This window comes from Serinus canaria, chromosome 5 (genome assembly GCF_022539315.1).
Source record: "Serinus canaria isolate serCan28SL12 chromosome 5, serCan2020, whole genome shotgun sequence".
NCBI lineage: Eukaryota > Metazoa > Chordata > Aves > Passeriformes > Fringillidae > Serinus > Serinus canaria.
Genome location: NC_066319.1, coordinates 46047359 through 46097888, shown reverse-complemented (window position 1 = coordinate 46097888; position 50530 = coordinate 46047359). Strand labels below are relative to the sequence as shown.

Sequence of the window (50530 nt, the reverse complement as noted above, 5' to 3'; positions counted from 1 at the left end):
CTAAGACAGGGGAGAGAGGAGAAAGCGCAGCAGTGACAGTCCCCAGCTCCCCCCAGCCCCAGGAAGGTGCCGGATGCCTTGGGGATGCTGCCCAGCTCACTGCCCGGGCTGCACGGGGGTGGCTTGGCTCCCCACTCAGCCCTCAGCTTCCCCAGCTACTCAGGCTCCCTGCCAATCTCCTCCCCCCTCCCTTCACAGAGCAGGGTGTAAGAAAACACAATTGTTTAAGCCATTGCCTGCATTTGGACTTCTCCTTTCAGTCCATTGCTAACTGCAGCATTTAAGCCCCACAGATTGCACTGCTAACTGGTCACAGCTAGCATCTCTTGATGTGCTTCTACATCAGATGTAACTGAAATAGTTCTGTAAGATCTCTTATATCTCTGGCTTGTAAAATACAATAATTTCTTACTAGGCTACGCTAATATTTTGTAATTCATTCTTAATATTATTCTTCAATAAAGCTCTGCACAAACAATCCATCCCACAGGAGGAACTTCTGCCAGATCCCAGATGTCAAACACATTTTCTTCAAATACGGGAGTTCGTGACCTTTTATGTTTGTTAATGTGACGCCATGGAAATTATTTATAATAAATAAGCATATTTCAGAGTCAGGTGTTCCATGGGCCCTTTCTCAGTGATACAACAGCCTTTTCTGAAACAGGTCTTTCCTGTTTTGTTGTAGGGGTTTTTTTCCCCTAACAATGAAGGTTTGGGAACGGCCTGAAATCCTGTTATTGAACCAAGTCCAACTACTGCACTGAAAGGTAGACAGGAACTTTTAAGATAATTCAAATTTCATATCTTTCCTGAAATCAGCAGCAGATAAGGTTCTAACTTTCTCTTTTACCCTGAACCCTGAAAAACTTAATTTGTAAACTGCAGACTATATAAATATATTGTCTTACAGCATTAAATCAAAGAGGAAACTACTGGAATTGTTTGGCTCTAAATGATACATTTGATATGCCAACTGATTTTTGATGTAGCAAGCTCATTTTAGAGCTGGGCTAGAACAACCTATCCACAATCTTCCAGGTATAAGACCTATAAAAAATATCTGAAGGTGTCAATATGCTGATAACATTTAGTCTTATCTTTTTTCAGTAGATGTGACAATGTCCTCCCAAACCTGTGCCAGATTAAGAGCATCTGGTTCTTAATGAAGTCAGGCAAGAAAAGGATAAGATTAGAAAACACTGCAAGGAGCACGCTTTGGCTCTGTTACATCCTTTTCTGAACTACACAGAAAGGTTTATAACGCCTCCTGAGTTTATTGGATTCATCATCTTGGATCCCTAGACACTGGCAGCAGCAACAAATGTCTCCTGAGGAGGAAACAACCATTTGCTCCTGCACCCCCAGTCACTCCTGTTCATCACTCAGGGCTGAAAACGATGGCCTGTGCAGAGCAGCACCCTTGTGCTTCAGTGATTATCCACCCTGGAGCCTTCCCTCACCTTTGGACAGTTTGGGGCTGGCAGCCACTGACAATGTTAAAGGCCATGTGGAGCACAGAGCAACTGCTGCAGCTCACACAGGTGTGGGACTGGCTGTGGAGAGACAGGACCAAAGTGCTCTGGTGCCCAAAGGATGAGCCCTCCTTGGATTTATTATCAGAATGTGTTAACGATGCCTGTATGCAAAGAAAATCTGCCTTACAGCATAAGGCAAAACATAACAAGCCAGAAAATCTATTTTTAAAATCACAGTACAGCAAATCTGAATGAGATAAAGAGAGTGTCTAAGTTGAACAGCAGAGTATCTCCATGTAATTGCTTGTCTAGGCACTGTAGCAATGTTTTCAAATGGTACTGGACATTGTGCAATAAAGCTGTCCTTGTGCAGCTCTGTGGGAGAGGGCAAGTGGTTGCAGTCTCAGATGGTGGGCAGAATTACAACAGGTAACGTCAAGAAAGTATGATGTTAAACATGCATTTGATAAAAGGAGATAAAAATAAAAAATAATAGTAACAGACTGAATTATAGCAGCTTTCTCTAATGAAGTGTGTGGACCACACCCAGCATCTGTGGCAGAGGAGGGAAGGTGTCAGCTAAACCCAAAGGTTATGATGGGAATGGAAAGAAACCAGGCTCCAGCTGAGAGCAGGACAAGGAGGATGAGGAAACAGTTTCATGTTGCTCCCAAAAAACCCTCAGGAGACAAAGATTACTGCTGCAAAAACTTTAATGGTAGTAAAATCCTCTGGCTGCAGAAGTTGTTTGTAACAAAGGTGTATTGACTTCTTTGAGACTTTAGCTGAAAACCACTCTGCTATTTCACTGAAATCTGAAATCTAAGTTGCGAAATCCCTTTTTCCTCTCAAAAAGTCTCTGAGTCAGAAAACCCAATTTAGTTTGGGGGGTTTGGCTATTGGACAAACAGGGGGTTTGACACAGGGGGTTTGGCTATTGGATGGTGTGGGCTGTGTGCTGGACTCGTCCTGATAACGCCCTGCTTTCAGGTCCTGATGGCTGAGCTCATCACTTGGCTACTGCAACACACACTGGAATTTAACTCTGATCATAAGTACATCACTTGATGTTAGTTTCTGCAACTAAAATATTTCATAAGTAGTGGTGTTAAATGCTTGCTCGCTCTGAAGGATTCTCAGCTGGGAGAGAGCTGGGAAAACTATTTGGAACCACCAGCTGCTTAATTTCATGTAATTCTTCATAAACTAGGCAAGAACTTCTAAGCAATTATGTCTTCCACTTTCGTGCTTAAAAGATTTCAGTGTGCTCTGTGCAAACATTGATTCAACCTCTGAACTCCTTGATTTCTAACATGGAAGTTGGCATGTCAGTAAGTGTGCACAGGTGGTGGGATCAGGTTTCTGATGCAAAGGATCACGTGGGAGAATTCAGTCTGAATTTATTCAAAGCTGCAGCCTCCATCAGCACTCCTGCTGAAAACTTTGTTCACTGGAGCATTTGCAGAGAGTGAAGAAAAAGGGTCTTAATCTGTTTGAAAGTGTTTGCAGATGTAAATAATTACTCAAGCTTTGTGTCAGTATTTATACATGGGGGTTTTATTATTTCAGGTCCAGTTCCTAAAGGTTTGAGGCCCAGAGATGACAATATAGACTCCTGCTTGTAGCTACTTTCTATAGTCTTCTGGCTACTTCTCTTTCAACAAGAAAAACACTGGGAAGTTGTAATCCAATAGCATAAACAGGCTCAGCAGCAAGTGAAAAAGTCTTGTGGTGCAGAGGTTCAAAACAGATGAGACAGGCCTCACTGGGGAATATGAGAGGTGAAGCATAGCCCAGACTAATAAATTCTCTTCTATTGGCCCTGCATGGGTCTGCTCAAGTATTTCAGCCCTGCATTTCTGGAGCTGAGAGCGCTGTGGTTTGGCAGAGCCAGCCAAAAGCAGCCCAGTTTATTAGCTTGCTCTCAGTACAGGGGGTGCCTGGAGCAGCATAAGGAGCAGCTGCAGAGAACCAGGAATGAGAGAGGATGGGTGGCTGCAATGACAGCCTGGAATGGTCACCAGAGGAGAGGGGAGCCAACAGCAGGAGCCAGTGAGGCAGGGGAACATCACCAGCTTTGTCAGGCAAGGTTTAGCTACAGAAAGATACAGCAGAGCATGGAGCACTCTGGATGCTGCCAGGAGGCTGGCAGGGAAGCAAGATCATATTTGCAGCTGACAAGAAAAGAGGCAAATTGGTTTCACTGCTGATCTTCAGATTAGGTTTCTTTGCAACAAAAACCTTTCAAGGAAGGAGGGAGGTTTGTCTCCCATCCCAGCTAAAAGCACCACAGGACAGGAATGCTCTCCCCATGCACACAAGATCAGATTGTCCACATCCCTTACCATGCACAGCTGAATTTTGTGCTTATTGAAACAAACTTCCCAACTTCCAAGTGGCTGAAAAGACTGAAAGGTGTCCCAAACCACCAGAAGAGCCACAGAGATGTGTTAATAGGCCCTCTCAAACTACAGGGCACAGTCTTGCCTGGATGAAGAAGGAAGGTCATATCGCAAACTGTTTTTTTTTCTCTAACTGCCTTGTCAAAAATACTGGTTTTAATGTCTTTTCCTTCATCAGACAGGCAGACTAAAGTCTCAAGGGATGGCTGCTGCTGCCCTGCAATTCCAGCAGCCAGAGAGCCGTTCAGGCAGGACTGGAAGTAGTTGAGAGCCCGAAAAGCCCCGGAGCACAACAATACCGAGGTAACTTGATAGCAGCAAGCTGCATCCAGGGGCCTTATCAGTAGTTTAACAACACACTTCTGTGAACAGTGAAAGTAAAGCTGTTTGGTCGTGTAAATTAATCCAGTGAGATGCCTTGAAATGTGTGATTAATGTGCACCTCAGGAGGACCCAGATAATTCTGGAAGCATACCAGGTTACTGGTATTTCTTTAAAACAGTGACCATGCATAACCTCATGAGTTCCATTAGCAGGAGGCAGAGCCTCTCTGCTATGAGATACCAGAGCTTGCAACTGGCTCTGAGCAGAGATGAACAGAGATGCTTTGTCAGCTCCAAATTTATAAGTCTGTGCTTTTGGCAGAGGGTCTCTCTCCCCTTACAGTGGCTCTGGAGCTTGAAGTAGCTGTGTTACACTGCATGATGACAGGCATGAAATCCTTAGTTAGCAGCAGATCTGTGGTGTTATTAAATTTAAAATGAAAAATATTGTAACAAGAAACAATACAGTCTTGGTGAATGGGGAAGCCACTAAAGACTGCAAATCAAGACCTACTAGGATAACTGTGCAAAACTTCAATGACTGGAAATTTAAGTGCTCTCAGAGTGTAAACAACATTTCTTTGGGGAAATATACACTTTTCCCTGCTAATCCAGCCCCACCTTTTCCTCATATTTGCCTCTTGGGGTATTGTTCCAGTTACCAAAACTAGAATCAAGGAGAAACCACCTTGACACTTACAGAACTTTTCCTTCCTGCAAAGAAATTTCCAACCCAGAACTTCCTGCTGAAAATTCTAAACCAATCAGTTGTGTGCGATCCCTAAATTACCCTCGAACTGTGCACTCTCGTGGCAGGGGCTTTCTCAGGTGTCCTCGTGAAGGACGTGAATATGGATCTAACACGGATCCATATTCCGCCTGGACGTGCCGTTTTCTAAGAACATTGTAAGACATGAAAAATTCGCTTTTTGTCTCTAAAACAGAAGCGTTGTTGTGCTTCTAGCAAAGCGAGGGGCAGCTCTGGACCGGCTTTGCAGGTGTCGGTCCAGCAAGAGCCAAAGAAGAGTCACTGGCAGCCATTTGGAGGCAAGCTTGCCCCAGCGAGTAGCGCAGGTGAGGCGGGAGAGTCCCGAGCCGCCGGGGAAACTCCCCCTCGGCGATAGCGATCGGTGAGTAAGCGCTGCGGGAGCGCACCGGGCCGGCCGGGCGGCACTGCCCGCCTGAGAGAGAGCGCGGGCGGGGGCCGGGCGGCGGCGGGGAGCGGCGGCTCCGGATTCGGCTCCGATTCGGCTCCGTCCCCGTCGTGCGGCAGCTCCGGCGGGCAGAGGGGCCGGCAGCGCCATCGCAGCAGGTACCGGGCCGGGCAGCGGGGCCAGGGCAGGATCCCCGTCCGGGGACCGCGGGCAGGGCAGGGCAGGGCACGGAGGTGAGGGGAGCCCGAGCTGCCCGAGGAGCCGGCCGAGTGTCTGCGATTCCCATCGACTTTGGGAGATGTAGGCAGGTAGGAAAGTGGTAACTATTTTGAAGTACTGGGAAATTGAATCTTCATTCAAATGAGGTCCGAGGTTCAGTTGGACTTAAAACAGTTTCGACGTGCTATTGCTGGATGAAAATGGCCTTCTAAAGTTCAAATGTTCTGTGTGTATTAGCAGCTAAGTGTTGTCACAGGCCAGCAGTAGCTAATTAGATCATCTTCATCATAGCTAATTAGATCATCTTCATCTAGGCTTTAAGTAATTAGAGATGTGGTTTAGCCACAACTCCAAAGGAAGTTGAGAATATAGCTAGACTTTCTTGGATACAGCAGGACATCAGTAAATATGTGTTTTCTGATGCTAATTTCATCTCACGAAGGAGATGAAATTAGCATCAGAAAACACATATTTACTGATGTCCTGCTGTATCCAAGAGCACTGCTAAAGCAGCAGGTATAATTGTAAGCTGTTTCAAGTTGTCCTGTTCACAGTTGATAATTCCATACCATGAAGCTGGATTCCTGGGTGGTTTGGATCACCCCTGTTGTTAAACAGCAATCTGAAATAAATACCATCATTAATTAAGCTGGTCTTGTAACTCTCCTTTGATGTGGATTTGATTTCTCTAGATAAGAACGAGAAGGTTGGTATTGTGACTGTTTCTACAATGCACACTTCAGTCAGCCTGCTGTAATTGTGCAGGAAAATAACAAGGTCTCGGGATGTCCCCGGGGCCACAGCTGTCCACTGCCTTCCCATCTAAAAGATCCTGTGTGCACCCATACCTTGGAGCTGGACCTTTGCAGTCCCAGCCTTCAGTCTCTCATCTCTGCAGGCTCAGTGGTACTTGCTGAATGCATTGAGGTTTGCTGCTTTATGTGCCTTTAGTTTTTACAGTGGTGATTAGCTGGGTGCCCAAGCTGTCCAGGCATTCAGAAGCATTGATAAGTTCTTCTTGGAGAGTCCAAGTCTATATCAGGGAATCAGGAGTACTTAAAAACCACGCAAAGGAATACATTGCCATGCCTTTTTTCCTCCCCTTCCTGCTCTTTCTGGGTTATTTCTATAGCTGTTGGACACATGTGAAGAATCAAGTTCTGATTTTGCATCTTTCAGCTCTCAAGAGAGTGCTAGACCCATAAACCTTTGTGCTGTTCTGGGCTGGTGGTCTCTGGCTTCTTACTTATTAAACTGTTTCACCTTGCTTTCAGTACACAAATATTCATTAGGTGAGCTGTGATCTTACAACTCAGTGGCTAGGGCATAAATCCAGGCTTGGGGAAGTTTAATTTTTCATCCTTTTCCAACTGTATGTTAAATATTAAAATATATTTTTTCAGAAGGCATGTGGTTAAGCAATACTTAATTTCAAGAGAATACATTTATTACTGAAGTGTCCCTTGATTCTTGCCAATACTTATAAAAATGACACCTACTAAAAACGTTGCACCCAGAGGGTATGTTGGACTTCACAGATGTCACGTGAATTCCACTCCCCTCCCCTGCATTTAATTTAGATGATGGATCCCCAGGTGATTAATTCCTCTTTCTTCTTATGCTGTGGAAAGAATGAATGTGGGCGGGATTGTTCAGTCATGTGTGTGCAGGCTATTAATTTACAATGTTGGAAAAAAAGTTTAGGCACTGGTCTCTTTCTCTTTGTCCTAAACCTCAGGCTTAGTTGTTTTCCTTGTTCGTTCTGTCACTTGTTTAGTATCTGCTGGTTTGCTTTTCACTCATCCTGCTGGTGGGTGGTTCAGTTTCAGTTGTAAGTTACTCTAAGTGCACTCCCCAGGGCTGTGGCTTGGCTGTGAAATGGGCAGTCCTGCTCTGGCCCCCCATTTTCCCCACTGCATTCTGACCCCTCCTTGTGCAGTCATCCACAGGGAGAGTTGAAAAACTACTTTTTTTTTTTTTTTTTTTTTTTTTTAAAGTTGTTTATTTTGGTAATTTGCTTTTGTATCTAATCAGTGAGCTGGGCCAGCTCCCTGTGCAGCTGCATGTTTACTGGGTCCTGCAGGAGTGGCTGCTGGCAAGGCAGAGCTGAAGAGCCCCCCCAGTAGCAGCCAGCCCTTTCAGCAAGTCTGGGACAGGCAGATGCAGCCCCCGTGTGTGGTGGGCAGAGCCAGGGGACCTGCCATGCCAGGACAGCCTCAACTAGGAGCCAGACTTTGGCTAGCTTAGGCCTCCTGTCTTCGTGTCTCTCCTGTCTGCTGTGGCTTATACCAGCAGCACACTTTGACTTTGGTGAAACATTTATTGAACTTTTTTGCTTGATTAAGGTGCTATTTACTTCATTTAGTGAATTTTATGTGATGCATATCCTGATGTATTTCTCCTCTCTTTGGATTCCTGTTTAATTTTATAGAAGAATGGCTTTGTTTACTCTGAATTGCTATCTCCCCTGATACCTTAAATGTGGTAAATATTCTCTCTAATCTGAGTAGGACAACACCCAGTCTCTGTCAGCAGAGAACTTGAGATCTCATCTCTTTAAAACGAAGGGCAGAGCAAGCTCTGAGTTAAAGTAGAGCAGTCTCTGTTTGAGTTGAGCCATGTTGTTGTTCTAGTCAGTAATGCTGCTCAGGCTCCATCAGGAGGATTGCTTGTGCAGAGGGAAGTTAGGCTGGTGGCCTTTTGCAGCCAGGATGGATCTTCCCATCTAAACTGAGAAGAGGTTCAGAACCTGGGTTTGCTTGAGCTTCTTTGTGTTCCATTATATTTTTTACTGATCTTAATACACCAAACCATGCAGAATTGGTGAGGATACTTGTCTTAAGCTTAGTATGAGTATTTGTTTGTGGGTCACTGCAGCTGAAGTTTGCACTAATTCAGTGCCAAAAATAAATTACGTCGTCAATCCGGTGCTTATCTTTCCTGTAAATTGTACCCTGGTGATTTTGTTTTGAATCTTTGTTTTTCAGTGATCTAATAGCAAGACTTAAACTGAAGAGAACAGATAATTAGGTCCCAAATGAAGGGTGTTGATGTTTGGGGGGTCCTTGTGGTCACTGCCATGGCCTGAAGAGTGAGTTCTGGAGATAATCCTTTGGCAGCTAAACCAGCTTTGAAAAGAGCAGTCTAGAAGGGCCATGTCCCAATGACTTTGAAACCTCCATTTCACTCCACTAATTTAGCCCACAGAGTTCTCATGCCTCTGGGCAGAGGGGGCTGGGGGTGGCTTTGCCCACCCTGCTTGTTGAAGCTGGGCCAGGTGGTTCATGTGGCCAGAGATGGCCCAGCCCTTGACCAGGACTTGACAGGCGCTGGAGAGGGCAGAGAAATGCAGGGCTGTGGCAGAATTCTCTTCTGCAGTCAGTCCACTGTGTTTGTACATCTTCCAAGAAGGAAGGCACCTGCCATGCAGAGAGGAGGGTTGGTCAGGCTAAGGTTTAAAAGTCACTTGAGCAGAGCCTTTGTGGTTAGTGGTGAATTGATACAAAAGCAAGTTGTATCCTGTTTCTGAGGGAAATTCTGTTGTTTTGTTGTCACTTAGGAGTGCTAAACATTCTCAAGACCAGTTTAATTTTGCAGAAGGGGGAAATCCTAAAACTTTTAATTCTCTGTTGGTTTTGTTGAGTTTTCTTTCTTCATGATTTACTTTTGCAAAAGGGAGTTGTTGGGCTCTAGATTGGGAACTTTCTCTGACTTTCCCATTCAGGTTCTCCATCATCTCAGCAGTGACCTGAATTGCAAAAAAATTTCTTCCATGAAGCCTTAATAAAACACAGAACATCTCCCTAAATTACTCTGGCTTACATTCTGTTTGTGGTATATGTACTTCCAGATCTAGTTTGACCAGGGTGTGAAATCATGGGTCCAAAATCTCTTAGGAAGAGTGTTGATTTAAACTCAATAGGATTTTTTTAAAAACCCATATTTAAAAAAAAAAAAAACCTGTAGGATTTTTTAAAAAAAACATTTATGGTGTAGCAGTTGTTCACTGTGTTGTTCAACAGTTCTGTCCTAAGAGAAAGCAGGGAATGGCAGCTTCATGCTGCCTACTTCTGCTCTCAGGACCTCTGTCTCCTCAGAAGGGAGCAGAGCCCCACCACCATGTCCCAGAGTTGTAGCAGCATTTGGCCAATAATGATTGGGATCTTTGATACTGCCATTAAATTGAGACAGTTTTGATTTCTGCTATTTCTCCTGTGTCTGTGCAAAGTCCTTGAAAAAAGCCTCTGTTACACAATGCCTGGTTACCACTCATCTGGCTGGGCAGCTGCCAACAACTCCAGCCAGTACAGCTCTCTGAGAGGCACTGCTGGGGCTCTTATAGTGCTTCTGGGTTCCTGGTCTGGGTGGATTTCATGCAAAAAGTAATATACAGTTGTACTTTATAAGGACGGTATCCTTCTGGACTTTTATTTCAGTGTGTGTTTAGGCAGCTTCCTGAGCTCAGTACACATGCCCTGCAGAGCCATACTCCCAGTCTGGTTTGGATTTGAATTATTTAAGATCAGTTCCCATTTCCTGTTCTTGATTCATTCATTTAACCTGTTTTCATATATGAAATGTACTTGAGTCACCTTTCCTTTCCTAATCTCAGACATAGTCTTTCAGCTTTCATCTCTACAGCCTACAGGTTTGCTTCCTCTCAGCCCTGTGTAACTGGTTCTGCAGTGACAGTATGGGACAGAACTGCTGAGCTGGGAATCCTCACCTATTGGAAACTCCATCATTGAGTTTTTTGTCTTCATCATGACAGGTTTTTTGTTTTCATCATGAAACTGGATAACAATTATGTGTAAAATAACTATTAAAAAACTGCTCCACCTAAAACAAAGCAGTAGACATGTATGCCCACATACATGTAAAGAAATTGTCCATCTTCATTCTTGTTTTAGTGGTAATGAAACTATTTTTCCATGCAAAACTGCTTGGGTTTCCTTCTTTCTTTTCTTTTCTTTTATTTTTTTTTTCCCCAAATATACGAAGAGCTGTTTGCATTAGCTGTCTGGATGGTATATGTGTATCCATGTGTTTTCTGTATGGCTCTGTGGTCCTGGCAGCAGCTGAGGAATCCTGAATGCCATTTAATGCTCTTTTTCAGTGTTGCATTGAGTTGGTTTCCAAGGGCCATCTTTTCAAAACTAGACACATTTAGCCATGTTAGGGAACTCCACAGGCAGATGCTCTTGCCTAAAATACCTTCTTCTTGGCTGTCTTGTTGAAAAATGAATCCAGATGTTTCCAGTTTTGTTTGGTATCAGAGCTATAGAAGGACTGCTGACAGTTCTATTTTCATGGCTTCTTGGCATTAACGGCAGAAAGAGAAAAAATTGGATTAAAACCTACCACAGAATACATAAAGAAAGTCTTAAGTTTTAAGTTAGATTATAAAGTAACAATTGGTGATTGTTGTGATTTGTTCCTAATCTGCTTAGAGCAAAGGACTTATCTTATGTTGAATTCTTTCCATGTTCTCATCAAAAGCCAAGTTCTTTTTTTATAGATATTTTAGTCTCTTCAGCTTTCTTTTCTGGTGTCCTGACTTCAACTCTTGCTTTGCCGTTTTCCATCTGAATCCAGAAAGGTCTGCAGTCCAACACAATGGATTTATTCTTTTGTTTACTGCCCCAATACATACAATATTGTACATTCTTGTCCAAGTCAGTGAATTTATCTTCGGTTCACAGGAACAGTGTTGTCAGATTAGTAATTGGATGAATTGGTTGCTTGCCTAATGCAACATTAGGAAGAAACATTATATCAACTTTTACAGCCCAGAGCAGAGGGGATTCGGCATATTAAAATCTGAAGTTTTAAGATTTATCTTGGGATAGATTTATAATGTTTCCTTCTTAATTCAAATATGAATCTCACACAAGAAAAACTGGTTCAGATTTACGGAAATTTTTCTTTTGGCCCTTGTAAATTGTATTATTAATGTTTTGCATTCTGGGGTAGGATTGGATTAAGTCTACATCTGAGGGCTGCAGGTGCAAGTCTGTAGTGCTAAACCAGAGGCAGGGTGTCCCTGGGGTCCCTGTCAGAAGGACAACTTTGGATCCTGTACTTGTGCCAGGGCTTGTTCCCCTTCTCCAAGGGGTGCCTGAAAAGCAGAAGCAGTTGTTCCTCTAGCACAATAGCTCAAGCACACACACCTGCTCAGCTTTATTTTTCTTAGGGGAAGTAGGCAGGAGCAGTTAGTTCTTCTTTGTGATGTACTCTGGTGCTCTGTGCCTGGGCTGTGTGTGCAGATGTGCTGAAAGCCATTTGGCCTCCTCCAGGCTGGAGCCCTGGGAAGAAGCAGCTGCTGAGCTGAATTGAGACCACAGCTAGATTGCACAAGTGATCCTTAGGGTTCAGCTCAGGGCCTGCACGGAGAGACACATACATTAGATCATCTTTGTCTGGGCAGAGAAGCTGGAAAGAGAAGGCAAAGCTGGAATGGGACATGGTATGTTCCCTCAAAAGTGCGTTTGGGAAGATGTGGCCGCTCCAAGAGAAGTTTCTGCCCTGGCACAGTTAGAGCTAGACCTCATTGGCAGGAGAAGATGCAAAGCAGCTCGTGGGCTCACAGTGAGCTCTGCATTCACTGCTATGACAACACTTAAGCCAAGAACTGATATCTGAGGTGGTTTTCTTTCCCTCGAGAGAAGCTTGCTGAAGTTAAATAATATTTCTGTACAGTTGTCACATCCTGGGTGATAGCAGTAACATACTGAGCACTCCTGCTGATTACAAGAGATTGAAACGTTGCCTGCAATTGTTACCTGTAGGAGAACCCAGCAAACAATATCTTACCTGAATGCTATGGCAGTCACCAAAGGGAGTGTGGAGGTGCAGTCTGCAGGCTCCCACCTTCCTCATCTTTTTCACTTGCTCAAAGTACAGTCAGAAGGATGCAAAGCCAATAGTGGACTGGTGGTTTGGAATGTCAGTACAGTGCTGTGAGAGCGAGAGCAGGCTTGTCTTTACAACCATTATTAAATGAAATATTTTCTCACCTTAGATTATCCTGTGATATTGTTGAGGCTGAGGTGGATAGTTCCTGGAGATAGTTAAAATAGTAGTATATAAGGAAATTAATTATTGTAATATTTTCTGAAATAAAAAGATGTCTTTCTGCTAAATCTGCTGAGTGTAGTGCAGGCATAACTTGTTGAAATCCACAGGTGTCAGAAGCTGAGGGGAGTGGGACAGGGGCTTATAATGGGCCTTCTGGTCTTCAAAAGCCAAATTCTGCTTTAGCAAACTGTAAGTGAATGAGAGGAGGTTGCAGCACAGGACTGTGACAGCTCATACCCATGATCTGGTCTGTTCAGTTTCCTGTTTTTGTGATCAGTGAGAAGGACATGTAAAACTTGCCCTGATGTGCAGCTGTGTCATCATTTACCAGTGTGGGAAGATGCTTCCTGAGCCTGGGCAGTTGGTGGTTTGTTTGCATCATGGAGTGTGACTTTACCATCTATTTCTGTTACCTGATTCAGCTGCATAACTGCTCAAACACTGGGAGCCTCTTTGCCCAAGGCAGGCTGTGCCTTTTATGTCTGTCATAAAATCTCCATCAGCTAAAATAGCTTAATGACACATGATCTTCTCTTCAGTTTTAAATATGCAATTACACTGTTTTATTCATTTGTTGGACTGGGAGAGTTTTGCATCTCTTCATTATGTTTCTGTTGAACTGTTTGTAACATGTCTCTCACAAGAATGTCTTTCTGGTTGTGTCCTCATAACTTCTCTTTTTCTGTTGTGTTATTTCAGCATCTTCTTTGTGATCTGCTGCTTTCAGGATAAAATCCCTTTTTTTCCAGTCCCAAAAAAAAAGAAAGCCACCCAATATCTTAATTTCCTTGGAAGGCAGAAGAAGTGGAATAATCACTGCATGCAAATTTGCAGAGCTTTCATGCTCTTACAAGAGCTGTGGCCACAAGCAGAGAAGGGGGTGTATGTCTGCCCACACCCACCCACTGGTTACTGCATATATCACTGCTGTGGCCTTCTTCCAGAAATAGGTGTAGAAAGGAGCTTCTTAGCATGCACCTGTAGGTGTGTGTTGGCATGACATTTTTGGTTTCCTTTTCTTGTAGTTCCTGCAGACATCCTGCTACTCCTGAAGTTTATAATGAATAGGAATGAAAGCTGTCCTCTCTTTTCACATGCTCAGGCCCATTTGAATTACCTGTCTCTCCCATGTGGGCAGTACAAGTCAGATCTGCCTACAGTCCCCAAAAAACTAAGTATTTTTAGTTTTTTGTTTTAAAACTGTGGGCTCTATATTTTTGGTAAGTGTGTGTAGGTACATGTGCTGTCCTTGCTGCTGTGGTAGCAAAGTATCTGGAGGCAAATGTCTCAAAACCACTTAGGCTGTTTTACTAGGCTTGGCTGGTTTTGGGACGTGGTGGCCATCAGCCACCCCTCTTCAGCTGAAGAGCTGTGCTGAGAGGGGTGCACAGCTCCCAGACACTCTCCCCCAGAAGCAAAACCACAAAACAGCTGGCTGTGCTAGTTAAGCCTTGAGCAGCATCTGCCCCATCAAATGATAATCCATCTGACCTACATCAGAAACAGCTTTTGCTGTGCTGTGCTTCTGTAAAAACATCTGGAGACCTGAGCTGGTGCTGTTATGCTCTCTGAAGGATTTCTATGACTGGGACTGACTGTATCTTCTGGATCCAAAAGGCAGAATGTCATAGAGCAGCATGAACAGGTGGCAGGAGAGGTATCAGAAACGAGGTGTTTGGCTGAGGTGTGAGCTCAAGCTTGAGCTCACTTTCTCCAGAGGGCAGATCCTCCTATGTTGCCAAGTGTCCTGGCTCTTCTGGGGCTCCTGGAGCTGTAGACAATTTTGTCATTCAAAGATCTGTCCCAAAAGCTGTATAAGAACTGATAATCCCTTTTTTCTGGGTATTTTGTTTTACACATCCTGCTGTGTGAGAACTTACTGCTGCTAGCATTTTGCTGTGGTATGTTTCTAAAATGCAGATCTGAGAATGCATTATATACATTTATGACTGGTAATAAATCTCAAAATGTTTGAAACCACTGGCTTAGCCAGCTTTCCCTGTTCAAGAACAGCTATTTCACCTTTGTTTCTACTGTGCAGTTATAAATGTGTTACCTGTTCAACTCCTATGGAGCAGAGCTGTGACTAAATGCAGTAAAATTCATTGGCAACCTGCAGTCTTACTGCAAAACACCCTTTCCTCATAAGGCAGTAAAGACCTGACATTTCTTTTCAGACTGCTTTCAGCTTTTAATATTTAATATTGCTATCATCCGTTTTCTATCATGTTCTTTTTATTTAATGAGTTGTTGAAAATATTTACTTTCTTCTCCAAACATCTCTGTCTTGTAATTGTTCTGGAGGCATTTGGAAATAAAGTCTTTGATACTCTGTTTATCTGATTTTAGCTCAGTCAAAATTTCTATCAGAGGAATCTGGAAATCATTAAGATAATTTATGTTTTCCATCTAAACCCATTAAAATAATAGTTATTATAATTCTCTAGGCTCAGTGTATGTGTGTGGTTAGGTTTTAAACTGCTGTTTCCAGGATGTTCTAATAAGGTTGGCTCTCTTTTTGCCTTAGTGTGGAAGTACTCTTACTGAGTTTCATTTGCTTATCTGACTTTGGCTTGATACCAAGAAGAGAGAAATGAAATGGCTTACTGAATTTGGTGAAAAACACCAAGAAAGAGAAAATTTTACACATGAGTGACAAGATGTGGGTTCAGTTCCCTCCTCTGCAACCTGATTTCTCTGTGTTTATTTGTTCTGAAATGAGGGCAAATTCTCTTTTCCCCCATCCTTTTGTCAGTCTAGAATCTCAAAAATTAGGGTTGTCCTTGTTATGTGCATATTGCCTAACAAAAACTGACCCCAAAAAGTCGAGTAGAAAGTCAAGGAGTCTTCTTGTAAAAATGCTGGGAAGTCAGTAATTCTTTGGGATTTGGTAGTGCACCTAATGAATGTCTCTACGGTTTTGGTTTATTTCATAAATATATTCCCAGATAAATTCATGCTAGTGCAACCTTTTAACAACTATTAAATTATATACTGAGGATTTTTGGGTAGTAAACACCAGCAAAAGGATCTGGCATGTGGGATAAGTTTAACCTTTGATAGAAATGTCAACTTTTGTCAAGATCATGAAATACTTACTTAGTCTTCTCAATGTTTTTGTTTATTTTTAGTTAATAAAATATACAACAGAACCTGCTAAATTTCTTTCTCTCCCACGTGGTTAAGAGAAAACTTTTGCATGCAGTGAAAGTTGTATAAGTAACTGTAGGCATAACTTGGAAAATACAGATACAAAAAAATATAGTAAGTGGGAGCCAAGCCATCTAATTTACTGCCAGGATTGCTCAGACAAAAAAAACCCCAACAATTTTATCATGATAGTTTAATTAAGTGAATTAAAACTTTTAAAAGTAATTGAGACCATCCATGTTATTGATTCCATAAAGTGCTCTATGCAGAATGAGGGAGTGCTGTGTCTAAATGGCCTGTCCCTCAGCAAATGCAGTCTTTTTTTGTTGTAATGTAGCTGTGGTGAAAGTCTGGGGATCCAAGTGCAAGGTTTGTCACTGAAACCATTTCATTTGTAAGCTTAAAGAAGTGTAAACAGTGTTCTAGTCTCTTAGTCATGGAACTTTCTTCTCTAACTCCTATAATTCAACTAAAACTGAAATGGACCTTTAAGATGTGAGTCTATATACTTCGGCATTCACTGTTGATATTGCCTTGCCTGTTGCTAAAGAGCAATCTGTAATCCTAACTCTTCTTTACAGTAAGCAGTAATGAATTGCTTTATATTTGTCTTTAGATAGAAGAAAAATGTCTGAACATTTGTATGTTGATAAATGGGGAGAAAATGTAATGGTTCAAGACTATCACAGCTGACTTGGCCTTACTGTGAAAAGCATGGTCTTTTTTAATGATGGAAGAATAGGAGGTGTAGAAGTGCATTATGACTGTGAAATCCTCAATACCCATAGGAAGCCCTTTCTTTCTAGGTAAGGCACTCACCCACCCCTGTGAAGGAAAGGCAGCTGCTTGTGACAGATGATTTCCATTTGTTTCTTTGCTCACATTAATTGTTCCAGCTAAACAATCCCCTACCATGAACTGAATTTTCTCTGATGCAGAAAAATGATTTTTTCTACTTTATGTAGCTAGAAAGTAGGGCAGTATTAACATTTTGGTTTCTTCACCAGCAGTAGCAAATAAATTCTATCTGGACATTTTGAGATAAAAGTCTGTTTTGCCTCTGCAAACTGCCACTGAGGCTTAGATAGCATTGTTGCAAAGCTTAGAGCAAACAGAGCAGCTGTTTCAGTCCAGTTTAAACATGGTGAACAAGAGTGAAGCATATTAACTCCAGCTGTATACTGATAACAGCTGGGAAGGAAAATCACTGCAAGGGAACCCAAAGTAAATTAGCAGCCTTGGCTATCCTGAGTATGACTCCAAGGGAGGAGCAGCAGTGAAAGTCTGATCACTTGAACCATGGAGCATTTAATGAGAAATTCTCATGCTTCTCTAAAGATGCAGAGTAGGTTCTGGAGCTGGTGGCATTGCCTCTGAAGATTTTTGATGGAGATCTCTTGATGTACTCACACTCACAATTTTAAGATGAAGGCAAGTACTGAGAGAGGGATTCTGTGCAAAGTAATGGTCTTTGAGTTAGAGGAAGTGTCCGTAGCTTGCTGAGTCCACTTGACATCTACAGAATTTGAGGGGCTTTTAATGCAAGAAAAATTTGGGGGATATTGGAGTTATTTCCATAGACTTTGTGTGTTACAATGAATATTATGGCACTGTTCAAGCTGCAGGGGGAATGGTTTCTGTGTTGGTGCACAGATGCTTTTGAAATTTCTTGAAATTGAAATAACTGAGCAAACGTGTCCATTTTTCATCTTTTGGTAAAACTGAATATTTTCTCCATGCTTTCCCCCTTTATCTTACTTGTTGTCTTCCTCATCCCTTCAACCTATGTTCATGTTGTGCTTAGTGTCTTCTAATCTTCATTGAGTTAGAATTGTGTCTTGGGTATGTTCTCCTAAGAACCTTTTGTACTTTAGGTGGATATAAAAGGACTAGACTTAGCTAAAGTTTTGGACAGGAGGCAACACAGCTGTCGGTGTGTCTCTGAAAAGAGAACATAAGGATATGAATAAAGACATTTAAATGAGGCTGGTTAGCATTGTCATAAAGTTCTTATAATGTTAACCAGCTGTTAGAGACTTGTTCTCATTCTTTTGTAGATTACATGCCTCTTATTTTGCTGAAAGTCAGTGTGCTTTATTTCTGTGTGCACAGCAAACAATTATACAATAAACCAGGTCTTCGGTTTCATGTGTATACAATTAGGAGAAAGCAGTAGCTTCTCAAAGAAGGCAATTTTGGCATCAATCATAAAGACTGTTTTCAAGTTAAAGTATGGAGTATGTCGAGTGAAAAATGTAAACATGTATAGATGTATGTGAAAATAGTAGGGGAGTGAAAGAGGAGAGGAGAAACATGAACAAGGGAAACAAAATTAAAAACACATCTTGCAAATGGCTTGACAATACTATGTCAAAACAGTTGTAAAGCTGAGTAAACTCCAAAGCCCAGTGGCACACACAAATATGAGGAGAATTTTAGTGTTCCCAAAAGACAGGGACCTGTCTGGGTGGATCACTGAAAGTATTTGAATGCCATATGTTAAAGCTACCTCTTTCCTTGTGCTTTTATATAAAAGTGATTTTTCTCAGTGAGAGAAATCTGATGGCTCTGATCCTTTTATGACTGAAGTAACTTTCTGATTGATCCTGGGACTGTGTACAAAAAGCAGCTGCATATTGAATAGCTGGTAATATGCATTCTGATGTTACTTACTCCCATCTACTGTGGTTTGTTTTATTGTGTTTTTCAGGTCTGATAGCTGCACTGGATCGCTGATTGAGGTCCCCTCTAAATTATAACACTGAAAACAATGGCAACAGAATGTATAAAAACCTGCTGTAAATTGTGTTTCTGCGTGGACAAGGAAAAAAATGATCGTGAGTTCTGGCATAATGAGGGTTTAATAAAAGTTTTGTTGCATTAGTGATGAGACTTCCCATTAATTGAATTACTGTGTTATCCCTGATAAACTTGATTTCTCTTACAACATCCAAAATTCTTTCCATACCTCCACTTGGAGGTATTTGGAGATTGAACCCATGCTTGTTAGTATTATGAATTGGAACTGAGAAATAACAGTTGTCTGAAGTCTGCTCTTTGCAGTCTAGAATACTGTCCAAAAAAGCCAGCTTTTTTACCCAAGGCTGTGTAAAGGTCTTATATCTTTCAAACCCTGACAATTTGAATGCTTTTGTTTTTTTTTTAACTCTGGGTGTTTTTAACTCTGTTAGGTTTTTGTTTGGTGTCTTATTTGTTTGAAGAACTCATCTATGATACAAGTGTAGCTCTTGTGCAAATTCACTTAAGAAGAAGGTAGCTATAAATGTAGAAGTTTGGGCAACAAAGAGTTTGGATCAGTACAGGTGTCAGGAGGATGAATATCTTTTCCTGGTGCTACTCCTGAATGCTGTAAAACTGAATACTCGCAGCTGTTAAGTAAAGTATCAAGCCGAGATACTATTAAATAAAAGAGCTCTGTTCATAGTATTGTTCAAAAATTAATGCACATGTGTACTGTCTGTCTTGCTCTTTATTTTTAGCAGTTTCCATGGTGCAGGAATCTGAAGCAGTAGCTGCAAGCAAGCCAACTATTGTAGAGCAGCCTCCATTGTCTTCTGTGTCAGTGAAGCGTCAAGTTGGCTGTTCTGAGGATTATTTGCTTTCTAAACTGCCCCTGGATGGTCAGGAGGTACCATTTGTGGTCCCTCCATTCAGAATGGCTTATGTACAGCCAAAGAACCTTCCTAGTATCTCACATGCTGGAGGGATTAAAGGTAAAATACAGACAGTACTGCTGAAATTGTTGTTTAGCTTCTGCTGCACCTTGAATGTTAAGTATTCCTACTGAAGACATGTTGGCAGAACTTTGCCTGGTCTTGTTTCAAAGAATCATAGATTGTGCTGAGTTGGAAGGGTCACAAAAGGATCATCAAGTCCAACTCCAGGCCCTGCACAGGACACCCCATGAGTCACTCCAGGTGCCTGAGAGCATTGTCCAAACCCTTGAGCTCTGTCAGGCTGCTGCTGTGACCATGTCCCTGGGGAGAATGGGGAGCTTGTTTCTTTTCTCTCTGGACACCCAGAGAGGTTTTGGGAAGTATGTCATCCAACTATGAATCTCTGTGATGTTGTGTGAATAAAACTGAATGGGATGATTGCACATTAGTGCTCGTATTCAAAAGTAATGGAAGATGCTTAAAAGAAATGGAATCTTTAGAAAGAATTTATTGAATTTAGTGGAGACAAGGAAAGGCCTAACATATCCCCAGTATCCATATCTCTCAAGTAAAAGGAGAAGGGTGTTCTGGCTTTCATGGTTAATACTCTGGTATGTTTTAACATACTAACACATCTTCCTTTTCAAATTTTGCCAATAGATGGCAGGTGCTACTATCTGGCAGAATTTTTTGTCCCTATTATTTCCTGCTCCTTTTGCTGGTTTTGGGAGACCAGGGGGCGCAGATCTCCTGTTATGAGATTTTATATGAAGTTATTTCTTTTTTGCTTCACAACAATCTTGTACTTCATCCTCTGTGCAATTTAGACACAGTGGCATTTAAAAAGAATAGGATTCTGTCCCACTGATGTGAGTTACAGAGCATATGCTGCTGTTAGGCTTTTAGTCCTGCCAGGAGATGCACAGAATTAGGTAAGGGAAAATTCTGGCACAAAGACATACCTGAGCAGTTGTTTTCTCTAGGATTGCTTTGCCTCAAGGACATGATAAGCTGGTAGTGTGTTCTTAGTCCCATGTGACTTTATTTCCTTTCTGAAGGTGAAAAGCCTAATAACTGAAAGAAGGCAATCATATGTTGCATAACAACTAATGCAGTACTACCTAACTTTTTTGTGTTTGTGGGGTTTTATTCCCACCCTTCCCTCTTCTTCTCCCTAGGTCCCTGCTGTCGCTTCTTTCCTGCTCCTGCAGAGCTATTACCAAACTTCTTCCCCACCCACTGCTGCATGTACCACTGGCACCATAGCCAAGCTAGGCAGCCTAGCAGAGCTGTTTAGCACAGACTGGCCATTCTGTGTCCCACCTTCTAGTGGGTTTCATTTGGCATGTCAGCAGCCATTAACAGGCAGCTGAAGAGTTGGAGGTAGAACATGTGAGGCCCCCTTGTCTCTGAGCCTGATCTCCCCAGTTGCCTGCTATTTCAGTAGCTAGTTCTTGTAAGTCTGTGGTTGGATATGCTATGGAAAAGCAGGACATGCTCCTGATTATCCCCTTTCTCACTGGGTCTAGGGTTAGGCTCTGCCTAGCTTTGTCTAATCTCATCGTCAGAATACAGTACAGTGAAGGTCATCAAGGACTCTGAGGCATGGATGTTCTCCAGAGAGAAGGAAGATGTGTCTAACAGCCTTTAGATGAATGTTTTCCTTGTTCATGCTGTTCTTACACAATCTTAACTGTCATTGACTTGTCTATATTGAGAATTCTGCTTCCTGATAATTTCTGAGTGACCTGTACCGAGTGTCCTTTAGGCTACAAGCTGTTAGATCTTCTGGCAGGATGACCTGACTCTTTATAATTGAGTCTTGAGCTAATATTTTAGATTTTTGAAAAAATATTTGAAAAGTGACTCTCATGTCAAGTAGGCAACTTTAATTTCTCTTTCCAAATATAAATAATAATTTTTTTAACTACAGCTTTAAGCTGCATAAAGCTGTGCATAAAAATGCAGTGTTTACTTTTAAGGGAGATTTACTAAATAGAGTGAAGTGTGCTGTCATTCTTTTTTCACATTAGCCAAAGCACCAGCATACTCAAAAAATCTATTCAGAGTACTTTTTTCTTAGACCATTGTTAAATATCTGTAGAAGTCCAAGTGCTGCTCTCAGTTCCTCACCATTTTCTGTGCATGTCTGGCCATTTTCCTTTAGTGAAACAGAACATGCTCAGTGTTAGCTCTTGGCAACCCTTCTGAAAGTAATTGAGTTCTGGCAGCCTTTCTCTTCAGTGCTCACTGCAGTGTATCTCATGCTCTCACAGAAGTAAGCTCACCGGAAGAAGTGCTCCTGGTCTGGAACACTGGATTTTCCATCATCTGCTGTGTAGCAATTCTTTGTGGCCTCACTTTTAGTGTTTATCCTGATTTACATCATGCTCAAGCCCATTTTGCTTGAGTTCTTGCTTTATCACTGCCCATGTTCCATCTCAGTGTTTAAGGTTTTTACTTTCCTAACACATGCAGGAGAGGACTCTTGAGCAGTGGTAGTTTGCCTCTTATGGTGCAAGACATCTGCAGAACTGGAGGCACTTTACTGTGGGCTAAAGATTTTCTTAAGAGATAGGTTGAAGTCCAGGGAGGTAAAGTGAAGGAAACAAATATCAGAGTTTGGCAGAATCCAGGTCATCCCATTCTCTAATGTGCTGTTACATATGGCTTCTTTTCAGCCCAGACAGTAAAGAACACTACAGCAGTGTTCTTCACTGTTTTGCTGACCGAGACATGCGTGTTTTTTCTGAAATTATTATGAGCTGAGTAAAGGGATGGGATTCAAGCAGTCTCACATATGTCTACTTATGCCTCAGCCCACAATTCAAGTAATTTTGGACCAGTGATTTTATCATGGACAGACTTGCATGGAAAGTAGATAAGGAGACTGCAGTCACAAGCTGCGTTATCTTTCTGTACAAGATCTTCCTGAAGGTCTGGGGGTCCATTAGTTCAGTAAGAATATGCTGGGGGCAGGTAACTAAATAATTTGGAGGTTTTCTATACACAGAGTGCTACTTTTCCTGTTAACTTCTGTCTTGCTCTCTGTCTTTGGAACCTTCTGTATTTAACTACTTAGGCATTTACTGCAAAACCCCAAGAGAAGGTATGCATAGTTTTTTATGACCAATTTAATGCCAGTGCTTGCTCACACACTGTGGAAACCTGACATAATGTAAATGTGGGTTTTCTTTTTCTGTTTATTTTCCACTTTACCCAGAGTAGATAATACTGAACTATTTTGTCCTTTGCCCTGAAGGCACTCTGCCTGCCTTCTGAAGCCGGGCAGCATGTGTTCTGTCTGGAACTCTTGCATATGATGTTTGCTTGTGCTGCACAGAGTCGGCCAGAGCCTCGTTTGGCGAGCGGAAGGCAGAGCTGCACGGCGCGCACCAGTGGCCCGGCTATGACGTCTACAACCCCTTCTACCTGGAGCATCGCATCTCGCCGGATCTCGTCAGGCGCTGCCCGGCAAAAGCAGATAGCAGGAAATTGTATGGATCAGGTGAGAAAGGACCCACACCCTTGCTTCTCTGTCTTCCTCCCCTTTTCAGGGTTTATAGGTAAGAGGAATAAAAGCCATTAGTCTACAGAAGAACTGTGTGGTTATAGCAGTTCTCAAGCTGGTTGGTGTGCTACAGACACTCCTTGGTTGGTGAATCAATCTGCAGAGCCAGCCCTGCTTAATTTTCAGCTGCACTGTTACTTTTTGTCTTTTAGGGGCTTAACGAGGCTTGTATGCATCACACGAAGGTAGAGAAATTGGCAAAGTGATATACTGTAGCTGCCTCTGATCTAGACCAGGGCCCAGTACCCAAGATTTCAGCTACCAGTAAGAGGAGTGAGGGAGATGGAAAAAGGAAGCCAGGCAGTCTGTTGAGTAGGAGGAGTGCCTGAGGAGTACCTGTATGGGGAGAGGAGCAAGCACCAAAAAGCATGCAGGAGCAGATGTTATAAGAACAGATGCAAAATGGGGCATGATGCTATATGCTGACTCTTTTTGTCGTTTGCTTGTGAAGCTACAGCAATGTCCCCACTTCTCAGTGTGTAAGAGTGAGGGAGGGCTACGAGACAGTAAAAGTTTAGATAGAAAATGTTTGACTGCCTAGGTAAAAATGGTCTTCTCTGCTGTTCATTGGTGTATGTGTCCTGTAGTGAATGCTGTTCAGACTGCAGTAAATGACTGGCTGTTGCCTGTGATTGCTAAGGCAAATGCATTCAGAAAACTCCAACACCCCAGGAAAGGTACACACTCACTGTGAAATCGGAAGCCAGCAACAGCTCACATTTTAAAAGATGTTTTATTTAGAATGGTATAGCATTCTTATTTTCAGCTGGGGGAAAATGTCTCAGTCTGTGTTCTGTTTTAAAAGAATTCTGAATTACCATAGAGACTACATTAAAAGATTATTTCATATATTTTTTAAGAGAACAGAACACATGTAGAATTTTAGCAGCCTTTAACACATATGGTTTTACCAGGCTTTGTAAGCACCTGTGGTGGGAGCCAAATGGATTTTATTAAACTGTCTTGAACATCTTCCCTTCAGTCCATCATCTCTTTTTCCATTTCTCCTCAAGCAAAGAGAACACTTTACTAGTTTTGTCTTAGTAAGTTTTAATACAAGAAAGGTTTTTCTAGAGTACAGTTCTAAAATTTTTCCTCCAGAGTTTTTTGACAGCTGTTTCAGTACTTAGTTCTTTATACATCTATAAACTATTAAAACAAAACTGTAAACCTAGTCTGTCACAGCGAGTGCTGAGATGTTTTTCATGTGTGTGAGTTTAGAACTACAAAATATATTTATTTGGAAGGTACAAAATGAAATTCTTGAATTTTAATGTGAAGCCCCTTCTCTTTATCTTAAAAAAAAACTCCACACAAACAAACTGAAAAGTAAACTCATTAATGATTTTCTGAAATTCTACTTATTATTGGTAAACAACATATTTTTATTATTAAAATCTTTCAGCTTTTTTATATTTTACAGGCAGCTTTCTGTATAAAAATTCACATTTTCTTCATTAAAAATTTATTTTTTTGAAAAAGACACCATCTCTTCACCCCTGCCCCATCCCCATGTTCCTGAAAAACATTACTAGATAACAGCAGATCATACTGCAGTTTGTGAAAATTATTCTTAGTGAGGTTTTTTTCCTAGCAATGGTGCTAATGTGTTTTTTATTGTTCTTTCGTCTTATTAGTTAGTGATTTAAGACCCAGTGCTTTGCCTGGATCCCTGGATGTGAGCCGTTCCATGTTTGATCTCAGGAGCCCACCTCACCGCTTCATCAAGGTGAGCTCCCCTGGGAGCCAGGGTTACCCTGCAGACTCAGCTTACTCAGGGGGTCTGTCCCCACTGCCTTGTTTCCAAAGGACACTCTGGAGGCATTGCACTGTACACTGGGATGACTGGAGGGGAAATTTCAACATCTTGACCAACTTCAAGAGGCTTTTTCCTGATATCTCTAACATTTGCTGTTCTGGCCCGGAGGGGCTGTTGAGAAACCCAAGTAGGCAGTTAGGACAGACAGCTTGTCATGGTTCATAATCTTGTGGTTTCTCCCAGCAGTTGAACAATGGAACAGTGGAAGTTTCCACTGACACAAAACACTGTGTGTATTTATTTCTTCTATAATAATCATGTCTTACTTAGCAATGGAGTTGTGTATATATTCATGAGCAAAAAAAAATGTCTGCTGGTCAAATGGGTCCTCAATTAGCTCATTGCATCAAAATAGTAATTGCATGCTGCTGGATCAAGAAAATAGTAGGGAGTGAGGCAAAAATTTGAAATGGAGTATTTAGTTTTCATCGTATCTTGTCTGATGGTATAATCTCTGGGTTTTGCATCTGTTGCTCTGAGTTGATTCCTTTTTTTCTGTCCCCAGAGATATGATTCAGTCTCCAGTGTACCCAGCAGTTCTTCTTCCAGGAAGGATTCACAAGGCAGTAACAGGAGTCTGGGTAATGGTTTGTTTGTTTACCCTGTAATGAAATATTTCCCTTTGCATATGAAACATTAAACTGTTTCTACTCTGCTGTTGATGTTTTTGTTTGGTTTGGGGTTTTTTTGAGATGAATCTGACTAGGAGGTCAGCTGGAGATGACTTGGCAATTTGAAATTAAGAGTTTTGGACTTGCACTGTCCTGTTGTTTGGAGATTGAGCAGATGAGACTTTGAAAAATTCTCATGCTTTTGAGAAATTCATTCTTGGATTTACTACCCAAGTGAACCATAAAATCACAGACACCTTGTTAGGATGAAATGCAGCATCACGTTCCAGATCTAGTCCTTTTTCATGTATCAGTATTTTTCTGTGTGAGGTGCCTGAAATCCAATATCCATATTACACTGGTAATCAGACAAAAATATTGTGTGCAAACCCAGTATCCTTATTCATGAAAGAATGCTTAAGAAGTGGAAATGCAGCAAAATAAACCTTGAAAAATTAATCAGGTCCTCACAGAAGTCACCCTGCTATAAGTCAAAGTTTGACCCAGTCTCCTACTAAAAGAAGACTGAGGCAATGACCTGGTTCCAGTCATGACAGAGAAATGCTGGATATTAAAGACTCTTCTGACTTGGAGACAGCATAACAGTAAAATGTTTACTAGACTGGAATTGAAATTTGAGAAAGAAGAGACCAATTTACAAACTTAACAGTGAAAGAGCTTAAGGGAAGTGATAGGATATAAGTGTGTTCTGGGTGTCTCAGGAACTTGCTTTTTTTTTCTTTCTTAAAGTTTAACACAAGTTGTTAAACTCAGTAGAGATAACCCAGGCACATGGTGTGATTCTTGGTGTGGTCTCCTGTGCAGGGCCAAGAAGTTGGACTTCTGTGATCCTTAAAGATCCCTTCCAACTCAGGATATTCTATGATTACATTATTCTGTTCCATGACATGTGAAGGCCTTTAGCCATGCAGAAGTTCAGGTTACTGGGCTTGGTGGGTATTTTGTCCTTGGAATGCAGGTGTTAAAATATTTCAAACTTACTTTGAGAGAAGTTTGCAAAGATAAGCAGTTCACTGACTAATGAGTTCCCTTATTTCTGGAGTGAATTTTTAAGACACTGCATTACTTTTAAAAATATTAATTGGCTTTCTTCCATAGATACTATTACATTATCAGGTGATGAACGAGACTTTGGAAGACTGAATGTGAAGTTGTGTTATGTTTCTTCTGTAGAACAGATTTGGATCACAGTTTTACATGTAAGCAAATATTAAAAAGTCAATTATTTATTCAAATAATGACTATTCAATAACCAGTAACTATTCTGCTATACTTAGTGGTAATTGTCATAAAATTTGTCTCTATGTTACTTCAATAAATACTTCTAGGAAAAAAATTAAATTATTTATAAGTGTTAATATAAACAAAGTTCAGTCAAATGTAATACTAGGCTTCAAAGCATCTTCCACCCTTTAATTTTTTTTTTCTGTTGCAATCTCTATTCTGCTGCAGTCAATAAGAAGAAATAGTATCTATCTCCTTATGTTACTACACATATGTTAACATATGTTCAAGTTGTGAAGTGAGGAACTACTCAGCACACTGAGCTGGTCATAGGCTGGTCCTGCTATGGACATTTTCCTGTGAAAATTTGAAGGCAGTAAATGGGAGCAGTTGTGGAGGCACCATTTAAGTGACTTCTGTGATTCTATGACTTTAAATCTAACAGTTCCTTCAGGGCAGAACCCTAACAGAACTTTAAGGACATGTAGCTTCTTGAGGCTTTTTTGTCAGTAAATGTGATGCTGTTATGGTGGTTGTGAATAATTTTCAGGCAAGGGAACTTTGAGTAGACAGAAACCCAAATGGTAAGTCTTGCATTGTCTCAACTGACTTTTTTCAATGTTGCAGTGCAAAGACCTGAGCTGGCCTTCTAGCTGTGGGGAAAATCCTCGTGTCTGTGTCAAGGGAATTCTCACACTGCCCAAGCCAGTGCATTTCAAATCTTCTGCCAAGGAGGGCTGCAATGTAAGTAGAGGCACGCAAAATACTGAGAAATATTTTTCCCCACAAAAAATAAATGTGACAGATAAATTGATTTTTTAAAATAGAGCAAACATCCACTCCTGTGCCGTGTTTGCTGTGGTAACTGCCCAGGTGTGTTTTACTTCTCCCAACTTCTCAAAATCCTACTAAAAGCCTTATTCCACTTCCTCCCCCTATATCCTGCCTTGCATTGTACTCTTGCCCTCTTCTCTCCCAAGCTGGCAGGACAGATATGCTCATAGGGCACTGAGCCATGGGCTGCTGGCCGTGGCCCCTCTATGGTGGGGAGCAGAGGAAGACTGGGCATACCTGTAGGTGCACACCCATCCCAGGGAAAGTAGCTGAGGTACTGCCTCTCATTTGGCAGGAGACAATTTTCACACTTTCTCTCTACAGAAAATAGTAAAATTGGTCATGTGGGACAAGATTCCTGATAGTGGCAGTAAAGGAATATTAAGGGGGTGGAAGGTAAAGCAATATAAATCTCACATAATGTGAGCCAAAGGTGAAAGAAAATAAAATTAGCTGGAGAGACTGTAGCAAGAGCTTAGAGAATCTGTTGTCACAATGTGTGTGTGCTGTTGTAAAGCTCCAGAAGAGATGGCCACAACTTGTTATGGTAGTGAAAAATAATCCCAAACTTCAGCCCTGCCAGGGTGACAACACAGGGGTGAGTGTGTGGGGACTTGGCACTCTAAAAGCACACTTTTCCATGGCAACCTAAAGTGGCAGTCAGGAGCAGTGGCTATAGAGCCAGGATGCCTTGGTTTCTAGGTTTTGGGCTCAGTGGGATTCTCTTAAAATGATAATGTTACTCATCTGTTTTTCTTTCTAGGACATTGAATTTATGGAAACTTTTGTTTTTGCCATTAAACTGCAAAGCCTGCAGGCTGTCAAATTGGTATTTAAAATCCAGACACAGACTCCCAGGAAAAAAACGATTGGAGAATGTTCCTTGGCACTGCGGGAGCTGAGCTCGCAGGAGTCCAGCCATTGGCTGGATATATCTCCTCCTTCCAAAGCACCTGTAAGTGCCAACACTGTGAAAGTATGTCCTTATCTCTTCTAGAAGGGTTGTTGGATATGAAAGAAAAATAGTTCAGTAGTAAAAACTAGAGGGGTTCTTTTTTTTTTCTCTTTACTCCACTTCCTTGGAGAAAGGCATTTTGATGTGGAAAAAATGCAGACTTTTGAACTCTGCACATAGCTTTTCTGGTCATAAATTGCAGATGTTTCTAGGAAAAGAGCTAGAGCAAGCTCTTCCACACCATGGCTCACAGCTTGAGGGAGGGACATTCTGGGGAAGTGTTCAGCAAAGAACACCGGGTAATTGTCTTTTCTGACCAAAAAAGCATCAGAAGGTCTTTAGGACTCACAGCAAGAGCTCAGAGCAAATGGAATCTGCTTTTGTTATGGAAGAAAAGTGCTAAGATCTTCAGTGGCCTGAAACTGCAGAGACAGCCATATATTTAATGCTCAGATTGCATGCTGTGAAGTAATAATTCAGACAGTTCATTTCCATTAGTGTAATAAGAAGCAGGTGGTTTTCGCAGTGGGATTTCCTTTCCCCCTACTCTCACTTTGTTTGTTTCTTTTATAGATTGTGTCTAGACATTTGTATTTTCAACAAATTAAACTTGAATTAGCAATTCAAAAGCAAATTTTAAGTATGTCTGAGTAATATGAATGATACTCTTGATTTCTAACATAAGTTACACTTGACATTTTCAGTTCTAATGTGAATAACCATATTGCTTCAAAAGCAGTAAGATAAAGTGACAGAGGAAGCTGGTATCCAAGAGCCCTCCAGACACTCTGGGATTCATCCCTGTAGTAGCCTGTGAGGCAGCAAACCCTAACCTCTCTGCCAGTAGAAAGCCAAAGCTCAGAGTCCACAAAGTGGCTTCCTCACAGGGTTACACAGAAATTTTGTAGCTGAGCTACAAAGAGAATTTGTCTCTTTGATGAACTAGGGCTTGACTCTTCTTTATCTAACCTGTTGCTCTCTTGCTTAGTGCATTTTGGTTCATTGAAGTCCATTAAAACTTGAAGGCAACAAGGACTAGCAGTGTCCATTTAAATGAAGGCTGGGTCTCCATTGGCCTTTTCCTGCTGCTCTTACAGTGTTCTGAGGACATTACAGTGTGACAGGAGAGCAAAGAGGATGACTCAGTGCAACTTTGCCACTGGCACAAATTCTAAAACCCCCCCCCGAGAATCAGACTGGAGATCTTGATGCATACACTGTGTTTGGCAGTGGTGTATGTGTGTGGGTATGTAAAACACGAGTACTTTCATGGCACAGGAAACTACACAGTATGCAGTCACCCTAAGCACTCATGACATTAAGTGACAGGGCCTTGTATCAATGGAAACCATTGCTTATATAAAATTCAGAAGTGTAGAGGGCAACTCTGAAGGGTTTTGTGTCAGTGGAGCTTTTGTACTCTCTCACTTCCACACCCAGATTTAGTGAAGTTGCAAAGGCATGTCTGGTTTTCCCTGGATGTGTCTGCTCTTAGCACTGCAGAATCTGTACCAGGTAAAAACTGAGGACTAGGTGATTTGGCCAGTATCCCTGGCTGCAGGAATACACAAGGGCTGTATGTGCACCACACATAAGCAGCTCATCAGTGGAGCACATGTACTGCAGCTATGACAAGTGCAAGATGCACTTACTGTGCATCTGCAGGTTCTGTATACAACACATGCCTATATTTCTGTCCAGGAAATCCCAGATAGAAATGTGGGAGCCCAACATATGACAAAATTCCTGTGTTTCCTGAGTTTATAAGCAACTTAATCCAGATGTTATGGCAACATTCTTCTGCTTGTAGGTGTGCCGTGCAGAACTTCAAATAGGAATGTGTTTTCAAGCCATAAACAGGAGGATACAGTTACAGATTCTTGAAGCACAAAACCTTCCTGTTTCATCTACGCCACTGTCTTCAAGTAAGTTGCATCAGCTGTTTCATGCCTCCTCCCTGAAAGCATTTGTAACAGGTAAATTGCTGCTCAAATGGGTTGGCAATTCATAACATTCTTTAAGAACCTCAGACTAACACATGGTGTGGTAGATTTCATTGCCAAGGCTTGTTTCCCCAAATGTTGTACTTGATTACATTTTGTTTGGTTTGAAGATGTGTGTTTATGTATTTTGGACGATTTTTATCCCAGTATTAATCCTGACATACAAGAGCATTAGCTTGCACTTGCTGTTTGGATACTGTGTTAATCAGTCCAATATTACTGAACACATTCTGTTTATGTGACTGGTCAGGAAAGCTATTGTAGAGTTCTTTTGGCCAGACTTTTGAAAAATTGATGCAATTTGAAGCATACCTATTGATCTTGTTGGCTCCTTTCTGGGTGTGTTGTGAGTAACCCTTTGTGTGCTATGCCTTTTTCCTTCTCTTTTGTCCTAGATTTCTTTGTGAAAGTTGGAATGTTTAGTACAGAAGGGATCATCTATAAAAAGAAGACTCGCCTTCTGAAATCCACTAATGGCCAAGTGAAGTGGGGAGAAATGATGGTTTTTCCAGTTAGCCATGCAGAACAAGGAATTAGCTTTCTCATCAAGCTCTACAGCAAAAGCTCAGTGAGAAGAAAACACTTCCTAGGACAGGTTGGTTTCTGCTGGACAGCCTGATACCCTTTACTTAAAATCCAGTTCCACAAGTTTCTTGGTATGAATTTTAAAATACTTTAAATGAGGTGACATAAAACAAAATAGTAAATTCTACTAAACTCTTCTGTATGTAATTCAAGCAAAAATGGTGCTGGGCTCTTAAACATGCACTTGCCTGAGAATGGGAGTTAATACTTGAGTTTTCTTTCAAAAAGAAACACTAAAGTCAGTTTCTTGTGGAGTATTACTGTGTGACAGATTCCTTCCAAGAGATATAGGATCTCCTGGTTGCCTTTAGCTTTCTAAAGAAAAACATAGCACCCACAGGAGCTCCATAAGCTACAAGGTCCTGTACAGCAAGGGGGTGTTGGCTTACTGTACCAATACTCTCACACCAGGGGTCTGTAAAAGGAACTATCAACAGCTACAATGAGACTCCTTTCCTGGGTAGAACAATGCTGAAATCAGTACACTAGTCTATGTATGATCAAGTAATAGTATGAGTGTCCAAGCCCAAAATATTTTTAGCTTGTTTTTTAGTTAACATACATGATTTCAGTAGTATCTCCTTGAAAGCATTTTTGTGATCATATTTATTTAACCACCATAAAACTTACCAGTCTGTTCTCATTATTCTCTCAATCTTCTTCCCCTGCTTGTTCTAATTTACCATCATCCTGTACTTTCTATCTCTCTTCTTCTTGATATAGTGAGCCATAGCTGTTCTTAAGGCTCTGTGCTTTTCTTGACCCAGTTAAATGAGTAGCAGAATTTTAATAAATGCATAAATTAATAATGTAGACTTGATTTTGAGACCCCCAACTGTAACATCCCATGTCAGATGGAGGACTGTGCTGTCCTTAGGTACAAAAAATGGTACTGTCCTATTCTGGGGATATTTTTTGTGCCTGCTGAAGACATGCAGCTACAGGAGATGCTCATGTGCTATAAGATAGAGAAATGATGTGCCAGCAAGAGTTATGTGAATTACTTCCATTTTTCGTAGCCTCAGGTTGCACATGTCCCATCTTCTTATTGGTGGAATTAGATTTGAAATAAGAAAAGAAAAAAATAGTTCTTCTTAGCTGTACTGCCTTGGGGGGGGAATAACTGAGTATGATTTTGCAGTCATCTAGCAATATGTGAGGTAAGCTCGATCTGATGAGTTACATTTCATTGTGGATCTCATTTTTAGGAGGAGGAAAACTTGTGCTCCTCAGAGGTTTTTTGGAAAAGGTTGTTTCAGCTCCTGAAGGCAGACATTGCCACATAACACATGAAGATGTAAAATATGGTTCAGGGAAAAAATGTACTTTGAGCAATTGGCTGGATAGCTGGAAAAAAATGAATATAGCTGGATCTGTTAACTTTGTTCTTCAGAGAATGGTGTTTAATTGGATGCTGTTCTAAGCAGACAATACATAGATTAGGCTGTTTTTACAGGCATGTCTTTAATCACGAGCAAGATGTACATTGAATCTCTGTGGATGAAACATCAGCTGTCTATGGTATTCTGGAAGACATTATTCTCACTTCTTGAGGACTCATGCCCCAGCAGTATAGGCTAAATGTACTTCATGGTCAAGGTTTCTCAGAAGTCTTAAAAGGACTTATTCTTGGAAGACTTGAGGAAATAGAGTCCTGTAAATAACGTTACCTACTTACATAAGCAGCATTCTTTTGGCAATGGAAGCTGGTGATAATGTTAAGGGAGAAATTTTCCTACTTGTACTTCATTTCCTCATTTAATGGCCACTATCCACTAACTGAATACTGAGAAGAAACGGACTCTTACTACGTGACTATGTGTGGTATGGGCATGTTAGTAACCTCTGTGGAATGCAGGTTTGGCCCTGGCTGTGGGAGTGTGCAGTTTGAAATGCTCATGAAAGTGCTGGACAGCTCGTGCCGGATGCTGCATGGCCTGGAGCCAGCTGTGTCCGACACACAGAGCCGCCCCTGGCCTGGGGAGCCCCTGACCCCAGCATGTGCATTTGAATGCAGCAAGGAATGCTCCACTTAAAACATTTATTAAGTACTGAAACATTATTATGTGCTGGGTTCTCTAAACTATGTTAGAGGCTAAATTTAAACACAGACTCCAGCTGAAAGCCAGACTGTTAGTACTTGCAGAACTCTATTTGTTGCTGTTATCCTTTGGTCACAGTCTCTATATTGTATCTTGTCCTACACTCCCATGGTATTTATTTGGAACTAGTAAATGCTAGGTTTTGTTATATCAGGTGAACTAATTAATTTTTTTTTTTCCCTAATCCAGATCTGGTTAAGTTCGGATAGCAGCAACAGTGAAGCAGTAGAGCAGTGGAAAGATACCATTGCAAATCCTGAAAAAGTTGTTGTTAAATGGTACAGCTTTGGCCCATCTTGAAGACTGGAGATGAAATTCAGAACTGATTTTTCTACAGAAATTCATATGCTATCTAAAATAGTATAAATTAAAAATAAAGATATTATCTATGCAAGTTCTTCAGAAGTTCTCCTCTGCATCATGCCTCTGTGGAAATGGAAAATTCAGTTTCACCAAGAGAAATACTGGCTAAATACTACTAAAAAGAAGACTTGGGAACTGGAAAATGTGGCTATTTGATTTCACAAAATCCATCTGGAAAAAAAAGATATTTGCCCCTTTTGGATTTCCTAAAAGCACAGAAATTCAATTTTGGAGAGAAGCAACTTAAATCAGCTCTGTTTCTAGCCTCTGACACCATGCTCATCTGGATTGTTGTCTTGGGCAGACTCCAAGGGAATGGGTTGTGTCAGTGGCTTGATTCTGGGTACCTGTGAGCATCTGGGCTTGTTGGCACCATTTGATCAGGATAACATGTGCCTGAGCAAGTGGGGAAGCTGTGGCAGCAGGAGAAGGCATAAAGGGAAGTACACAATAAGGCAGTACCCATAGGCTTTTCTGATCTCCATTTTGGAAGAAGAGTTGCTCAGAAGGCTGTAGCTTGAGCTTGCCCCCATCCTTTTCTCAAAACAGAGAGATGGAAAGATAAAAGTTCCTCTGCCTTAGTGATCTTTACAAGAGGGGCCCTCGCCCTCCAGACTTGCTGTGTTTGGGTAAATTCTGGCTGGAATCAATGGAATAGTACAAAGAGGCAATGACCCTGCCTAGGATCAGAGCCAGTATTTGTAGATTGCTTTCTTATATAGAATACTTACATGTAAACCACTTCCTATCTAGTCAACCCGCTCTAGCATTTGCTTACATTGCCAAAACACAAGCTAACAACTACAAAGCAGTAAGCAAAAATTTACTGACTTAGGTGCTTTTTGATATTAATTAAAATGCAGCACTGTAAGGGATTCAGACTTTTTTAAAGGATGGGCTGCTACTACAGAAGTATTTGTTACATGTCCAGGATGCTAAAAAATTATGTGTGGGAGTATATTTTTTATTACTTGTTTCAGTAAGAAGAAATTAACATTTTTTATTGCAAATTGTATTTTTCCAACAAAATCCTAAGATTATATTTTCTATTAGTTGCCATATTTTCAGGTGTTTAGTCACAGTTATTTTTAAGGGGGGGAAATACCAAGTATGTAATTGATAATGTATAAATCTAAAAGCACAGACCTCTTAGCACTACTTCAACTAGCTGATTAAAAAATACATATTTAATTGACTCCACTGCTTACATATGTACTGTTGGCTGTCTGGCCAATACAAATATGTATGTTAGTATAGATACTGAATAAATCTACCTTTCTTCATAACTTGGATCTAATTCCACCATGTGACAGGAGTTAGAGTTGGCAGTGAGAGCACACACTGCTGGGAGGCAAAGGAGCATGGGGAGCAGAGAAAATGCTGTAACAGGAAAGCACATCCTCTTCAAGCATACAGCTCAGAGCATCTTTACTTCAAGTTTTTTGTCTTTGAGTGTCAGGAAAAAATGGAATCACTTTTTTTTTTTCATCAGTTGATAATTGCAATGTTGGAAACTTCAACCATCCACTTTGTTGTTGTTGAAATTTAATATTTTCAAAACTGAAGGATTTTTACAGACTTGTACATAATCTGCTTTTCAACCAGTCAGTATAAAAGAACTGAAAAAAGGTTTTGCATGTTACTAATAGAACAAACATTGGTCTAGCTCTTACTCGTTACAAAGCTCCTAGTAGGCCCAGAGGATCTTGACTGACACTGATAATTTCCAGTTAAAACAGCCGGGAGGAGCCTGGCCTGCAGGGGAAAATGAAAAAAGGAAGTGGGCTGAACTGATATTTTTGGAGTATCTTTATTTGAATACAGGGATCTTTTTTTATTCATTGTGGCTGAACATTTTATTCATTGTGGCAATAAACAAAAGTGCAAACTGTTTCCTGATGCAGAATGCTGTTCTGTTTAAAAGAGAGAACAGGGAATATCCCAGTGTGTTGTAGACTTCAATTACCACAGCAGTGATTCTACAGGGTTTGCCAACTCAGTGCATGCTGTATAAAATGGCTTTCTGGGACTGTTTTAGGAGACTTACCCTTCTAAAGGTCTAACTAGTCTTTTTTTTTTCTTTTTTTTTTTTTTTTTTTTTTTTTTTTACTATGCTAATATTTAATCTATACGTTCTATGAACAGCAAATATTCCTTTTCCCCCAATTGTTTATACTAATGTTTAGCAGCATCTCAAAGTGAAGTTCAGTTCCTACTTTTTTCTCTGAGAAAATGCCAGCTAACAAACACTTCTGTGTAGAGCTGTCTGTAGGAGAGTTAACTGCTGACACACAGAAGAGATCCATAAAGCTTCTCCATGCAAGATGCACCCAGGTACTGCAGCACTCTGAAGAGCTGCTCTGAGGCACTGCCTCATCCTGTGCTCATTCCAGGCTTTGGCATGTTCTGCATTTGAGTGCATTCATCTAAGGATTCAATGAGTTAACAGCTGACAAGCAAGAATAAGGAAAAAGAAGTGTCCTGGGACACTCTTCTATTGGTCACAGCTGTATGCTGTCCCTCTAAAGCATCCTCAGCCAGTATTTTGGTTGTTACATCCAAGTTTACTGTCATTGAAAATATTGTTAGAGCTATTTTGCCAGTTCACTTTATTTGTAGATAAAAGGCCCACATGGTTTATAATTGGATTTGCTCTTGCTTCTAGTCAGTGACTCACCCAGTTTCCTAACCTAAAGCAATTCTAATTAAAGCAGCAGAGGTTCAGAGAGGCAACAGTTTTATTTTGGTCAGCTCCCAAATGGATGTGGATTAACTGGAAGAACAATTATGATCTTATATTAAATATTATTCATATAGGGATCTGTGCCTGCATAGTTAAAAACCAACCATAGACTAAACTTGATCAGATTTTCCAAAAAGTGTGTGTATAATTTCGTTGGTTAGTCAAACAATCCTGTTTTATTTATTTATAACTAATAGCATTCTGTATGTAAACAAGGTTAACCAATTTATTTTTCAAGTTTTTATGTCTCAGTGACGCACCATGGCATCCTTTTTAAGGAAAAATATGTGAGATTCTACCACAGAAGATGAGTGGGTGTAACAGTTTGTAAACCACATTATCATACAACATTATGAGGAAAATAATTTTATTTGAGCATCTGATCTTATGTGATCACAACATAAATAGAGCCATGTTGGTAAATCTATTAGGCATCTCTTGTTTTTCCTTTTGTTGGCAGAACATCTGTATAAAACAAAAGGTGATTTTGTAAGCATTCAATTAAGTACATCTGCTGTTTGACTCCAAAATTGTTTGCCTGATGAAAGTTCCCTTTAGAGTTACAAGTTGATTTTCCAGCCAAAACATAAGCTTGTCTAGAAGTTTGGGGCAGGGTTGTCCCACATCTTATTTTCATCTTGCCAACGTATATATGACATGGCTGCATAGTTGTGGAATATACCCTCCTTGTTTTTCCAGCTTCTGCTGCAAAATTACATCACCATGTAAATACAGCCCTGTACATGATCTCATGCTTGGTGCATGGAAAAAGCCATCACTAAAATCAGCACCATGTTTCACAAACACTGCTCCAGCACATGTACATTCTTTTCTCCAGCTTGCTCTGAGGAACAGGCTGTTGGCTCTCAGTCCATGGCAGAACTCCCACTGTGCTCAGCAGAAGCAACCAGTCTTCAAAGCTGATTTACTGATGGTATGATTTATCTGACAAAAGGTTACACACAGCTATTTTTTACATATCTTTTTAAAATTGATGAAAATCTCTTCACACTGATATTTCTGTAGAAAATGAATTTCATGAGAGCAGAGCTGTATATCTTAATGAAAAGCAATTCTTCCCATACATTTCAGAGTCTTTAAAATAAATCCTCTGTTCTTACTCTTCCCCCATATTTGAGTGTGCTGTTTTTTACTTCCTTTGATTGGACTGTAGGCTGCTCTTCTCCATCAGCATAAACAAGTCTGTAAACAAGTCTGCTTTTTGCAATTAACTTTCTACATTTCTCGTAATATTTCCCCCTTCTTTACCTATTACTGGGACCAGCATTATACCTGTGTAATTTGCTTCTGTTTCAAGAACTAGCTATAAGCAGATGGCTTTCATTCTAAGGCTTGCCTTCTGTCTGATGCTCTTCATATCTGAGCTACCTTTGTTCACAGCTTCAATGTTATGGTTCTTTTGGTGCTCCCCAGATTTCTGTGTTGTCTGCCTCCATTGAATACAACAATGGGACAAATTAGTTGTAATTTTTCATGTGTATCTGGGTATCTTCATTTACCTTTTTCCTCCTCCAAAAATTACCCTAGGAAATCATTTTGTGTGATGAGAAGGAGCAAATATGTTTGTGCTTCTGACCTTTGAGGACAGTAGTGTTGTTTGACTGCCACTGCAGTGCTTTGAGACAGAGGAAGGCTCAAGGAAGAGTCATAAAAACCTGCACCTCCAGGTGGAGGGAACATCCTTCATGCATGATCTGGGAAACCCTCATTAACCTGGGGACTGGGATCCCTTGTCAGATGCATATTGTATTTTTTATCCTTTTCTTGCAAAACTTTCTGGAGCTATGGAATGGCTAAATAGAGACATTTTCCATAGGAGGAATGATAAGGTTTACATATTTCTGTGAAGCAGAAAACTGACTAAAAGATCTTAGAAGTCTTTTAAAAAAACACTCATAGGAGGGTACTTGGTTTAAATATTGCCAAGCTTTGTCACTTGTTGTAGGAGAGGAGTGGATTCTTGCTTTGTGGAACACAGCAGAAGAAAAGGGCACGTACACCCCAAAACAGGGCTGGCTTTCCTCTGCATTAGTATCATCAGTCCTTTCAACACAGAGGTGGAACTGTGTGTGCTTAGCTGTCTTTTCCTACAGTAAAAGCAAGTTGGGTTGGGAATTGTTGAAAGAGAGGTAATGAAGGAGGTAAAATAAAAGCAGTGCTTTTGTTTTGGAAAACATTGCTTTTCAAAGCAATGTAACATGCCTGTAACTATTGACAAAGCTTTTATTTGACATAGCTAAAGGTAGATGCTTACGCATTTAGGTATTTGCTTAGGTTCTACCAACACTTCCTGGCATGAGACTGGATTCATCCTCTCTATTTATTTAAGGCTTCATTCTGCTGTTCATTGACCTTTGAGCTCTACACCTAATTATGCCTGATTTCCTATGAATCCATCCTCGTGGCTGATTGACTTTGGTGTGCAAAAAGGGGTAGACTTCTGCCATTTTTTTGCAGCACATCACATAATTACAGAGTTTCTGTCTCTGATGGATTCTCTCATTTCTAATAAGGTGAGCCTATGGCAGCTATTCTTTCACCCAGGAAACTGGGAACTGGCTCTCCCTTTTCTACCTGGATGTTCTTGGGTTTTTTTAAATCCTTTGAAAACAGAATTATCTGTGACATACCTGCTATCAGTCAAATTTGGCTGTAATAAATAATAGGCTCAAAAATTATTGTGGACCTTGGAAGAGAAATGAGTGAAAGCAAGCTCTGCTGCTTCAGGACCCTGGGGCTTAGCTGTGTTTCCCTCTGTTCTGCCACAGGCCAGAGAAGGTTTTCAGATCAGTGCTGATCATGATTCCAGCAATACTAGTTCTCAAGGCAGCTCAAGCAGTCTCTCTGAAGATACATTTCTTAAAGCATGGACATTTTCTTGAAACATGTCCCTCTGTATGAACAGATCAAAGCACTATTATGAGCACACAAGCCATGCCAACCGTATCAACACTCCAGCTGGAATTTTGGCAGTACAAGCCAGGAATCCAGTATTCAGGTGTAATCCTCAGGTGGTGCAAGGTAAAAACTGGACTGTGCACTGGTAGATCTGAGCCAGCTCATCTTATCTGGGGATCTGGACATGCAAGCCACAGAAACTACAATCTGCCACTGAAAAAGTAAGAAGATTGTGACTGTTCTGTTCATCTCTTGGAAAGCTTCAGCCGGGTGGATCAAGGTTTCAGAAGTGTTCAGGGCTCAAAATACATTTTAGCAGCTCACATGAAAATGGGAAAAAAGAACCCTCACCTATAGTCTGGACTGATGCAGAGTTACTCTAGAGAGACATGATTTACATTCTCAGTTTTAGTGCTTCCTGATTGAAATACAGCTTCATGATCAACAAGTCTTGTCCATTTGTATCTGTCTTACTAAACAGAATTTCTTGATATGGCAGGGAAGAAGAAGGTGGAGAACTCCTATAAGCTGCTTGAATATTTCTTTGGACTAGCTTTCTGAGCTGCAAGTGGGAAGCCACTTTAACAGAAAATATTAAGATACTGAACAAATAACCCTCCACAAAAACAACAAACTAATACTTTGGCACCAAATCTGTTTCTTCATGTGACGCAACAAAGACAATTCTTTCTTGCCTTACAGAAGAGACCTACATCAATAATTACATAAAATGTAGTGTTTATTGATTAGAATATAGTAACATTACATATTTTGCTTATTCATTAAATATAGTATTATTATATTTAATATCTATATTACTAAATAACTCAGAGTTAAACCAGCAATGATTTTTTCAGACGTTTGCTTTTTCTTCATTTGAACTCCTGCATTTCTGACTTTGAGCAATGCAGATAAATTGGCTGTATTACCTCTGAGTGAGATTGAACTTCTCTCATGCAGTACTCATTCAATAGCTGTCTATCTGTAGAGAATATTTAACAATTTGTTTTAATGAATTGGATCTAAAATCTGAATTTTGGTTTAATTTTTACATTACATTACCTGTCTATCAGTATGCAGTATGTGAAATAAAAATTATGTAGGCTGTTGGAAGCAAGGATGGCAAAGCATCTACAGGAAGGGTAGGTCATGAGGGATGCAGAACTGACTACTAACTTATAATTCCAACAAATGCAAATAAGACTCTAGCTGATTATCCCTGGAAGTAGTGTTTGAGGCTGTTCAACAGTCTGCAAAATAACGCAATGCTTTCACTCCAACGATATCTCCTCTCAGAAGGTGTCTGCAGCTGTTAAGAAACAACAGGGAAGACCAGAAATGTTCCAGTGAAGTGCTTGTGCACAGATTTCTCATTTCTGTCACTCAGACTTTTACAGGGGAGCCAATACACATACTTGAGAATGCATCTGCTAAACCATTAGCCCAGCAGTCCTCACCGTAGGGTCTGAGTTCACAGTGCTCAGTCTTACAGGTAACTAATGTCTTACAGGCTATACCCAAGCAGAACTATGCAACAAATCTTGGTTCTAAGGATAAAATTAGAGAATTGGGGACATTAAAAAATATTTCACTAACAAGAATCTGAAATGTTCTGAATCTGCAACACATAAAAATCTCAGTAATTTCAAAGCATGCCTAGAGAAATAGGAAAGGGGGAAGCTTGGCATTTGAGTCTGGTCTCCTAACAGCATACCTGACAATGTGGTGGTGAGGCTTTTATCATTTCTCAACAGACATCTATTTTCTAGTTAGTGAGATTAACTTTGACCATGTATGAAAGTGTCTTATAGAAATACACTGACTGCATTACATGAAAACAGGAAAATTACTAAAATCCCATTTTTAGAAAGAGTATTTTGAGATAGAGTAGATTATTAAGTATGTCATAATCTTTGAACTTGGAGAAGTTCATTGAGGCCCCAGGAGGAGACCAGAACCCACCTGGAAACTGAGATAAAAGACTGTGACACTGGAAACCATAAAATAAACTTGTGATAATACCACTGGACTGTGCAAAGCAGCAACATCCAGCTCCTATAGGTTTACTATGGCTATGATTACATAGGCAAACCAAAATAATAGAAGAAGGTTAAAGAACAAAGGCAGAATAAAGGCAGGTAACACTAATGAAGAGGTCATAGGAGAAAAGCCCACACTGCTTCTCCATGCTGCAGCAAATGGCACAACCTAAGACAATGTTCAGCATTTTGATAAAGATGCAAAACCTGCGGTAGACTGGACAGACACTCAGGAGATTGCTCATGCCAGTAACCTGGGCAGAGGTGAAACAGTGACACTGCTACACCAAAGGAGTTCTTCGTGGTGGAAGGATCAGGGGACATGTTGTGACAGGTAAAGCACACGGTTCTCATGAAAGCACACAAGCCACTGACTGCTATTAGACAGGATCACAGAGTGAAAGCTAAGAAATTAATGGGACTGTGTTTATGTTGGAAACTGGCATCCAACTGCCTTGGTGTCAGTTAGAGGCAGAGATGACAAAGGAAAAAATCCTGATATTCTGGAGTTCTGGGACCTGTCAACACACACACACACACACACACACACACACACACTCACTCACACATGCCCACACCCCCACACATATGCACACACCCATAGACTGGGGGACAAATGGTTTAGGCAGCAGCCTCCCAGGAGGTGGTCCTGCTGTTGAGTGAGTTTGTTACTGTGAATAGAAGTAGACTAGCAAAAAAAAAAAAAAAAAATAATCCAACTTTCTTCAAATGCCACAACTGCAAAGAGCACATTTCGCTTAAGGAGAGAGAATTTCTATGGTCCCCCTCAGGAAAGTTTGCATCTTTCTCTACAGTTATCAACCAGGCAGTCATTTACTCCCAGACATATAGTTCTCACAAGGCTATGCTGAAAAGGCTGGAAAAGGCTGTTTAGCACTTTGACAACAGGCCTTTTTGGTAAGTGTAAGCAGAAGGTGCAAAACAATCTGAAGTGCAAAGGGAGCACAGTATTACATTTGTATGCAGACACTACAATTCAGCCAGCTATGAGACAGAAAGAAGGGCACATTTTGGTACCACACAGCCATTGGGGTATGATATGATCACACTGATTCTTTGTAGTCCATTCAATTTTGAGTGTGCAATCATGTTAGGGATAATATTCCAGTGTGCTGAGGTTAATTGCTTAATTTGTGTTTATCCAAGGTGATTGCAGACCTCCCAAATCACATACAACCTTAAAATATTGAAACATCTCCTGACAGCTGTAATAAATTAGCCTGCTGTTGTAACTTACAGGGAGGAGACAGTAAGGACAAAACTATGGCACAGTAATTTCTGGAGGTTGACACTTAAAGCACAAATGGACACAGCACACAATTTCAGAGGGTGAAAACTGGTACTTTGTGCTTCAGAATGAAGATTCTTGAACTGTCAATATATTAATGTTAAAAAAAAAAAAAGTAAGTACCATCCTGAGACTACAGTTAAGAGTTCTGCACAGATGACACAGATATGCATTGCTTCACTTCCTACTGGGAAAGCCCCTGATGCAGAACAGTGTTGAGCTGTAGTCATCATCTTTCAAGACAGATACAGAACATAACAGAGAGAGTTTAAAGGAAATTATGATATCAAGAACAAGAAAACCTGACCTGTGAGTAAGGAGTAAGGTACTGAGTGGTTGAAGATGGAAAAGAGAAAGCATTGAGATAAAATTCTAATATTCTAATATGTACATGTTTGTGGAAAAGGAAGACAGAAGACTGACTGTTCTCCATGTTACTAGGGGTGAACTGAATACTCATCACAGATTACAAGGAGTTTCAGCTAGAAAATATCTGCTTTGATTTTTTAAATGGCCCAGCAATATTTCAGCATCTCTATAAAATACTGAAGCAAAAAGAATGTTCTCAGATACAACATGAGTATCTTTAAAGTTTGATTATTACTGAACATATGAGAAGGTGGTTTTCTTTACTTCTTTGGTCTGCTGTCCTGCAGAAGAGTCTTTAAAGAACAGTTCTTTCCAGCAGCTCAAAAATTATCTATGGGAAGTTTTAGTGGCATCAAAATTACACCTCTTTTTGACTGGCTTTTTAATCCTTTCATGTCAGCTTGGCAGTATTCAGAAATAAGACTGACCAAAAGTTAATTTTGCAAAGGGAGTGTGGTGCATTCAGGTCACCACTGATGAGGAAATAACCTTATGCAATTCACCCACTGGGTAGATTTTTTTTCTGATACAGTAATGGTCCACATGGTAAATATAATGGTAGTATTACCATAAAGCACAACTTTCAGCAAACACAGCTTCTCCACTTCTGTTTAACCCACTAATTCCCTACTGTCTGTTCTGTCTCACAAACATTGCTCTGTAAAAGCTTTCCCTTACATCAGGTATGAACAAAAAGCTAGAACAAAGGTTCTTTGACTTCCTATGTCAGGGGCCTCATCACACCTTCCTTGAGCACCTTTCTTTGCAAGGGGTGTGTCAAGTACACACAGGGTTCCTTGTTGGGCCATCAGCCAGAAATATGAGTTTATAAAGTACTATTGAAAAAGTGTAGTAAGTGTTGTTTCCTGATCTCATTTTGGAAGCTCTTCTAGTGATTTTCACTGCCCAAGTCCACTTTCATCATTGTAGTTATTAACAGTGACTTTAAATGAAACAAGATGAAGATGCCTGCAATAAAATCATGGTGGTATATGACCAGCGTGGAATTTGTTCCAGTTACCTCTCCTGAAACAAATGGGACCATGCTGAACTCAGTAAAAATGCTTTAAATTTGAGGATTTTTTCTTTTTAAGTGTCATCCCCTGGTACCAACAGTTCTTTTTCACTTAGAATCTGGAATCTGATGTTTCTGTCTATGGGGATGGCAAGGATTTCATCAGAGAGAGCAGCTGTGCTAATAATTTGGAACAGAACACAGGCAGCAAGAAAATATAGTCTGTTCTTGGTTCTAAGATGAATTTGCCTTAACTTGGTGAACTGTTGGCTGCTTTGAACTTGAGTATGTTTTGACTTGTTAACAAGTGAAAGGTAATTTAAAAACTCCCACATTCTGTAATAATGGGATACATGCATAGGGAAAAGTTTAAGAAGGGAACTTGTGCTTACATATCTGTACTGCATAGTTGGAAACCCCAGCAGCACCACCAGAGACTTTTACAATTAATTTATTTGCATTTCAGTACCAACCTATCCACATTTATAGTATAGTCTGTATCATAATCCAGATTAAATTGAATAAGCACATCCTGAATTTCAAAGCCCTTCCGTATCCTGTCATATTTGTTAAGAGTTTGACGCACAAGCAGCTTTGCTGATTCCCGAACAAGTTCAGGTATAACAGGACTGGGCCTACCAGGTCTCATGTTGATTTTCTGATTATGATATTTTATTACACTTCATTTATGCATTGAAACCATTTCTTTTTTTTTCTACAGAGCTTCCTGTTGGCAACATGCCACTATGTGAATGGCATATAGTCTTGACTCCTTTTGTAGCATTTTGTGGTCTAATGCCAACTTTTTGTTTAAAAAGGGTGTGCAAGGACTTGGTCTATGAGAAAATGATGCTAAGCATTAGCTGTGACATCATTTGAGTACCTGCCTCATACACAACCCCAGATACTCTCAGAGACACAAAGTAGAATAGAAATTTTTAAAAATCAATTTCAGCAAGAATTCTGCTATAAAATCCATTCTGTCTTTAGTTTCTAGCTTAAGTAAAAGTTTTGTTCTTGTTCATAAACAAATTTTAGCTCATAGCAAATACCTAACTACTATAAATGTATGCTCTGGACAAAGGCCAACTATGATAACTGTACGTGGCCTTAGTAAGCGTCAAATTAATTTCCAAAGCTGTTTAATGTGGTTATCGATTTACATTTCCATTTGTTATGCAGCATTGCTAGGTGCTCTTATAACACCTGTGATACAACCTCTGCTTAGCTGATTTTGTGAATTTTCCTCTGGGCACCGAAAGCTTTTAAAATGCATAGGTTGTATTACAGCAATAAAAACATCACAAGAGAAATCATTATTAGATATTTTTACAGATTAAATTGAATATGCAGATGATCTAGCTTATTTGCTAATTACTTAGACCTTCTTCCTTGGAATGAGTATTAATTTAAATTAAAAAACAAATGGCCATAAATGGTTCCAAGACTTGTATGCAAAGCTCTGCATGAAAAACAGAACAGAATTAAGTGACTTAATTGAGTACTTATTGTCATGTTCTCTTCATAAGATGTTTTCTTGTGGAACAGACAAAACAAAATATTTAGCTCCACTGCTAATTTTTTGTGAAAAGTTTAGGTCTCAAGGTAATGTCTTAGTCCCTTAGAAACCAATGGAGTTACTTTTGAAAAGTAATTTCTAAAGCTGTTCTTTTCCTAAGAAGAATAGGTCTGTTAATAAGAAATGACAGAATCATCATTAATTTTATTTATTTTCTTGATAGACTATTCATTGCCTCAGGTATATTCCACCAAGACAGAATAAGAAAGAAGCAGAAGACTTAAAAAGAAGCCATGCCCAAATGACTAAGGGATAGTAGAAAAATGATGTGGGTTTCTCTGAGTGGGTGAGTTCATGCATCTGGTTTGTGTGTATCTACAGAGGAACCTGCAGAAGGAACTGTAGGAGAAACTGGAGGAAGGACTACAAGATTGTTGTGTGTAGATGAAGGCCCCCAGAAGAACAGCGAAACCCAAAAAGTAGCAAGCAGGCAGCTGACGCACAAGCAATAGAGCTGAGCTTGGCTAGACAGTTGTGCTACTCTGGCAATATCAACTATTTCTGAAGACTATTTAATTATTCAGTGTTCTCTGGCTGCTTTAAAATGCTCCAGAGTAAATCAAACCAAATAAGCCATTTTTGCATAGCCATCAAGTTAAAGCATGAGAAAGCAGAGATTGAAGTGATTTTCATGGCTTAATTATGTATTTTTTGTATCTTTAATGGGCTACTTTTTCATTAACCTTAATTACAAGTTTTCTTGGTTTATCATTTTTAGTTTAGGAGTAATAACAACACCACTCTAAAGTCATCTGGAAAAAATTGCCTGGATTTTACTCTACATTATGAAATCCATTTTCAAGTAGTTTTGTCAGTGACTAATTCCAAGCATTGGTTGAAACAGCTTTTGCGGAAAATTAGATACACATTTTTAAACAAAAAGACTGATTCTGGGGAAAATCTTGTTTTCTTTTAAATTGACTAATTAAATACTCAGAAATAGTCTCTTAGCCAAAAACAGAAAAGCCTCACTTTGGAAATACTCCCATATCTTCTTATGGGAGCTGTAGCTCAAATGATTCATTGTCCTCTGTTAGGAGTTGCTCTCTGTAAGAAGACTGCAGCTCCAAGGAAGAACTGCAGGCAATCAACATGACAGGAGACTGACAGACACAGTCACAAGCCAAACCTGAAACCTCAGGTACAGCTCCAAGGAACCAGCAGGGTGACGTTCTCTAGACTCTAGCTTTTGGAACTCTTAGGGAATAGCTGGAAATGTGGCTTCCTCTTGTATTCCAAGATTCTACATCTTCTCCTGCAACATAAAATTTCCAAGAGCAATGGAATAAAAATTACTATCAACTTGTCTTTCTCCTTGCTCCTTTGAAACTGGCATTATTCACACACTGCAACATGGGAACTACACAAGGTTTTGATATTGTGGGAGTTTGGCACCAGTAGTATGGTCCCACTATCTTCCAGAAGTGTCATCTGACAGCTAGCTTAAATCATGTTATACCTGGTGTCTGCACATTTGTTTGCATATATCAATTAGAATTTATATAACCCTAAACTATATTGTAATGAAAGTTCATCCATCAGCACAGCCTAATCTTACCTAACAGTCTTATCTTACCTTACGCTTCCACTCTTTTCCATTCATCATATGGCTTCACTTTGAAAGAGCAGACTTACAATAAATGGTATCATCAGTAGGCTGATAAATGCTGTAATTTGTAACACAACCTCTGTTTGAGGAAGATTTCCCGTGCCTAGTCAATGATTAATTGCTTTCTAAAATAATAACTTTTGCTATATGTTTGGGCACTGAGTACTGTATATAGAAAAAGAAATTATGGTTCTTGCCCATCTCTCCAACAATTTTAGTTTTTCATTTATTTTACATGTATATGCTGGTGTTTGGATACTTAACAGAGATGCTAACCTCAAGATCCTTTGTATTTAAGAGACAAACGGAATCTTAACTCTACCTCAATGGCCCTGGGTTTTCTGCTCTTGTAATGTGGCACATCAAAAGTTCTGAATAGTAGAATTTACATTTCACAGCACAAATGTAGTGGAATCACCAGGTCCTACACTGGGAGCTGCAAGGTGCCTGAAAACCTACTGGCCCAGGTGAAGACTTGGGCTTGCCTGTATGAAACATTTTCCTTGGAGGTCAGATGAGGTGCAGAGGTGACAGAGATCCTTGAGTTTTCTGAGGTTCCTTGTGACTTTCTTCTTTTTGTGACATCACCAGAATACATGCAGATTCCACTTGAACCATCAGTGCCTTTTGCCTTGGCAGTGAAATAGGTCACTGCAGTGAGACTATTTCTCTGTGGTAATTATGGACGTATCTACACAGCTTCCAAAAGAGACAAACAACACATATCTTCAAAAGAAAAAGCCTAGTGCAAGTCTATGCTCAGTTCTTTTTCTTATAGACATGAGTCTGCAAAGGAATGCTCCCAGGAAAGTGCTCAGGTACGTAATATATAGAGTGGTATGAAGACTGAGCACGTCATAGAGCTTGGAGTCTGCCTGGTGATGTACTGCCATGACCTGTAAACATGGAAAAGGATTAAGGTTCTATCAACAGGCTGACGTGGGAGGTTTATGACTGAGCCAATCATCCTGTTTAAAATGCAAACTTGCACTCATCAGAAAGACATACAAAGAGGCCACCAGAAGTGCCTGGAGCCAGAAATTTCCAGGTTCTGCTCACACAGAGCAGCTGGCAAAGACAGATTCTGAAGATGAAACAGAGGCAAGGCAGGAGATGATGAGAAAAGCAGGCATCCCTTCACCAAGTGGTACAGGGTTCTAAGTCCAGCAGAAATCATCAGCCCACCTCTGGTGTTGGATGCAAACCTATGTCTCAGGATAACAAGTCCTGGATCATTTGACAAATGAAAGAGCCAAACCCTAACCAAGCTTTTCATCAATCTTATCACTTCATTAAATATAATAAAACTAAGATAATATAATAAAATAAATATATACTAAATAGAATATATATACTATAATAAATATAGTAAATATAATAACTATAAGATAATATAGTATAAAAATGATACAATATATAATAAATACATAATTACTATAATAACACTAATATACATTTTGTAACACTCTCAGGTGAATGAGGTCACAATGCCAATGCGGATTCTGAAGGGATATGCCAAAAAAATTATATTTGGGGGTGTCCAGCCTCTTGGGAAAGAAACAATTCCTCATGTATTTGTCATTCTTACACATTTCTTGGCATGGGACCAAAAGAGCACTGAAAGGCTTTTTCTTCTATGGCCCCAAATTAAAGTTTTACCAGCTAATACTGGAGACATTTGGACATGGTATGACGGAATGAACATTTTCTCCTTCAACTTCTTGATAACAGTATACCAAGCTGGTATCACGCTTTCCACATAAACTTGGGAAGGCAGGGTACCTAGAAAAATCTAGATTCACTTCAAATTCTACAGCTGTAGAATTCTACAAATTCTACAGCTTCAAAATCAGCCTGTAACTGAATAGACAAGTGGAAATTGGATACAGACTGATGTCTGCTATTAAGTGTTTCTCTGCTTTTCACTTTGCAGTGCACAATGAAAACCAGTCTCAAAAGACTACCAATTTAAGAGGCCTATGTATAAAGATCACATGAATTAACAGCTCATTGTGAATTCAGTAAATTTGAATCACTTTAGCTTTTTTCCCCTTATTCTAGGATCTTCTGTTTGTTCCATTTAGTCATTTCTGACATGGATTTTGCTTCCTCATTCCATGTACACTTCAATTTTAGCCAGGGTGTCCAAGAAGTAGGATCAACCTTGTCATAGTAATTTCTTGCAGCAACAGTGTCTTCAGTTGAACATCATTAAACTTTCTCACAGTTCTTTCCTGTTTAGTTGCAAACCTGTTTAGCCTGTGCAAAGGGCAAAGGTGTTGCTTGTAGAAGTGAGGGACTTAAGAGTCTTACGCACGACAGCTCAATCAAAGTTTTTAGCAAACAGCCTCACTGACATGAATGCCCATGTTCATGGACGTACATTCTACATGTTTTATAAAAGCCAGGCTATCTGCATATTGCCTTTCAGAACTAATATCATAGATCTGGTAGTTCTCTGCCAGGAGAAATGGGAGACAAACATTTTGGCCATTGAAATGTTGCACTGGTTTGCAACACATAGTGCCTCTCCAAACAAAGTACAAGGCACAGATCCATTACAGAATTCCAAAACATTTCCCAGCCAAGCAATTAAGGCATGAATAATTGTATTTGAATTCCTTAATTTTTTAATTTCCATGGGTTTATATAAAAAAACAATAGCTTAAAATTTTGATCGCGTTTCTTGAAACTTTTGCAAATCCATATGGGTATTTTTGTGCTTTTGCTTTTTTGTAGTCTTGGATTTCAACATCAATTGTTCCCATGGTAATGTTCAACATCATTGTCTAAACACAGTCTGGTATCGCCTCAAGTGGCACAAAGACTTCTTTTAAGTGATGTAGGTTTGGGTTGTTTTGGTACGGTTTTGTCTTCAAGTATGTCAATACTTAAGCAAATGGCTGAGACTGTAGATTATTACACACACTACATCATAAACAATCATATTTCTCTTTTATTTTGCATTACCCAACTCTGTGTTTACATCTGTTGTCTGCAAGCACACTGAGGCGAAGTCATCTTTCCTCTATATGTGTGTCATTAATTCAAAGGGAGGCACTGACTCACTCCTGAAGCTTTTAGTATCTAATTCAAAATTAACATGAAAAAAGAAAGCATGTTTTACTTAAGCCTGGCCAGAACATATATATTGTGACTAAAATACCTTTTAGCATCAATCTTAAATACTGAAGTGCAGCTATTTAAAATCCAGTCTGTCCTTCAGATGTCTTTCCTGCTGTTGTGTGGGGATAATGACATACTAGCTTCTCACTTCAGTGGCCAAATTAAACAAATGGAAAATAGTTCTGGTTTGAGTAGAACGGAAAACATTTTAGTCAACCCAAAACAAAAGAGTTTATTTTTATTTCTTTTTATGC

The 50530-nt window shown here is 40.2% G+C and overlaps 1 protein-coding gene across 3 annotated transcripts; it reads left to right on the top strand.

Annotated features, from left to right (window-relative positions):
* The first annotated feature begins 5371 nt into the window (after positions 1–5371).
* Positions 5372–35461, top strand: TC2N (tandem C2 domains, nuclear). 3 transcript variants are annotated; one of them, XM_018907302.3, is made up of 12 exons: positions 5372–5515; positions 18514–18640; positions 19304–19537; positions 22824–22988; positions 24689–24780; positions 25376–25451; positions 26601–26701; positions 27354–27470; positions 28324–28515; positions 30326–30440; positions 30914–31113; positions 33395–35461. In XM_018907302.3, the coding sequence occupies exons 2-12, from the start codon at positions 18574–18576 to the stop codon at positions 33503–33505; spliced, it is 1470 nt and encodes a 489-aa protein (XP_018762847.2). In that variant the 5' UTR covers positions 5372–5515; positions 18514–18573; the 3' UTR covers positions 33506–35461. The 3 variants fall into 3 exon arrangements, with proteins under 3 accessions (XP_018762847.2, XP_009100055.2, XP_018762846.2); XM_009101807.4 differs by lacking the exon at positions 5372–5515 and adding an exon at positions 5523–5665 and having other exon boundaries at positions 19307–19537; XM_018907301.3 differs by lacking the exon at positions 5372–5515 and adding an exon at positions 5523–5665.
* Positions 35462–50530: the final 15069 nt, after the last annotated feature.

What these genes read in the sequence shown, in the direction of transcription:
- TC2N (XM_018907302.3), top strand. Translation starts at nt 18,574, where the DNA reads ATGGCAACAGAATGTATAAAAACCTGCTGTAAATTGTGTTTCTGCGTG. An exon ending in CACCTCACCGCTTCATCAAG is followed by an intron (nt 24,781 to 25,375) that starts GTGAGCTCCCCT and finishes TTCTGTCCCCAG; the next exon opens with AGATATGATTCAGTCTCCAG. An exon ending in TTTGGATCACAGTTTTACAT is followed by an intron (nt 26,702 to 27,353) that starts GTAAGCAAATAT and finishes TCAATGTTGCAG; the next exon opens with TGCAAAGACCTGAGCTGGCC.